This window comes from Triturus cristatus, chromosome 10 (genome assembly GCF_964204655.1).
Source record: "Triturus cristatus chromosome 10, aTriCri1.1, whole genome shotgun sequence".
Classification (NCBI taxonomy): domain Eukaryota; kingdom Metazoa; phylum Chordata; class Amphibia; order Caudata; family Salamandridae; genus Triturus; species Triturus cristatus.
In genome coordinates this window covers 917,751,560-917,823,648 of record NC_140593.1, presented here as the reverse complement: position 1 = coordinate 917,823,648, position 72,089 = coordinate 917,751,560, and the positions used below count along the sequence as shown (strand labels likewise).

The 72,089-nt window shown below is 45.8% G+C and overlaps 1 protein-coding gene across 2 annotated transcripts; it reads left to right on the top strand.

Annotated features, from left to right (window-relative positions):
* The first annotated feature begins 22,635 nt into the window (after positions 1 to 22,635).
* LOC146796255 (uncharacterized) lies at positions 22,636 to 67,860 on the top strand. Of its 2 annotated transcripts, XM_085628747.1 has the most exons (3): positions 22,636 to 22,703; positions 30,615 to 30,689; positions 64,784 to 67,860. In XM_085628747.1, the coding sequence occupies exon 3, from the start codon at positions 64,795 to 64,797 to the stop codon at positions 65,821 to 65,823; it is 1,029 nt and encodes a 342-aa protein (XP_085484873.1). In that variant the 5' UTR covers positions 22,636 to 22,703; positions 30,615 to 30,689; positions 64,784 to 64,794; the 3' UTR covers positions 65,824 to 67,860. The 2 variants fall into 2 exon arrangements, with proteins under 2 accessions (XP_085484873.1, XP_085484872.1); XM_085628746.1 differs by lacking the exon at positions 30,615 to 30,689.
* The last annotated feature ends 4,229 nt before the right edge of the window (positions 67,861 to 72,089 follow it).

Below are 72,089 nucleotides of genomic sequence, written 5' to 3'. Positions count from 1 at the left end.
TGTGCCAGTGTCACCATGGTGACGCCTAACTTCGTGGACCCTGGACAGATCATGCTAGGTACCAGTTACCTAGTGACCAATGCCAGCAACGTCACTACCAATCACAGTATGGCAGTTGTTGATTTCTCCTGGGGAGGGGTAAGTGGCCCGAAAAAGGTTGTGGTTAGTTCAGACCTCCCCGTAGAATGTCTGTTGGGCAATGATTTGGAAACGTCACAATGGTCAGAAGTGGAGCAGAGGACTCACATGGAAATGTTAGGTTTGCCAGCACATGTCCTTGCTGTGACCAGGTCACAGGCCAAAAGATGCCCCACTGAACAGGTGCTGGATCCTGGAAGAACGGACCAGACACCTTCCAAGAAAAGGAGCAGTAAGGGTAAGGCTTCGCCTTCCCCCTTGCCCCAGGTCGTGGATCAAGTCTCCGAGGAGGCTGACCTTAAAGAACTGAGGGAAACTGAGCCGCGAGAGCTTGAACCTGGTCAGGTTGAGTTTCTGGGCTCAGGGGGACCCTCCAGGGAAGACCTGGGGAAGGCACAGTTAGACTGCCCCTCACTTGAACCCCTCAGACAGCAGGCCGCTGCTGAGGCTGCAGGGAACGCCACAGGTACCCACAAAGTGTACTGGGACGATGGACTCCTGTACTCTGAGGCAAGAGACCCCAAACCTGGTGCGACCAGGAGGCTGGTCATCCCCTTGCCTCTGAGAGGTTTCCTTCTCACCTTGGCCCACGAGATTCCCCTTGCAGGTCACTTAGGCCAGAATAAGACTTGGGACAGAATTGTTCCACACTTTCACTGGCCCCACATGTCCGAAGATACGAAGGAGTTTTGCCGCTCCTGTGTCACTTGCCAAGCCAGTGGTAAGTCAGGTGGCACGACAAAGGCCCCCCTCATACCACTACCAGTGGTGGGGGTACCCTTTGAACGAGTGGGGATCGACATTGTCGGACCAATGGAACCCCAGACAGCATCAGGGCACAAGTTTATACTGGTGGTGGTGGACCACGCCACCAGGTATCCTGAAGCTATTCCCCTTAGGACCACTACGGCACCTGTGGTGGCACGGGCCCTACTTGGAGTGTTCTCCAGGGTGGGCTTCCCTAAGGAGGTCGTCTCAGACAGAGGTGCAAACTTCATGTCGGGATATCTGACTGCTATGTGGAAGGAATGTGGTGTCAACTACAAGTTCACCACACCCTATCACCCACAATGCAATGGGCTGGTTGAGAGATTCAACCGGACCCTAAAAGGGATGATTCACGGACTACCTGAAAAGCTTCGGCGGAGATGGGATGTCCTGATACCCTGCCTCTTGTTCGCCTACAGAGAGGTCCTGCAGAAGGGGGTTGGCTACAGCCCTTTTGAGCTTCTGTTCGGACATCCTGTAAGGGGACCCCTTTGTTTGGTAAAGGAAGGATGGGAGAGACCTCTCAGAAAGCCGGCATCAAACATTGTGGACTATGTGCTCGGTCTCCGCTCGCGGATGGCGGAGTACATGGAAAAGGCGTCTAAAAACCTTGAGGCGAGCCAAGAATTACAGAAAGCTTGGCACGACCAAAAGGCTGTCCTGACTGTGTACCAGCCTGGACAGAAGGTGTGGGTGCTGGAGCCAGTGGCCCCAGCAGCACTCAAAGACAAATGGTCTGGGCCCCACACGATCATTGAGCAAAAGGGAGAGGTCACCTACTTGGTAGACCTGGGAACTCCCCGGAGCCCCCACAGGGTGCTCCATGTAAACAGGCTCAAGGCATATATCGACAGGGAGGGCATGGGCTTGCTCATGGCCACAGATGAGGGACAGGAGGAGGAGAGTGACCCTCTCCCAGACCTGCTCTCTCAGAACCCTGACGATGGATCAGTAGATGGTGTTGTCTTTTGTGGCAGCCTCTCTGGACATCAACAAGAGGATTGTAAACAGGTTCTTCAATCCTTTCGACATATGTTCTCTCTGACACCCAGTCAGACCAAGTGGTGTACCCACGAGGTCGACACTGGGGACAGTCTGCCCGTAAAGAGTAAAATCTATCGGCAACCTGATCATGTCAGAGACTGCATCAAGACAGAGGTGCAGAAAATGTTGGAGCTGGGAGTCATTGAACCCTCGGACAGCCCCTGGGCTAGTCCCGTAGTGCTCGTGCCGAAACCTCACACCCAGGGCGGTAAGAAAGAGATGAGGTTTTGCGTGGACTACAGAGGTCTCAATGCGGTCACTAAGACCGACGCCCACCCGATACCGAGAGCAGACGAACTTATCGACCGGTTGGCCTCGGCCAACTACTTAAGTACGTTTGACCTGACAGCTGGGTATTGGCAAATCAGGTTAGCTGAGGAGGCCAAGCCCAAAACAGCATTTTCTACCCCGGGTGGGCATTATCAGTTCGTGGTAATGCCCTTTGGTTTGAAAAATGCACCTGCCACCTTCCAAAGGCTGGTGAATCGAGTTCTCACTGGGTTGGACGACTTCTGTGCGGCGTATCTGGACGATATCGCTGTCTTTAGCTCCACCTGGGAGGATCACCTGGTCCACCTGAGGGAAGTGTTAGAGGCCCTGCAGAAGGCAGGCCTCACTATCAAGGCCACCAAGTGCCAGATAGGGCAGACACAGGTTGTATACCTGGGCCACCTTGTAGGTGGAGGCCAGGTTCAACCGTTGGAGAGCAAAATACAGGCCATCCAGGACTGGGCTCCTCCAACCACCCAGACTCAGGTTCGAGCTTTCTTGGGCCTGACTGGTTATTACCGGAAATTTGTCAGAAATTATGGATCCATTGTGACCCCGCTAAACGACCTGACAAGTAAAAAGATGCCAAAAAAAGTTCAGTGGACAGCAAGCTGTCAGAAGGCGTTCGATGACCTAAAGCGGGCCATGTGCACAGCACCTATCCTAAAGAGTCCAGACTACTCCAAACCATTCATTGTCCAAACAGACGCTTCGGAGCTGGGTGTGGGAGCTGTTCTATCGCAACTGAATTTTGATGGTCATGACAAGCCCATAGCTTTTATTAGCAGGAGGCTGACCCCCAGAGAGAAGAATTGGTCAGCTATTGAGAGGGAGGCCTTTGCTGTGGTTTGGGCCCTGAAGAAGTTGAGGCCATACTTGTTTGGCACTCACTTCAAGATTCAGACCGACCATAAGCCCCTCTTGTGGCTAAATCAAATAAAGGGTGAAAACCCCAAACTACTTAGGTGGTCCATTTCCCTACAGGGTATGGACTTCACAGTGGAGCATAGACCTGGCACTGATCATGGCAATGCAGATGGGCTCTCCAGGTATTTCTACTTAGAGCAAGAAGACTCACCTGGTCAAGGTTAGCTTATTGTCCCAAAGTTTGGGGGGGGGTCATGTAGGAGAGTAGGGTCTGCAATCCTATGATCACCCAGATTTTTTGCTTTTGCTTCATTGGTTTACGACTTTCTCCGGCTGTGGGCCTGCCAATCAGACCCACAGCCTAGCTGTTCTCTCTCGAAATTAACACACATGTACGTTAGGTGCATCCACTAATTGGAACTGGGCCACCTTGTCAGTCCCTGTCTCAGCATACCACAGGTATCCAGGGCATCGGTGTACCCAGGGCCTACCAGGGGCTGAAGCATGTATTATGCCACCCCTGGAATGGCCGCCCAAATCTGACACAACTGGCTGCACGACAGCTGGGGCCACGTGGTGTAATCACCCGTTGCTGTAGGTGTAGTATTCCTACACCTAAACCCTAAAATGGACACATGGATTCCTATCAGTCACTCCTATAGCAGGCCTTATCAATCCTGAAGGCAGAGTGCAGGGAATCATGTGGGACGGTGCTCTGGCGCGAGCTGAGCCCGTCGACGGCTTGCGGAACCAAGCCCTAATAGCCGTTCCATGGTGACGCGGGCCAACTACTTTTAAGGCATTATAATCCTTGCGGTTATTTGCTAACTTTGGCATCGCATCACCTATACATGTCGAGTAAGGTGTCATACGAATGGGAATACGAACCCCTCGCCAGTCCTGGTGACGGGGTTAGCATTCCCCCCTTTTAGAGGGACACGACATGGAAGTAACCTTGAACCCCGGTTAAAGTTGACTCAAGCCTCAGCATCACAAAATGGATGCTGCCACCAGACACAAGTCTGACCTCCTGCTGCTGGGGGACCTTCCAGCAAGGGGAGCTTGGACAAAGGGTTTCCTGTCGAGGGCGGTGTTAGCACCGTCCCAGACAGGGTTTGTGTATCCCAGGTAGGCAGGGCTGAAAGGAAGGTGATTGCAAGTGGCACCCCGGTGCTCACTGTGCATAGCCCGGCTCAAACCAGTTTCGGGGGCACACCAGCCCCTGAGCTGGCGCGAAGCCGGACAAAGGATAGGGGTGTAACCACCCCCCTCCTGGCTCCACCCATAGGTAGAACCTAGTCACGGGCCAGCCCCTTTTTCTTAGAATAAAGGTAGGAGCGAGTCCCCTTCCCAAAGTGGATAATCAGATAATCGGATAACTCCGAATCACGAACTACTTTCCACGAAAGGAACTCTTGACTATTTCTGAAGACTCTCCCTTGTGGCTAAGGAGTAGCCACCCTGCACGAGCAGGCACCATCTAAGCGCTTGCGGTTTGCTGTAAGTCTCTCCTACGGATCAAGACTGCCCAGCTCGACGAGACCCGAGTTCCCTGCCATCTCTGACCTTTTACCTCCCTCATCAGCTCAGCTGAGAGTCGTAGGTGTGACGAGACCTGCGGGACCGGCTATCTTCAGAACCTGCACGACGCTTATCTAGCACGCCCACCGAGGGACCCTCGAGTGAGTGCACCTAGGGTTTGAGAAGCCCTAACCCTGAGCAGCTCCAGCATCGAAGTCTGCCTCCCCAGCATCCCCGAGATCTGCGTGGGGGCCCTTCCGCTCCTTGTTGTTCACCGCGTTGTTCGACCACTTGCCAACCGGCTTGTGGCCCTCTTCACGACGCACCACGATTGTTTCATCACTAGTCTGGTTGCTCCAGACTGGCTCTTGCTCCCCTTCAACGGAGGAGTACCACGGACCCTCCTGGTCCACTCCCGACGCCATCTTGACTCCCCCGCTTGGGTGGCCACTGCCAAGATCCGCTGCCCCTTCCTGGGCCCAGCATCATCGACAGCAGACACCTTCGTGGGACAGCTCGCCCTCCATCCTGGTCGCCGCCGCGCCTCCTGGTCCGAGGAACAGCCGAGTCCGACGTCACCCACTCACCTGGTCGAGGTGACTTCAGCCGGTACCCTCCTGGTACCCACACGATCGCTGGCTAGCGGTTGAGAACTGAGTCCCCTCTGCTTTCAGGTTTTCCTTCACCACCGATCCAGGCTTGGATCGCTCTGAACATCGTCACTGGTCGCCTGCCAGCAACTTCTTCTTTCAGGCTCCTGAGACTACGCGAGGACTCCCGACATCTTGACGAACTTCACGCAGCCGCAGCCTCCGGGCTAGGTAACTCGAGCATCTCGGTGCTCCATCGCAGGTTCGCTCTACAAGTGTCCAGTTCCTTTTTCGTTTAGTCCCACTGATCGGATCACTCCGGAATCAGTATCTCCAGACTCTAACCATTCGCATTTCACTGTTAGTGTAGATGGTTTCGCGTGCCCCTCGGGCATTTGTGTAAATTGTGCAACTGAAGTATTTTCCTAAGAGTTTTGTCGTGTGCTTAGCTCCCTGACTCATAAAGAGCCAGGGTAGTCTTGTTATAAATAAATATCCTTTTATTTTCATAACAACTTGTGTGGTGTCCTTTCACTTGGTGTTCAAGGGGTATATGTGATGGTAAACAGCTGGCTTAACACGCCCTCTAGAGTTTAGCCTAAAGACTGCTCGTATCCACGCTACTAGGATAGCTGGTCTGAAAGGTTGACTTACAACCAATCATCAATAAGGGTCGTTTGGAATGATACACAGTGATCACTAGAATAGTGAGCACTACATATCAGGCCAACTTCTCACATTGGTGTCACCCAGTGCGGTAACTCGCGGTGTCACCCGTGCGGTCCACACCCGCCGGGTCGCACCCCCTAGTGACGCCACTGTACACCCTCCAGCAAACTCTGCACTTGTAATGTTAATATTTTTTTTTGTTGTTGCATATTTATATAGCGCGAACTCGACCCGAAGGTATTGGAGCGCTTTACATGAGCACCGTATTTACATTACACATTAAGGCTCGGGGAGATTAAGTGATTTTTAATCACAGGATGTGGACGCGACCTCGAGGCTCGATCTGTGGCTGTGTGCGAGGGCACTGGGCAGTTTATATCTCTGGGGGGAGTGATGGGGTGCATGCGTGTGAGGGGTCCGCTGCACCCCATGTGAGGGTGTCACCCGGTGCGGTCCGCACCCCCCTAGTGACGCCACTGAGAAAATAGCTCCCATTTCAAAAAGGTGCAATAAAGGAGAAAGGCTTCTATATGCGCGCTAAACTCTACAGCACACATGCAAAGTGGGAAAAGGTTTAATGTTAGTCTAAGCAAAGTATTTTGTACTGGAAGGCTAACCTTCCAGTACAAAGCCTATGCTAGACTCACGGAGACACCCATGCACTATGGTGCACCGGTGTGTCCGTGGTGCGCAGTCGCACATGTTTGCGCCAGCGCTAGGGAGAGGTGAGGCACTTGCCATATTTCTGTAAATATGGCTCTCTCCTGCTCTCTCCTTCTCACGCAGCCAGCATTTGCGGCTGCTGCACTGCGCTGCGTGATGATTCAGTAAATCTGAGCCGATTTTCCTTACTAATAACAGCAGTGTCTATTACCGACTAACACTCACTTTAGCAAGTGCTGTAAAACAAATGTGCACACATTTTAGGCTGTGCTTTTTAAATTACTTATGAAACAGCGTAGTCTTTGATTCCAAGTGCTTTTCTGCTACAAGAAAATGTAAGGGCCAGATGCACAAATATGAGGACTAGCAATTCTTGGGCTAGATGCCTTTTGGCAGTTGCAAATGGCGAATGCAAAAAGTCTGTTTCTAATGTATCAAATAATAACAATTCAGTATTTAGGGAGCCCCTTTCAAATACCAAAGAGTAGTGGTATGTACTGATGTTTTGCGGCTGAAATGCGGTTGCAAAGCATTAGTACTTTACCAATAACTCAAAGTTGGTGGCAACCGATTCTCTTTGGGACCTTGTTCCCCTTTGAGAATGTTTAAAATATTGTTTTAAGAGCAAGCAGTGATCCCAGAGACTACTGCCTACTTGTAAAAAATAAAAATGAATAATAAGGAAAATCGTCTGCATTAAAAAAAATGATTGCTTTGTTTAAAAGCAATCACAGACATAGTCGTCTGCTGACACCAGCAGGTCATCATTCTGTGATGCCAGTGAATCCTAGTGGGTCACAAATTCTATCCTACCTCATTACTATTCATGAGGTAGGTCAAATTGCGACACACTACGAATCAGGAATTTGCTAAATTACCTCTTAGTACATGGGTCGCTTTGCAAATTACCACACTGGTTGCCAATATACTGGTCGCAAATTGCGACCAGTATTTTGCAATCAGTTCTATGTACATCTAACCCCTTATTTGAAAATAGCAATTCCTAATAGGTCACAAATCGACCTACCTCATTATTATTAATGAGGTAGGTCGCTATTTGTTACCCACTAGAAATCACCATCATCACAGGGATGGTGGCCTCCTTGGGTAACCAGATCACCATGTTTGTGACTGCTTTCAAATAACGCATTTTTTCATGCAGCCCCTTTTCATTAAAGGAAAACAGGGCACTTGTAAAAAAAGGGAAATGAAATATTTACGTTTTGCTTTTTAAGAGTAGGCATTGGTCCATAGGGATACTGCCTGCTCCTCTTAAACAATATATTTTTTCATTCTCAAAGGGGAATGGGTTTCACGGGAAGCTCTTTCTATTTGCAAATTGGTTTCTACTACTTTTGAATTGGTAGTAAAAGTAATGTTTTGCAAATGGAGTTTGGTCAACAAATATGATTACATACTACTAGGAATCAGTATTAGTAAGGGACACCGTAAACATGTCCCTTCCAAATACCAAATCGTAAATACAAATTGCGATTCAGTAGAAAATCACTTAATTTCAATTTGCCTTTTGTACATTAAAATAAGCTATTTTGCGGTCGGAAATGGCCCAATTCTGAAAATCGGGGCGTTTGAGACCTAAAAAAACCTTTTGTACATCTGGCCCCATGTCCCTTATGTAAACATGTGAAAGGATGCAAGTCATGCAGTCAACAGGATGGTAAAAAGTTATGCTCCAGCTCTAAGAAGAAGATGAAAAAAGATATCAAATAGGAAGCAAATAAATGAGATTGTCAAAAAGGTAATCCGATGAGAATAGGTTAATAATAAATGATGTCTTTAAGAATTGATGTTGAGAGTGTGGTGTCAGATAGCAGTTAGTGTTCATGTTGTGTTGCAAATCAAGATGTTGAAGTAATGTATCTACTGATGAAAGAGTATAAGGCCAGTTTACAATCAAATGTAAAAGTGAGAAGCAAGAGTAGAATTGTGGATACAAGATGAGCCTTCATAAGAAGAGGTGATTGTGGTAGCAAAAAAGGGTAGAGTACATGGTAAATCTGTTAATGAGTTGAGCAGTGACAAAGGAGGCCTAAGTGTGCATGATTTTTCAACATAAGAGTTAGTGCTAAACCTTAAACCAGAAGTATGTGAAAGAGTTCAATGGAGCATGCTTTTGCTGTGGTAATGATTGGCATAAAACTAAAGCCATAGACTTCCTAGCCAACCTTGTTACATGTAATAGATGTGGGGAAAAAGATAATTTCTACAAGTGTTGCAGAAACAAATACAAGATTAACCTCCCTGTTGGATTTTGCCCTTTCTGCAAGATCACCCTGGATTTTACGCCCTTTTGCTGAACCCTGTTTTTCAATACCAAATAAATACACCCCACATAAAACCACTCTATACCACATAGCTACAATCCATAAAAAACACTCCACACCATGCCACATAATTCCCATCAGCATAATGTCACTCAAACCCACACATTTCCACGCCACACAATTCAGCTCCACATATTTCTATTCCACACCACATATTCCACACCATATTTCCAGTACCCTCAATACCACATAATTACTATCCCTATAATACCAATGTGCACCCTGCCACATAATCCCACTTCACAAATCTACTCCACACCACATTTTTCCACGCCGCACAATTCCACATCTGACAGTTTCAGTCCAACCCACATAATTCTACTCCGCACCACATACATCCGCTCCATAAACATAAGTAAAATATGTTGTCCTTTACAACGCCAATAGCTTTAACCGCAGCATTAAGAACTTCAGGCATTTGGGCGTGGGGGTTAGCTAACTCTGAGCCATAGGAGCATAGCAGCGCTGTAGCCTTCCCTGAGTGCAAGAATTTTAAGATAGGCTTCCCCACCTGAGGTTCCATTAGACAGTCAGACAAAATATTGCTTGCCGGGGCTCTCCTGGGCACTGTACCATTATTACCAGCTGCATCAGCTTCTGAAACACTCTGACAGTCCGCAAATTCCACTGCTTCCATGAGACCCCCACCTTCTGCTGAAGTTCTTAATGCTGCAGTTAATGAGGGTTGGAGGAGCATGGAAGACTCTGCCAGTGGTTCTATATCGGGTGCTTCTTCTGTTGTGGTGAGCCTGGTGAATTCTGTTCCTGATGAACCTCTACCCCTCTTATTCAGTGTTGATGGTGACTCTGTCGGAGCTATACCTCCTATATCGGACTGCTCTCCTCAATCCAAGGGGCTGAACAACGAAGGCTCTCCAGTTCATTCAAATATTAATTTGCAGGAGATTGGCCTGGGCGAGAATAGCAGTAGCCTAATAGGTGACGAAAGCGGCAGTTGCAAGGGGGTGACGAATGCAGTTATGGGGTCAGAGAATGGTTTGGACTCCTCTAATAACCACTCTACGACAGGTCAGGACATTGTGAATATTAGCATCAGCAATAATAGTGAGGCTGCGTGCAGTCCTAGGGATAATACCCCCGAGGGGGGAACCCCAAAGGGAAAAGGCTCGAAACCGGGTCAGACTGGTAAGGGTGGCAGAGGCCGTCAGGGTGTCGGCACGAAGGCTCAGATTTCAGAGGCACTTTGACGACTGAAGGGGGCATCAAGCTCTACTAAGGTGGGCTCGGGGGGAGCCCGCTACGGAAATGGGTGTCATCAAAGGGTGAAGTGAGATCAATTGTCTCTAGGCTATCCAATTCAGGTATACAGGGGGCAACGGCAGTTTCCATTTTGCCAGATAGTCATCTACACTCTATGGTTACTACTTCAGCTAATACCCACATAGTCCCGCAATCAATTAGAAATTCTGAGATGGTGGTGGCTAGCTCACACAACGTGGACAGCTTACAATTCAGGGCACCTGGTGCAGTTACTGGTTCTGGTCAAAAGTAATCTCGTGCGGAGCTCTCTAATACTAAGGGGTCATCACCTGTTGTAATCAGTAACCAATCTGCAGTGCTTAGGCCCCTACCTTCATCCCCGCTACACTGGTTACTCAAGAAGTTGGATCAAGGCGTAATGCCGAGCTGAACCAGTTGGTGGAAAGGGACGAAGAGGGCGATGAGCCATCACTTTCCAGAATTATGCAGGCACTCAATGTCCAGAGAGCTGAAGCACACGTTTACTATCAACAGGCAAGGGGGATAGTACTGAAATCAAACAAGCACTGTCTGAGGTCACTGCCAAGGTTTCTCTCTTAACAGCTGTGGTCTCCGATCTTCAACATCGGGTGGCAGCCGTGGAGGAGGTTAACACTCACACTGTTAAGTTGGTCACTTCACATGAGTCACAGATGGTCTTGATGCAGCACAAAATTGATGATCTTTAAAATCGGCAGCGGCGCCATAATCTGAGGATTTTCGGGGTCCCGGAAGGGAGGGAAGGCACCGACCCTCGAGCATTTGTTTTTGATCTTTTGCAGAAGGCCTTCCCTGACTTAGAAAACTGGGACATGGACACACAAGCCCAAACAGCGCATCGTTTGCCACTATTTCTTCCTCCAAGCACCCAATCTAAAACAAATTTTGCTAGGCCTATTCTGGTATTTTTGGGTAATTTTTTGCTCCATCAGGCCATCTTTTTTAAGGCCCGGCCGTCGGCTCATGTTAATGTAGATACTATGTCAATTTTTGTGAGGTCTGATCTGTGTAAGTCAACCATGGACAAGCGATGGCAGCTACGCCAACTTATGGATTCATTTAAGACTGTTTGCTCACAGGTTTTTTTACAGGAGCCTGCTCGTTTAAAAATTATCAAGGATGGCCGTACATATTTCTTTGTTACTGAGCAGGAGGCAAAAAAGACATTGGTTAAGTGGCACTCCACCCCCAATGCTTGACTTGTACACTATCTTGGTTTAATGTGTATGGGGGGTTGACAGAAAATGCCATAAGGGATTTAATGAAAATGGTTCTTTTTCTGTTCTATATTGAAAGTGCTGGCCTTTCTAGTTTTGGGGGATTTTTGTAGTGAGCATTATTTTCCCAGGAGGGGATTTTTCTCTGTTCGTCGGGCGGGTATGGATGGAGGTGGTATGGTGTGGGGGCTTGGTGGGGGTTCTGGGGGGGCTGCTATGGCATCCTTCGCTTGCTGTCAGTTCAGGACAGCTTAACATGGGGGTGATTCATTTTTCAAGAAACGGGGTGGGGGATGGGAGGTGGTGGGGAGGTTGTGGGGAGAAGGGGGGGGTTAAATAGCCACGTTGTAGTTAAAGTAGCACAGAAAAGGTAGAAACATAGTATTGAGCATAGGATGGGGAAAGATTACTCTTATTGCTATGGATAGAGTACGATTCGGTAGTACAACATTTGTTTAATGTTGAGTGTTAAATTTATGAGTTGGAACGTTTGTGGGCTGAATCTGGCTAGTAAAAGGCGATTAGTAGCTGAAGAGCTTAAAGGATTTAAGCCTCAAATAGTCTGGCTTGCTGAAACCCACTTGGCCTATAAAGACAGAACTTATTTTAAACAGCTTGGCTACGATTTGATTGTGTGCACGTCGCAGATGGCATCTATACGTGGGGTCGCCCTACTGAAGGATAAATATTCCATAATCACGGTTCTACCTACACATTCCGACTCCAGGGGAAGATGGGCAATTGCTCAGCTCTCAATTCTTGGATGTAAGGTGACAGTATGTATGGTCTATGGCCCTAATGTTGATTGCCCTGAGGTTATTTCTTATCTAAACTCTGAATTGTTGGAATGTGCTAAGGGTTCTCATAGTAATGGGAGATTTCAACTGCATTTTAGATAAAAAAAATTGATACTACAAGTACGTCTGTTAGAGCTAGAATGGTTCAGGTGAGGGTAGCTATACGTGACCTGCTACATATTCATCAGCTGGGGGATGCTTGGAGGATACTGTTTCCTACAACGCCGGGGTTTGCTTCTTTCCCCTCCTCACAAACACTATTCCAGAATTGACATGATTTTTACTAACTATGCTTTGTTGGCCAATGCCTCTATGATGGTATGTCCCAAGGTAACTTCGGACCACAATCCCATTATGCTTACCGTACACCTTGGGTCGTCTAGGGGAGAGCAAGCTAGGGAATTTTCTTTTCCTAGGCATCTTCTAAGCAATTCTGATTTTGTAATCTATATGCAAGAGGTTCTGAAGGAATATATAGTAAACAATCTCCATACTACATCCCTTGCAATGGTCTGGGATTGTCTAAAAGCATGTGTGAGAGGAGCTACTTTTCAGTATATAGTTAAGCAAAATCTCCTTAATAGTAGCCAGCTTGGAAATGAACATAGGCTATTTATTGTGTTAGAACAGCAGCACGCTCGAGCAATCGCTTTGAAGGACACTGGTGAACAGCATATATATGCACAAATTATCGACGTAAGAGCGAAGATTAGCAGAAGGTTGAAGGACAAAGTTGCTAATCATTTTCTTAAGTTTAGAACAAAACAGTTTGAGTATGGAGAGCGGGTGGGACGGGTATTGGCCTACCAACTTGCTGACCAGAGGGCTAAGTCGCATATTAAGAAAAGCAATGGTGTGGATGGTATAACCTATACGAAACCCCAAGACCTAGTAGAGCAATTTAGGATTTTCTATGCCACTCTGTATAAGGAGTCAGTAAGTTTCAATCAACAAATGGCTACAGATTATTTACAAGAGAGCGTTCTACCTGCTCTGGATGTGTCTCAAACTTTGGGATTGGAAAGTAATGCTGAGCTTGAGGAACTGAATTTAGCAATTGCGGCTTTGCCCTGTGGGAAAGCGGTTGGCGAGGACACCATCCCGCTTGAGTTTTATAAAATATTCAGGGATGTATTGACTCCAGTACATCTTGAGTTGGTCAATGAGATACTGCAGGGAGGGGATGCGCCCCCATCGCGGAACAAAACTAATATTGTTGTTTTTCCCAAAAAGGGCAAATCAGTGGAGGATATGGGCTCCTACAGACCGATATCCCTAATTAATGCGGATGCGAAAATCTTTTCAGAGCTTCTCGCTTCCTGCTTAGCCCCATTAATTCATCTAGTGGTTTCAGGAGAACAGCATGGTTTTGTTCCAGGTAGGGACATGGCAGCACACATAAATACAGCTATTGCAGCATTTGATTTTGTTAGCCCCTTGGATCAGCGGATTGGGATGTTGATGCTGGACGACGAGAAGGCCTTCGACCGAGTATCTTGGGGGTTTCTATGGTGCACTATGCTCTCTTTAGGTCTCGGTCGAAGGTTTGTCTCAGCGGTACAGAGACTTTATCATAATCCAACCGCTGTTATTAAACTTAACGGTCTTGCATCCTGCTTTGTTTGTACTCAGCAGGGTACGCGGCAGGGGTGTCCGCTTTTCCCTTTATTGTTTGCTCTTTACATTGAGCTGTTCATTAGGCATCTTCTCCATAATGTCTCTATTTTGCCAGTGTCCTTCAATGGCATGATTAAAAGTTACTACTTCTGCAGACGACATCGCTATATTCACCACAGACTAGAGTAGCCTATAGCAGTGTTAACTCACGAGGCACAACATTTTGGATCCTTTTCTGGCTACAAGCTCAATTTAAACAAGACGAAGTCAATTATAAATTACATACCAGAATCAGCTTCACCTCGGTTAGGTATCACTACTTCTGCTACCTACCTTGGTGTGTGTCACAGCTGTCGTACTGAGGATTTTATGGCCTTGAATTACGAACCAATGCTTAAAAAAATTGCTACTGATTTGCGTAGGTGGCATAAGCTGCCATTGACTATTATTGGGAGGTCTAATGTAGTAAAACTGAACATCTTACCTAAATTTCTTTAGTTGTTTCACACTATTCCTTTAAGAGTTCCGATGTCCTTTTTTAAGCGGCTTGATAGTGTTATTGGAAGTTTTATTTGAGGCTATCGTAGAGCGAGGAGAGCTCTCAGATATATTAAATTGACATATGAGCAAGGCGGGTTTAAACTTCCTGATTTTAGAACCAACTTTTGGGCAGCCTTTCTCAACGGTATCCAGAGCTTACTTTTGGGACCCAACGTGGGCAAAACGTGGTTGCGTATCAGCTAGCTTATGGCTTAAACACGGGGTTTCTACTACATCATTTGTCTGATCCGAATTACTACAAGAGAGTTCGCTTCAAGATAATCAGACATATCTCCCGATTCTGACAAGATATCTGCAAAGCTTTTGCAGTGCCAGATTTACACAAATTTATATTTTTGTGGGGCAATCCGAGGTTTCCTGGTATTTTTTCAGACTCAGTGGGGAGAATGTGGCTACAGTGTGGTATAACACGGCTAGGGCAGCTTTATGACGAATACGGTTTTAGGTAATTTTCCTCATTAAAAGATGAATTTGGGTTATCCCATAATTCTTTTTTCAAATACCTGCAAGTTAGGGATTTTATATAGGGGTTTTATAGGGAAAGCCTACCAGAGTTTCATATCTGAATTGGAAGATGACAGAATACAGATTACAGCTAAATTGAATCCTATGTTTGCAATTGATATTACTACAGAAGAGGTCTTTGATTCACTGGTCTCAATCAACTCTGCTGTCACCTCAATCAATTTAAAGTTGCAACAACATCGCATTATGTTTATGCTGTACTACACCCCTAAGGTTATTTCTAAATGGGCTATTACCCATGATTCTTCGAAGTCATACTGCCCTAAATGTAACAAATACGCCGTGGATCTCCGACATATGTTTGTTATGTGTCGGGGGGGCGTGGCTTGGATGCCGAGGGGAATGGCGGCGTGAGCTCGGGGCTCCGCACCCGATCCCCACGAAAATCCGGATTAACTATACGGAATCTGCCGCGAGCGGCGCCACTGCAACGGCGTTGGAAGCGGACTGGATGGCGGCACCTCTGGGGACGGACACTGGGTCGGCTCCCGGGAGAATTGGGACGCTGACGAGTGCTGAGAGCCCAGAGCGTAACGCGGTTTAAAGCGATCTAAAATGGCGGCCGAGGCGAAATACCGGCACCGTTGAAGGAGGCCTGGACAGCGGAGACTGCGGGGGTACGACCGGGGAGGAGACGAGCCCCGTGGAGAGCGCCCTGACTGCGGGCGGTGAATCGAGCTGAGCCCGGAGCACCGCGGGTAGGAACGGTATGGGCGGACGACCGGCCGCCGGATGCCGGGAACTGCACCGGCGCCTGCCCTGCGGCCCAATGACTGCCAGCGTTAAGGGACGCGGAGGCGAGAAGACAGACTAGGAGAGCGGCGATCGGCGGGCTCGGGCGTGGAGCCGAGGGGGGACTTGCCGCCACCGCCCGAGCGCCGAGGAATGAGCCCCGCGACCTAGGAGAACTGGCGATGGGCCCAAGGAGACCTGCGACGGCACCTGAGGCGGCGGAGTGGTGAGAAGACCGGGGCCCCCGGGGAGACGACCCGCACCCCTCGGAGTACCTACACGGAGCGCAGGGAGCTGGAGAGGGGGGAGCGACCGGAGGCCCTGGCGGCACTGCGGAGACCGGTTTGGGCAGCAACAGGCGAGTGAGCGCCGGACCGCGCTTGCCACGGGAGGCGGAGCCCCTGGAGGTCGCTGGCGTGGAGGATCGCGAGTGGGGACTGGCCGGATTGCAGGAGAGTGCCCTGGCTGCGGAGTGGACGGGGGGCTGGAGCACTGAGGCTGACGCACCGGGGGTGCCCAGTGGAAGAGTGACTGGAGTACTCGCTGCCTGGGGGCTCGGAGCAGCCGCAGAGTAGGACGGGCCTGCAGAGCGGCATGTGAGGCTTGGTGGTGCCCTGGCGCGGGCGGCGAGGAGGATCGGGCCGCCGGGTGAGCACGCCGGAGCGTGGAATAAGGAGCGAGAGTAAAGGCGGCGACGCCAGCTCACCCGTGGACCCGGAGTATCGGGACCCCCACGTCCTCCCGGCTTAGGAGACGACACAGTAGCGCCCCATCGACGGAGAAGGGTCTGGTGGAGCTCACACCCGGGTGGCGACTTGACCGCGACTATCAGAGGAGGCGACAAGATGGGCAAGCCCAGGGTTAAAGGCGGGGAAGTGGCGCCAGGCGCGGATACGCAAGACGGAGCCGCCCAAAGTCCCGCGGACTTGCAGCAGCTACGTGACTGTATCCTGGAGGCCATAGCAGCCACGAAGGACGCATTGCAGCAGGATATAGCACAAGTGGCATCGGGATTGGGGATTCTGCGGGCGGACCACGCGAAATTAAAAGACAGAGTCAAAACGGTGGAAGACACGTTGCAGGACATACTGCCGGCGCATAAATCCCAGGAGGGGCGTCTAGCAGAGGCGTTGGAACGTATTCAGGTCCTGGAGCGGCAAGCGGAGGATGCTGAAAACCGAAGCTGACGCAACAACGTCCGCTTGGTGGGTCTGCCGGAGCAAAAAGAAGGGGACGACATGGTGGGATACCTGGATGCCTGGCTGCGGTCCGAAGTGGCACCGGAGGAACTCTCGCCCTTCTTTACATTGGAGCGAGCGCACCGAGTGCCGGCGAGGCCCCCCAAACCTGGCCAACCCCCGGGCCCAGTGGTGATAAAGTTACTGCACTATAAGGACAGGGACCGGCTGTTGCAGCGAGCCAGAGAAGCGGGACCGTTTCAAGTGGACAACAGTAACGTCACAATGTTCCCGGATTACACATTCGAAACTCAGAAACTGCGTGCCTCCTTCTTATTACTCAAGCGCGAACTGCGAACAGAGGGCATACAATACTCGCTCCTTTTCCCGGCCAAGCTGCGTGTTGTCGTGGACAGCAGGACGCTCTTCTTCTCAACTGCGGCGGACGCCTGGACGTGGTGGGACACTTACAAGGCAAGAACGGACGGGACAAGAGCTCGGACTGCGGAAGGGCGGGACCCGCAGCCAGTGCGGAAATCGCGGAGGCTCCGGCAGAGAAGGCAGAGAGCTGGAAAACCCTCGGAATCGCAAACGGAGGAAGAGAGGAGAGCGGCGCTGCAAGCAGTAGCGGATCTGTCCGGAAAGGTTGCGACCCAGTCATCCCGCGGATCGGGCTCAGACAGTCATGTCACGAGCTCGGAGACGGACCGCTCTGAACCTACTGGGGCCAAAGGCCCAGTGGTGACCCCGCAGACATCGGGGGAAATTATTGAAGGCTGATGAAGCAGTCCTGCCAGAGGGCCAACGTAAGGGGGCTGGGGAGCCGACTCCTGCAGGGGACGACGCGTGCAGTGGAGCTGCTCAGATTTTCGTGAGTGACAATAGGGGGTTGGGGTGCGGGGGGACGGGATTGTGATTGCCTCCTTCGGTACCGAGCTACACCCTAGAGGCCCGTAAGGCCACTGCAGTGCAGACTGCGGTTTAGGTGATTGGTTGAGCGGGTTTGCTCTTCTTTATTTTGGATGGGGGCTGCTTCTTCGAAGTTAGGTCCTGTTCTGGGGGGGAGGGGCCGAGAGAAGTTGGGGGAGCTCGAGGCGGAGGGGAGGGAGGGGGGGAAGAGTTTCTTTTGGGGAGGGGTGGGACAGTGTCATCGAACGCGACTGGACATAGAGGGGTGTTACACCGTGGCCTCTGTCATGGGACTATGGCTAATGCGGGGATGGTGAAGTGTGTGACATGGAATGTGCGAGGACTCTACACCATGGCAAGGAGGCATAAGATTCACGCTTACCTGGTGCGCAGGGGTGTTCAGATCGCGCTTCTGCAGGAAACGCATTTAACGAAGCAAGAGGGCATTGCGCTGCAGCGCAGGTGGAGAGGGCAGGTATTCAGCACTGCATACTCCGTGTTTGCGAGGGGGACTCTGATATGGATAAGAGCGGGCCCCCCCTTTCAAGTAGTGGGGCACACAATACATCCGGAGGGCAGGTATGTTGCGGTTGAGGGCAAGCTCAGGGGTCGGGATATAGTGCTCTGTAGTGTGTATGCACCTAATATGGACCAGGGGCCCTATTTCACGAAATTGTCCGGAGCGCTAGCCAGGTACTTGACAGGCCCTGTTATGATGGGAGGGGATTTTAACTCCATCGCAGACCCTGCACTAGATAGATCCCACCCACCATTGGGGACGTCCCCAGTACACAGACTAGCGAAGCACAGGCTCGAGTGGCAGGGGAGGTGGGGACTGGCGGATGCTTGGAGGGCGCAACACCCAACAGAGAGGGACTACTCATATTACTCACCTTTGCACGACCTGCATGTCCGACTGGACGCTTTCTTGTGCTCCCCGGCGGTGTTTCAAACTGTGGCACACACAGAGTATTTAAGTCGCACGATATCTGACCACAACCCTTTATTAATGACCCTAGAATGGATGGTTGAGACCCCGCGGGTCCCACTATGGCAATTGCGACCGGACACACTGGATGATCCACCGTACCGGGAGGCATTGAGAGAGAGGATCACTCATTATTTTACTGAGAATAGCGGATCCACGTCGGCCAGAGCGCTGGAGTGGGACGCATTCAATATAGTGGTTAGAGGACATTGTATAGGGAAGTACGCTGGTGTGCGCAGGACTCTGTTGGGAGATCTGGACACAGCAGAAGGGAAATTACGGGAGGATGAGAGGGCGCGGCCTGGTCGTCCTGAGCTCCAGGAGGCAGTGTGCGAGGCTAGGGAGGCGTTGGCGGTCGAAGTGGAGAGGCTCCGGAGCTACGACTACAAGAACTACTTGGTGAGGGCGCACGCAGAGGGGGATAAGGCGGGTACTCTGCTGGCTTGGCTGGCCAATCCCACTAGACGCAACCAACCGATTTTGGCCATTGAGAGTAGGGGAAAAGGCATGGTCACAGCCCAGGGGGACATACTAGATAGTTTCCGTTCGTACTATGGGACACTCTACGAGAGCGCACTAGAGGGGCAGGGGGAGGACACGGAGGCCTTTCTGGAGGGGCTGCAGCAGCCGCAGCTTGACCGAGAGGAGGCGGAGGCGTTAGGCAAAGACATAGACCTAGCGGAAATCAAGGGGCGGTGGCACGAATGGCGCGGAACAAAACCCCGGGCCTGGACGGATTGCCCATTGAATTTTATAGTAGGTACCTGGACCAGCTGGCCCCGCGGCTCCAGGAGGTATACCAGGAGGCCAAGGTTAGAGGGAGATTGCCACGGTCCATGCGCGAAGCACTGATGATCCCGCTGCTGAAGCAGGGAAGAGAGGGTACCGATCCGGCTTCCTATAGACCGCTGTCGATGCTGACGACGGACTACAAAATCCTGAGCACCATATTGGCGACCAGGTTGCTGCAGCATATGCCGAGGCTGGTTCACAGCGACCAGTCGGGGTTCATCCCTGCAAGAAACACCACCGCTAATATTCGTCATCTGATCCGGTTGCTGGGGGACCCGATGGAGGGAGTCCGCCTGCCACTCGTTTTATCGATCGACATAGAGAAGGCTTTCGATAGCCTGGAGGGGGACTACCTGTACAGAGTCATGCAGAGTTTTGGTCTTGGTGAGGGATACATAGGCTGGACGAGGGTCTTATATGCCTCAGCAGTGGCGAGAGTACGGTTGGGATCCCTCGTCTCGGACCGGTATCGGGTGGGGCGGGGCACCAGACAGGGGTGCTCGCTTTCCCTGCTGCTGTTTGTGCTGGTAATAGAGCCCCTGGCGGCCGAGGCAAGAAAAGGACGTTACTACGGGGGGCTGGTCTACAGAGGGACCCCTCAGTTCATCTCCTTATACGCAGACGACCTGTTAATGTTCCTGGAGGACGCTGCAGACGCACTGAATGGCGCGGAGAGGCTTCTCGCGAAATTTGGCAAGATGTCGGGATTGCAAGTAAACTGGTCCAAGACCTGCTTATTCCCGCTGCGCCAGGGTGAACCGAGACCGGACATCCGACCAATGCTCAATTGGGAGCCTAGCTGCCTCAAATATTTAGGGGTGCATATATATCACTCCGCTCTAGATATGCTGGAGGGCAACGTGGGACGCTGTATAAGAGCACTGAAGGGTAGTATGTCCTTTTGGGCCACTCTCCCGCTCTCGGTGACAGGACGCATCTCCTTATTGAAAATGATAGCCTTACCGCGCCTCTTATACTACTTCCGCACACTCCCGGTGTGGATTCCGAGTTCTGTTTTCCGGCGGCTGCGCTCACTCTTAGTGTCGTTCCTGTGGGGAACGGGAAGGCGCAGAATAGCGTTGGCAACTCTGACCCGGAAACATTACAGCCGATGACAGCTCTGAAAGAAAAGTGGGAATTGGAACTACAAACAGAGATACCCGACACCACATGGGCGGGCTTGGTTAGGAGGGCCAGGAAGAGCACAAGGAACGCACGCTTCCAATTGATACACTTTTATATCCTCCACAGGGCTTACCTCACGCCAGGTAAACTTAGGACATATTTCGGAGCGGAGGAGGCGGCGTGCCCTAGGTGCGGCACGATCGGAGCGGAGCTAGGCCATATGTTATGGGACTGCCCTCACCTGCGCGATTATTGGAGGGAAGTGGGCGAGACACTGACCGAGGTAACGGACAGGGATTTGCAATATAGCAAAGCGGTCTGCGTTCTGCACTGGTTCCCACACACGCCCAAGAACAAGACCACGAGTAGATTCATAGACATGGGCCTCCTTTTGACGAAAAGGGAAGTGACGAGACTTTGGAAGTCGAAGGTGGGGCCTACGCATAAGAGATGGCTCAAGGAGCTGCAGAAATGGGCGGCGTGTGAAAGCACACTTAGGTACCAGCTGGCGAGCCGCAGGGAGGATGAGAGGGCGCTAGAGACGGCTGCGGCGTGGGAGGTGTTAGTGCAGGCCCTGCGCGACAGTGCAGTTGGGGAAGAAGTGGAACCATTGGACAGTGGGGATAGCCCCCGGGCAGTGCCGGCCACACACATACAGTAGACAGTTATATACTTCTGATACGTACCCAGAACAGCATCCTCAGGCCGAGACCAGTCGTAGACGAGAGCACTGTTGGGAGGGAAGGGTGGGTGGTGGGGAATCGGGATTGGGGAGGGGATAGGACGGGGTGGAGGGACAGGGGGCGTCAAGAAAACTTCAAAGCGGAATGCAGACATCCTATGAGGATACAAACAACTCTATTGGGTGACGCAGGTTGTGTAAATTGTCCCACATGTTACCGCTGCCCGGCCTCAGGGATGTGGGCTAATAAGCTGTGTATCAAAGCCTTCTGGCCTAGCAAAGGACCTGCACTGGCGCTAGCGGTGCAGGGCCGCTATGCATGTACGACGATTCTCCTGTGATTCTGCAATAAAAACGGTTTACAAAAAAAATAAAATATGTTTGTTATGTGTCCACGGCTAACCATGTTTTGGTATGAGGTTGCCTGTGTGTTGAGTAGGTTAGCTGGCAAGGAGATTCAACTAACCGAGAAAGAAATTCTATTGGGGACAGTAGCGGATTTGGGCAATCTATCGAAATCTTTAGTTTCAATTATTATTGTTTGTGCTCGATTGTGTATTGCCAGGGTATGGATTGACATACTTAGTCCCAAGATTACTGACTTTTGGTTATTATTGAGGGGGTCTATGAAATGGAATTGGCATTAGCTAAAGCTAGGGGTTTACGGTCAATGGTTAAATTTGGGAGGGTTTAGTCAAGTCTTCAGTGGGATTAATCATTTAATTGTTATTGGTATTGAGTGTTTGTATATATTTGTAACTCTTCTCGATTGGGCTTTGTCAATACTTCTATCATGGCTGTTTGTTCATGTTCTTTTCTATGCTTATTATGTTATGTTCTTATGTTTCGTACTTTTTCTTCTCTGCGCTATGTATGTTTTTGTTCTTATTGTACTTACATTTGGCTAAGAAAATAAAAAATAAAAAAAACAACGCCATTAGCTTTAACTTACACAAGTGCTATGACCGATTGCATTGCAAATGCTTGTTTCAGATATGTCAAGGTAAGGAGACTTTTTCTTATAAAAGAAGAAAGCAGTCAGCAGTGATACCATATGTACCAAGAGGCAAGATCAGCATGCTCATTCATGCGTTCATTAGTTAAAGAATGAGGAATGACGTTAAGGCTTTTTTATAGCACCGCTTTACAAAAACTCCAAAATGCATCTAAAAGCCCGGTTGTGAAGCAAGTGCAATTACTGGGGCAGGTTATGTGGCGCTGCGGCACACAACATGCTCCAGCAAGACACTGCCAGGAGGCAGAAGCTGTCAAAACTTTCACAATGGCTTTCAATGATCTGCCAATGGGTGAGTCCCCTAACCTAATGAGGTTGGAGAAATCTTGTCTATTTAAACTCGGGTCCCAACAGCAGAATCTGACTGTTCGCAGGGATCATTTCGCAGAAGGAAGCGTCTGCCCAAAAGCATCGTGCTCAATATTTCTTTGTAAGTATCAAGGTATTGCTCTACAATCTGTATTATGAAACACTGTAAGTGTTTTACTGGTATTATTAATGTTGCTTTTTTGTATTGATTGGCGAAGAAGTAGGTAAACAATGACTCCTGATTTCAGACCATTTCTGAGTCCTGGTAGGCATTGTTAGTAAGAAGCTCAGTTGGAAAAGTTTTATTTAATACTTTGGGATGGATGTTTAAAACACCACTTAATAGTGCAAATCTAGGGTTGATTTCTCCATAACTCATTGCTTTGCCGCACACAATTTATGGGATGGAACTGGTAAAAACTTCTTTATGCACTGTACAATTGAAGGAATGTGCAGAATAGAATATCGCGAGTAAGATCACAATTGACCAGCTCATTTTGCATGGCAGTACAGCAATCAAGCATAGATAACAAGCATTGGCAAAGCCAATAAGTCCCCCATGAGAGTTGTTTTTGAGGTGAATTAGTGCTGTGCACACCACTGACCTTTTTAGGTCTGTCCTATGTCTAGCCAGCCTCATGTTTTCTGAACAATATAATGCAAATAAATATATACATATATAGGAGCACCCCTTCAACCTTTCTTCATTGTTCTGTTGACATGTTACTCAAATTATATTCCCACCCACTGCAGCAAAACATATAGATCAACATACCAGCCCTCATCTGACATTGGATGCCTTTACTTTGAGTGACTGCAAGTTGCCAATGTACACCACCACCTAAAAATTAGTTAGCTCAAAATAGAAATTGTTAAACACTTGAACTTCCCATTGACTAATGGTCCCTATGTATAGTATTGTCACATCAATTATTTTAACAACTTTCAATACATTTATTGTGAACTACAATGTTCATTCCTTACTATAAAGGAGGTTTGGCATACATAGTTATCCTACTGATAATGAGCACAAGTAATTAGAGTAGCTAAAGTATATATGGAGATTTTAGGTTGAAGCCACAATCTCTAAATTGCAACCATTGTCAACTGACTAGAAAGAGTCCTGTAGTAACTACTTGTGAAATTGCATCTCGCCCATTGGAGTGTTGTACAAGCACTGTCAATATAAAGTAATCATCCCTTTTAAATCAAAGACAAAACTTACACCTACCTAAATGTAAAACGTCAAAGTATATCATCTCATTATGCTTACCAGTGCATGAAACTTCCTATACATAGTAGGATGTGATCACAAACTCAAAAGAAAGAAATGTATTTAAAGGTGTAACTTCAACTCGTTATTATGAAACAGCTATGGCAAAAAATGAATGCTATAGATAGAAAAGAAGCACAAACATGTATAGAAATGCATGTACTAAAGCCACACCCTCCTTGCTTCGTACAAGTCATTTGAAGCAGTTGCTTCAGACTTGAGTTGAATCTCTATTAGCAGCAATTGGAACTGCAGCTTCATGAAAATAGATCACTGCTTTTGCAGTTGATTTGTGAGGGACACCAAGTAACAACTAGTGGAACTGCAGCTTGCTGAAAGAGTTGTAATGCTTTGCATTTGACTTGTGAAGGCACCTAATAATTGACTTGTGGAACTGTAACTTCATGAAAGAATATCAATATATTTGCATGTGACTTCTGAGGAATACTTAGTAATGGCTTGTGGAGCCGCAGCTTTGTTATACAATTGCAGTTCTTTTACATATAACTTATGAGGGACACTTAGTAACCACTGAAGCTTCATGTAAGAATTTTAATGCTTTTGCCTCTGCCTCGATAGGGAAACCTAGTAGTGACCAGTGGAGCTGCACCTATATGTGAGATTTTCAAAACTTTTGCATTTTACTTGTGAGGGACACCTAGTAAGGACTTGTGAAGCTGCACCTTCCCAAAATATTTTAAATGTGTTTGCATTTGACTTGTGAGGGGCACATAGTAACAACTTGAGGCAATGCACCATCATGAAAGAACATCAAAGCTTTTGCATTTGACTTGAGAGGGATGCATAGGGTAATATTTACTAAGGTTCTGTGTCGGGTTGCATCCCGTTTATGGTGCAAACTGGAATGGCATGTTGAGCAAAAAAAACCAATGGATTTAGTCCCAGATCTCTGTACTCGGGTGAATGTATGACATTGTTCTGCATTCTGTCCATCAATTGTTTTTTTGCATTTGTCACCCCTAGTGGGACGGGTATGCCCAGAAGTGGGTACCATGCTCTCCATGCCACTGGAGTCAAGCTGTCCTGGCTGATGAGGGGTGTTAGAAATGAGATTTCTGTTTGACTAGGGAATGCGCCTAAGCTAGGCAGAAACCACCACTCTAGTAAGGGCAAGGGAGATACACGCCGAAGATAACCCCTGCTCACCCCCTTGGTAGTTTGGCACAAGCAGTCAGGCTTATCCCAGAGGCAAGGTGTAAAGCGCTTGCGCAACACACACACAGCGGCGACACACTAGGCACACCACAAAAGAAACTCCACACAAGTTTATATCAAAAACAGCCTTTGTATTACTCATAAACACATTAGAGTCATAATCTCGAATGTACACTGTGCCACATGGCACTAGGCAATACTTTACAGTGGATTTTATACATGACAGGACCAATTGGGCCACTGTCAGAACTATTAGAACCGGCAGTAAAAAACAACACAACCAGTAAGTACTGATAAAGACACTTTGCATAAATCACATCAGCATTAGGCATAAATAACAGTGTGCATAAATCACATTAGGTATAAACCATCCTAGGCATGTATCCTACATTAGCAGTGCACCTCAGTAGCACTTAGCATAGACACATTATGTAAAATAACATTAGGCATAAACACATTATGCCCCACATTAGGGCCTTGCGCCCTACCTGCACCTCAGGCTCTCACAGGCCTGCTGGCCTTCCTCTGGTGCAATCAATCGGCCCAACTGTGTGCCCTCTCCAGCCCCACTCACTGGGGCTTCGTTGCCTTCGAGGCAGATGCAATTTGCCAGATAGAGGCAGTCACTGAGGGAGTCTGCGAGGCTCCGGTCCTCCTCTTCTGCGACCCGGTGAGCCCGCAAGGCTCCTTGTTCCATGGCCAGCCCACGGGGCGCTCCTCCTCAGTGTGGGGAGCCCCACCCTTAGTCAGGCAAGCACCTCCTGGCTTCCGGTTCATCTTCGCCTGGCTTCCGGCAGGGATTCACGGAGCCAAAGTATCCGTCGTGCCTTGGTCCTGGCGAGGCAGCTCTGAACACGCTGCACAACCGCACACTCCGGACACAGCTGGGACACTCCCCAATAGAGCAGCCCTCCACCCAGGCTTCTAGACAGATCGGTGAATGAACACCGTGCTCGGCCAGTCTCTCCTGTGGCACACCAAGCAGGGAGCATAAATCTCTCCCATCATGCTGGAAGCTGGAGCCTTCCCTGGCTCACTGGCTCAAAGGGAAAATAAAGAAATGCAGCGCTCACCACGCACTTGCATAGGGCAGTGCTGGCCACAAAGGAGTGCAAAACACAGGAGTAGTCCTCTCCTCCAGCCCTAAAGTCACACAGGGCAGAGCTGGGCCAGGCAGGCCAGCTCACAGGGCCCTCCAGCAGAGGGACAATCCTTTGTGGTGGTTCCTGCTGGTGCCCAGCAGCCCTCTTCGCCCAGGTCCAAGCAGATACAAAGTAGCACACCTTACATGGGGTCTCAGCCCCAATATTTATATCAGCCAAGTCTTTGTTCTGCCCTGGAACAGCGGTTGGAGATCGAGTCCCAACTGGTTCTGGGGGGTACTGAAGCACTTTCTATACAGTGTTCACACCCTCCTTTCTCAGGTTCAGCTCTTGCCCCAGACACACCACAGGGGGGCGGATCCAGCATTTTACCAGCCAGGCACAGACCTATTCAGGGTCAGGGGCTAATCCTCCCACTACTCTGAATGCAGATCTGCCCATTCAGCCTGGTGCTGACTCACCCAGCCCCTCTGGGGCCACGCACCTCACCAGCCCCTGTCACTCCAGACCCAGACAGGCAATACACATCAGACAGGCACAAAGACACATAGCACACAAAAAATGCCAACTTCTAAAAGTGGCATTTCTAAAAAGTGTTAATAAATCTGCGCACAACATTACGCAGCATTTAGTATTACTATTCCAAACATACCAAACTTGAAAAACGCTGCTCCTCTCATATTAGGTATTACCACTGAAACACTTATCAGGTCATCCCCAATGCATTCCTATAGGAGGGCAGCCTCACAGCAGTGAGAAACCAAAATGGCTGTTTGTCACTAACGGGAAAACAGTTACTTACAGTTGAGATAAATCAATTTACACAACACACAGCATTAGTTGATCTACCAAATAATCAATATTAAACAATGAATAATAATTCAAAAAAACACACAATAATTTATTTTTTGATTTTCATATGAATTTCAACTCATTTATCAACTCATTTGAATATGAGCAAAAATGAAAGAGGCTGTATATACAATAATATTTACAAAGAAACGACGCAGTGACAGAGTGAATAAGGTGACTAGGTGTGATAGTGAAAATGTGAATATTTACAATGTATGTACGTGATTATCAATAAAATACACAAAAAGTTTTTGCAGAATTTTTGCAAAAAAGTCCTCAGCTTAGTTATGGGTGGATAATAGACCTTGTAAGGCACAAGTCCTAACTTTTCTGTATATACAAGGAATTCCAATTGGTACGGGACTGTGGAACCGTCAATGTTTCGACCCTATATCAACCAGTTGTTGTACACAGTCATATCGGGTCTTCTTCAGGACACAGGAGGTGTATAACAGCCTACATAAGATAAATATATATAGATCAGTATCTACGCTGTGTTAAAGGTTTAAAAGCAAGGAGAATAAGAGTTTCCCCATCAACTCACCTAAATTGCAGGTGATAGGACAAATGTCCACCAGTATGTCGTAGTTGCCACTCGATTTCAATCGGAAGGGACTACCTGGTGACATGTGTGCACATTAGTAAGCATATATTGGATGCAAAAATTAATTTTACAACATTAAGGGCCATAGAAAATTAATTACCAGAATCGTAGTAGATCTTGATTCGTCTTCGTCTAATTATTTAATCTTTTTCATCTCTTTCCATTCTGATTACCGAGACATGTTGTGAATTGCTACAGATATAAACCCAGATAGGCATAATCAGAAAGATGTTCGTATGACCGACATTAGGTACCATTATAAATTAATGGCCCACGTGATGGCTCACCTGACTTCAGGGTAGATAATTTACGTATAGTACTGCAGGGGGCACAGTCATCAGGATACAAATTCAACTAGAAAAAACCATAAATCAACCCACATTTAGTACCACTGAACTCGTTTAGTCTGTAGAAAGTTCAAATGACCCCAAACAATTAGGTCATAATTTCAAATATAACGCGTGCCTTGATTCCCTTCACTAACAAATTGCACAATGTTATCCCGATGGAGTTCGAAACCCCGAATCACATATGCTAGCGATGAGTCAATATATTCGATACATACGTGCACCATCCAGTGCATAATCAACCACTGAAAATATATACAAGGTCTAACTAATATAGACAATATAAACAAATCCGCCGTCATTTTACCGATAGCTTAGTGGCACTCAACAAGTGTCAGGCAAAAACAATTAGAGACGCCTCCTACCTGATGTTTTCGGCTTGTTTTTCTTAATCAAGGGGAGTCCGTCTGATGCACGCCGCCAGCCCGAGAGCAGGGCGTGCAGCAGCTAAATAGTAGCTGTCCATGGACACGGAAACAGGACTATTGTGGGTCTTTGCGGTTGGTCTCTCTAAAATAAACTAATTATTCGGGCGTCTAGAACAAAAGTCAGAAATGCCAAATTAATTGCAATATTTGAATGTATGGGATCTAAATCGGGCGAAAATATGACGTATTTAGGCAGAGGATATAAATTCTCAACCTTGCAAGGCTAATGCGAATATAACTTCCGAGCATTTCCTTATTCATCACAGTATTAATACGTTCTTAACAGCAAAGACCAAAGTGACAAATTATGTTCAATGCTTACGCACATGATAACTAAATCGGGCGAAAAAACATAAAAATAAAACGTTTTTAAAAACTTGCACTGCTTATTTACATCCAAGTTGGACATCATGTAACGAAGTCATGCCACAAAGAACAGTGGCAGTTCAACTAGATAGTGCAACAGTAGTGGACATAGGTATCAACTCAGGCAGTTCATATGGACCAGTTTGAGCATAGTATATATACATATAGCATAGCTGTTTTGTATAGAATTAAGTAACATTAAGATGGTTCCATTTAGGTATACATTTTTTACACCATGTGTTCGTCGCGCATTAAACAAACTCAGTTGTATTGAATGATGTAATAACAGTAGAAAGGTACATCAACACTGGCAGTGCACCTAGAACAGTTTGAACATTGCTGTATACAGTGTGTTTTATATAGAGTAGACGTAATATACAGATGGTTTCATTACATATACATTTTTCAAATGTTCGTCGCGCCTTAGACAAAAAACAAAAAACAGTGAGCATGACAGGAAGCTATGAATTATTATCGATGATCAAACATGCTTATCCCAGACAGGCGAAGTGGCAATCTATAATTACCTGAAGCATAACATTCCCAGTTGTTTATTGGTCTCCTCATTTTCATTGAGCCCTGTCTTTACAGAATCCAGAGAGTGGATCCATCTACACTCCTTATAGTTGAGCATGGAATGAATGTTGCCACCTCTCGAATGCAGCCGCACCCTCTCAATTACTGTCCATCTCATACTATCTGGTAGATGGTTGAGGCTTAAAAAATGATCCACCAGAGGTGCCCCTTGTGTTCTACACTTGATCCTGCTCATGTGTTGTAAGATTCTACACTTGATTTTTTGTGTAGTTTGCCCTACATACACTTTATCGCATGGGCAATAAATTGCATAAATAACGTTGTTGCTATTGCAGTTAGTAAATGTAGGTCGTGTGTAGCTTTTCGTACCATAAACAAATACGGTGCCCTCTATCGATGAAACACAAGCTTTACAATTGCCGCATTTTTTGTGGCCCAAGATCGGTGGCAATGATAGTTGCGAGCGTAAGTCTGGTTTAGGGGGACTCTGAAGGTAGGCATTAACCACAGCATCTTTTACACTCTTGCCCCGTTTGAAAGCAAATAGTGGTAATTCAGTAGTCCCAATTTCTGTAGCCACCAAGTTCCAATACTTAACAATTGTTTTCTTGATGGATTGGCTGTCTGGGTTAAAGGTGGTGACACATACCATTCTATCATTCGCCCTTTCACTTTTTTTAGTCTCTAATAGAGTCTCTCGTGGGCAGTACCAAGCTCTCTTTTTGGCCCGTTTTAAAAGGGTACTAGGGTAACCTCTGTCTCTTAACCTTTGTGTTAAAACTGTTGCTTCAGCAAAGTAATCTGTTCTCTGGGTACAGTTACGGCGCAGTCTAAGAAACTGCCCGTAGGGCAGATTATCACGGAGACTACGGGGATGGTTGGAATTATAGCTGAGGAGAGCATTTCTCTCAATCGGTTTTCTATACAGTCCAGTATAGAGTACCCCCTCCGTCGTTTTCACATTAAGGTCTAGGAAACTTATAGTTTCACTGTTCTCGCTCATTGTAAATTTTATGTCGTTGGATCTTCCATTTAGCCATTCAAAAAACGACCACAAGGTCGTAGTTGAACCGGTCCAGATCATAAAGACATCATCGATATATCTTTTCCACATATCGATGCTGTCTCTGTATGGATTATTCTCATCATACAGAAAGGTCCACTCAAAATTGTCCATGTAGAGATTTGCCAGGGACGGCGCATAGCTCGCACCCATAGCAACGCCCTTGCATTGGAAAAAGTATTGGTTCTGAAACACAAAATAGTTTTTAGTCATTGCGATGTCCAGCATTGTTATTAATTTTTGCATCCAATATATGCTTACTAATGTGCACACATGTCACCAGGTAGTCCCTTCCGATTGAAATCGAGTGGCAACTACGACATACTGGTGGACATTTGTCCTATCACCTGCAATTTAGGTGAGTTGATGGGGAAACTCTTATTCTCCTTGCTTTTAAACCTTTAACACAGCGTAGATACTGATCTATATATATTTATCTTATGTAGGCTGTTATACACCTCCTGTGTCCTGAAGAAGACCCGATATGACTGTGTACAACAACTGGTTGATATAGGGTCGAAACGTTGACGGTTCCACAGTCCCGTACCAATTGGAATTCCTTGTATATACAGAAAAGTTAGGACTTGTGCCTTACAAGGTCTATTATCCACCCATAACTAAGCTGAGGACTTTTTTGCAAAAATTCAGCAAAAACTTTTTGTGTATTTTATTGATAATCACGTACATACATTGTAAATATTCACATTTTCACTATCACACCTAGTCACCTTATTCACTCTGTCACTGCGTCGTTTCTTTGTAAATATTATTGTATATACAGCCTCTTTCATTTTTGCTCATATTCAAATGAGTTGATAAATGAGTTGAAATTCATATGAAAATCAAAAAATAAATTATTGTGTGTTTTTTTGAATTATTATTCATTGTTTAATATTGATTATTTGGTAGATCAACTAATGCTGTGTGTTGTGTAAATTGATTTATCTCAACTGTAAGTAACTGTTTTCCCTTCGGAACCATTGTTCATATATATTGATGAGGCCCAGGTTCCTTGGGTTATAGGGTTACCCCTGTGTGCTTAACTCTTGTTTGTCACTAACAGCACGTGTCACCCAGTTAAGGTAGATGTCCTACCTTTTACCTACAATGCATCCTGCCCATAGGGCTAGCTAGGGCCTACCTTAGGGGTGACTGACATGCGATAAAAGGGGGGTCACAGATGTGGCACCCACTTTATGTTCCGCCTCACAGCAGCAGTAAACTGCGTGCAGGCCCTGCAATGGCAGAGGCCTGAGACAGATTTGAAAGGCTATTTTGGTGGGTGGCGCAATCAGCGCCGCAAGCTCACCAGTAGCATTTAATTTACTGGCCCCGGGTATCTGAGATACCACTTTACAAGGGACTGACAGGTAAATTAAATTCGCCAAACTGGTATAGCCCAACCTTACCATGTTTACCACAGAGAGCACACATACTTTACACTGCACAACAGTGCTAAAGTGCCTAGAGTCCTAAAACCACCAACACCATCTCAGAAAAAAGACTCGAAGGAAGGCAAAAAGTTCAGGGATGACCCTGCAAAAGGGCCGAGTCCAACAAGGGGTGAAACCCCAAAACCAGTCCTAGGATGCTTGTTTCCAGTCCAAGGAGGACCTGACCTGGCAGTTCGGACTGGACTGTTCACATTGGGCGCAGGGTCAAGACTGATTTGCATATGGCTGTGTTAAAAAAGACAGCTCCTGAGGCGGAAGCCGGGAGTATTGCTCGCCATTTTTAAAGAATCAATCTGCTACAAAATTGTTTTTTTACCTGTGTGTCAATCTGCCCTGAGCACTCCCCCCTGAATTCGAGTCGCCGTTCACGCCGCACAGCCGATCTGAACGCTGCTGCGGGTGTAACCATTCTCTTGCCGCCAATTACGAGGACAGTGAGGCCACGTCCACCGCCCTGAGGCCACGCCCCCTCTACTGGTATTTAAGTCGCGCCAAACCCCAAACGCGCTATTACCAAAAAGACAGCTCCTGAGGCGGAAGCCGGGAGTATTGCTCGCCATTTTCAAAGAATCAATCTGCTACAAAATTGTTTTTTTACCTGTGTGTCACTCTGCCCTGAGCACTCCCCCCTGAATTCGAGTCGCCGTTCACGCCGCACAGCCGATCTAAACGCTGCTGCGGGTGCAACCATTCTCTTGCCGCCAATTACGAGGACAGTGAGGCCACGCCCACCACCCTGAGGCCACGCCCCCTCCTTTCCCTTACAAAAGATGTGCCTGGCCCAGACGCGCAGCGGACGAGCGCAGCGGGCGCTACGCCAGTGCGCCGAAGGCGCGCCAAAGGTAAGCCCGTCTGCGCCCGTCCACGACCGGCCGGGATCTAGGGGCTATACCCCCAGCTGGTTCGACTCAAAACTCGTCCACACCCATCCGCTACTCGCGCAGTGAATTGCTAGCCTTTCATAATGATAATAAGGGTATGAAAACACATCTATGTATCCAAACGGGGCCAGGATTATCCTATGGACCAATCTCCTGCCTCGCTTCTCGCTGGTCCAGCATGGGTCAAACTCCATCAGGAAACCACACAACCCATGCAAAAAATCACCTGACTCGTAACTGTCTATATTTTAACGCTAGATCCTTATCTAGACACGCCCTGGATATCTGGGATCTACTTATATCTAAGACCCCGGACCTAGTTTTCATTGCCGAAACCTGGCTATCCGAGACCAATGCTCCAGACTTAGCAAACGCCCTCCCCTCTAATTATAAAATCATTACGCAAGACAGACTTGGTAAAAGAGGAGGGGGGGTTGCTGTGATATTCAGGGAACAATTAACATGCTTTGTGGAACCTATAACTGCCCACATCGAACATCAGACCTTACCTTTTAAAGTACTCTACGAGGGCCTTACCATCCTAGCTGGTGCAGTTATATACAACCCCCCTGGACAACAAGCCAGTCTCGGCGCCAAATTATTGAATCAACTTCTGCCACTTTGTCTGACACACAAAAATTATCTAATTGTTGGCGATTTTAACATTCACTACGAGAAAATGGATGCCCCGGGAGCCCCCCAGCTTGAATATGACATGGGAATTCTCAACCTTAAGCAGTGGGTAGTGGGCCCCACTCATACAGCTGGCCACACACTAGACCTACTATTTACTAATATCGAATCCACCAACATAAGAGAGGTCCACCCCCTATCCTGGTCGGACCATTCCCTTATTTCCTTCTCACTTGACCTTCCCGGTAAACCTCCGAAACCCAAGGTAGCCCCTCATATCTCCAAACGAGCTTGGAGGCTAATCAACGAATCCAATTTTGAGAAACACTTTCAAGAGGCTAATATCAAACCATCGGAGGACTACTCTGTCTGTAATGACGTTGCCCTACTAGATGCTGGAATATTGCAAACATTAAATAAACTAGCCCCGATGCGGGAATCCAGAAAAAAATCTATAACAGAGAAATGGTATACCCCCCATCTAAAAAATCTTAAAAAGGAATGCCAAAAAACTGAACATCTATGGAGACAGTCCAAAGACAGCAAAACAAGACTAACCTATGTCCATAAACGAAAGCAGTATATTCTTGCCATCAAAAATACAAAAAAGGATTACTTCACTCAGCGCATTCAAGAAAACAGCAACTCAGCGAAAGAGCTGTTTAGGATAGTGAAGGAGCTTAGTAAACCATCTAGCACTTCACAAACACTCACCCCCTCGACTGAGGCCTGTGAGCGTATCAGTATCTTCTTTTCTGAAAAGATCAAGAAAATATACTCTACTTTCACCCCCCAATATACCCACAGCAACTTAGATAAACTATTTAAGATTGCGATGTTACCAGAAATACCCACAGCCCCACCAGACCTAGGAAATGCACCCCGCTTAACCAGCTTTGAACCACTCTCTGCAGATGAGGTTCTAGCAGTTCTAAACACAGTTAAATCTGGATCCCCTCGGACCCCTGTCCCCACTTCGTGTTTTCAGAAATTGCACCTACGCTTTGCCCCCTGATCACTCAACTTTTCAATAAATCGTTAATCACTGCCACCTTCCCTGAGGCCTGGAAGCACGCCTCTGTGACCCCCTTCTGAAAAAAGCGGGATCCGACATTCTCAATCCAGAGAATTACAGACCGATTTCCCAGCTTCCTTACCTCTCTAAAGCTCTGGAGAAATTGGTCAATGCACAGCTGACTAGGTACCTAGAAAGTAACTCCCTTCTGGACCCTTCCCAGACTGGCTTTAGAGCCAATAACAGCACCGAGGCAACGTTGCTGGCAGTGTCGGACAGTATCAGATCCTCCACCGATCAAGGTGGAGCGGTGGCGCTGATACTGCTTGACCTGTCAGCGGCATTTGATACGGTATCCCACGAGTGTCTGATGAACATACTTCAGAGCAAAGGAGTTCAATCCCAGGCATTGAACTGGCTACACTCTTTCCTGAGCAACCGTACCCAGGCAGTACATATAGGTCAGTTCCATTTAAGGCCCAACCCCATCGGCTGCGGGGTCCCTCAGGGCGCCTCACTGAGCCCCACTCTTTTCAATGTCTATATTTCATCTCTTGCTGACATTGGAAGGAAGTGGGGCATTGGTATCTGCTCCTATGCGGACGACACGCACCTGATGGTGGACATGGACGAAGGGCCAGATGTAACCAAAACCAAGTTACAGGATTACCTCTCCGAAATGGCACAATGGATGCATGATCACTGCCTAAAGTTGAATGCAGGTAAATCGGAGATTCTTCTGTTCGGTGGTGCCAAACGTATGTGGGATGCCACATGATGGCCACCTTCATTGGGATTGGCCCCCACTCCAAAACAACATGCCAGGAACCTGGGAATCATCATGGACGATGCCTTGTCCATGAAGGATCACGTCCGATCCCTTTTGGGCAAGGGCTTTGCCATACTAAAACTTCTCACCAGGATATTTCCCTGGATACCCCTAGACTGCAGACGTTCAGTTACACAGGCCCTATTGGTCAGTCGCCTGGACTATGGCAATGCGCTGTTTGTAGGGATGAACGAACATTTATTCTCCCGCTTACAGGTTTTGCAAAATCTGGCGGCCAAACTCATCTGCAACAAAGGTAAATGAGACTCGGCATCAGAATGCTTAAAGAAACTTCACTGGCTCCCGATGCGTCAGAGGCCTGCCTTCAAATTGCTTAGCCATGCCCATAGGGCTTTACACAAGACTGGCCCCACAATTCTCCAAGGGAAAATTGAATTTTATGTGCCCAATAGGAACCTACGCTCATGTCAATCAGCTTTGGCTAAAATCAAACGCATCTACAAAGTTAGAACAGACGGCCGCTCCTTTTCTTACCTAGCAGCAAAAAGGTGGAATGAGCTCCCCACTGACCTAAGACATACTACAAATTATCTCCAGTTTCGTAAAAAGTTGAAAACCCACCTCTTCCCCAATCCTTAAACATCTCAGCATACGCCATCAGCAGTCCTTATTTTGGTATAAAGCGCCGTGATATCCCATGGGATGAGTGTCGCGCTCTATAAAAACCGCAAATAAATAAATAAAACTGGAATGGCAAGGGGAGCAATAAAACAATGGATTTAGGCCCAGATCTCTATACTAGGGTGAATATGTGACATTGTTTTACATTCTGTCCATCAATTGTTCTTTTTGCAATTGTCACCCAGAGTGGAACGGGTATGCCCAAACGTGAGTACCATGCTCTCCATGCCACTGGAGTCAAGCTATCCTGGCTGATGAGGGGTGAAACCCGGAAACCAGTCCTAGGATGCTTGTTTCCAGTCAAGGGAGGACCTGGCCTGGCAGTTCGGGCTGGACTGTTCACATTGGGCACAGGGTCAAGAATGATTTGTATATTGCTGTGTTCAAACTGGAATGGAATGGGGAGCAAAACAACGATGGATTCTAGCCCAGATCTCTGTACTGCGGCGACTGTACGACATTGTTCTGCATTCAGTCCATCAATTGTTCTTTTTGGAAGGGACATCTTCCTGCACAAAAATAATCGAAGGAGGCATTTTCCTTGTTCTATGGGTGCTGTCAAATGCAGCACACGTGGAAAGAGGAGAAAACGAGGAGAAATGTAAACATTTTTTCTTGTTAACGCCTGCTTTGGGAAGGGGTTAGTTTTGCCACTGCCCCAGATTAATGCTATGTTGTAAATCTGGGGCAGTGTAAAAAACCATGTCTGTTGCATCGGAACACAACCAAACAACACCCATGGAACGCCCCTTCCACGCAGAGCAAGGCATTGGCTTACTCCATATGTACAAAGCCATGAAAAGCCACGCAAGGTGGCTTTGAGTGCCCTTGTAAATATGGACTGGCACACTGTAACCCAAGAATGTCACAAAAGTGACTCTCCTGTGGAGTAAAAGTGCTGCAGCAGCACTGTAAATATGCCCATGTGTGTGCTCTAGAATTGGAATGAGAGTCCTGGCATTAGAGCATTTTGGGATATAATCCTGCGTGAATAAACCATGCTCAAATAAGATCATAAAAACCCAATTTAGGTGTGAAAATGGTTTCTCACTCAATGCAAAAGCACGGTTTAATTAGAAAATGGATAAACAGACAAGAGTCGCTGCTTGGGATCACACAGCTTTATTCCCATGGGAATATATACTGCTCCTGGGCCTTCCAGCAACTGTACACTAACAGCACCAAAGGACACTGTGAATAGTGGATGTTACGCTATACAAAAATTTGACATGAATCACCCCTGCTCAGCACATTTCTGGTCGGACACCTTGACTGTAAACTAAAAGAGCTGCATGGAAAGTGAATGGAGTGCTGAAGCCAGAATTTAAAGGCGCAGGCACAGGCCAATTGGAGAAGTGGGCCAGACATGGCAGAGTTGAAGGGACAGTGAGCAGTGGGCATGCCTCTATTGAGAGGTGGCGAAGCAGCACTCAGATTTGACAGAGCATTTTCCACAGCATTACACCTTTCTTTGAAAAGACAGCACACCTGCCCTCATCTAGCAGGTGAGCATCCCATCGCAGCAACTCTAATCAGAGCACAACACATGGTATTTATATTGTTAGACCTGTTTTTTTCAGCATGTTCACCCCCAGACTTTTTTCGTTTGGTTTTCCTGTTTGTGACCCTGTTTGTATTGGTTTTAGGACTCTGGGCACTTTACCTCTGGAAATCAGTGCTAAAGTGCATATGCTCTCTGTGTAAACTGTTATTAGGCATTGGTGTTTCCATGATTGGGTTATTTGATTTACTTCTATGTCCCTAGTACAGTGCACTGTGTGTGCTGAGGGCCTGTAAATCAAATGCTGCTAGTGGGCTTGCATCACTGATTGTGCCACCTACACAAGCAGCCTTTCAAAGGGGTCTCAGACCTGTCACTAAGTGTCTGCGTGCAGTCTATGCTGCAATTTCGACCCGGCAAATGCACCCACTTGCCAGGCCCTAACCTTCCCTTTTTTTACATGTAAGCCACCCTTTAGGTAGGCCCAAAGTACTCATGTGGGCAGGGTGCCGTATATGTGAAAGGTAGGACATATACTGATGTCTGTGACATTTCCTGTTAGACAAATACAGTATATTTTGTTTTTCACTATTGAAAGGCCACCTCTCCCATAAAAATGCCTCTTTTGTTAAGGATGATTTTTATATTGAGTGTTTGAAAATACCACTTTTAGAAGTGGTTATTTTCTTGCTTAGCCAACCTGTGTGCATCTGCTGGTTTGTGGATTGACTGTCTGGCTTTGGAGTGACAGGGGCTGGGGATGTGCATTCACTGTCGACAGCCACTGGGGGTGGAGGGGGTTTGAGGTGTGTCCTGCCTTTCCTGGATGAGCCAGGGCGGGGCTGAATAGACCTGGGCTGCATTTAGAGAAGAGGGAGGAGATTTCCTTTCACCTGAATGTGCCCGGTCTGTCTTACACAATGCTGTCTCCACCTCCTTCCGCAAAGCTGGAACAAAGAGGACAGAGCTGGTTTTGACTGAGCACAGAGCCTCTCAGCCACAAGATAACAAAGAGAAATGCTGTATAAGTATTAGGGCCCAGACATCAGAACTTTTATATTACTTCTGGTCTCAAGAGGAACCTCTGGCAAGGAAAAGAGCTGGAAAAGCTAAAGAGGGTTGCCCTGCATTGGCTGTTTCAGGCAAGGAGAGGACAAAGATGTTGCTTTGTACTGTGTATCCTGCTTGGAGAATATCTCCAAGGGCATAAAATAGAGCTTGTCTCCTGTTCTGAAGTCTCAGGGACACACAGACTTCACCACCAGCTCTCCTGAACTCTCTTGCTGGGAGTTCTGACCTGCCAAGAGGTGACTGTGCCTGTGTTGGGCCTCAGGAGGTTGTTCCTGCTGCTGGGAGCTAGGAAAAGAGAACCAACTTAAGAAGTGTGACGCATCCACACCCGTTTCCGACTGGAGAAATCGTTGCACGGCGAATCTTGTGCACCAATCTCCGAATTCCGAGATCGCCCTACCAATTTGGGCGCAGACCCTGCTGTGTGAATGCAAGAACCGACGCATGTGGGTTTGTGGCCGGAGAGATCAATGCAGTGCCGATGCCACCGCATCGAGAATCAACACATCCCTCAATCCCCACGTATCTCACCGGGACACCAAGTATGTCGGGCCTCAGTAAGAAACCAATGCATCACTTCCCCGCACAGTAAGAAGCCAACGCATCACCTCCTCTTCAGTAAAAAACCAATGCATCGCCTTCCCTGTGTGGCAGTAAGGAACCAACGCATCACCTCAACTGGAGTAAGGAACTGAGGCATCACCTTCCCTAGGCCAAAAGAATTCATGCATCACCTTCCCTGCGTCTCTTTTTGTTTATGATTTTGATGGATCCAAGAAACTTTGTGTTGAAAGTGTCACATCTATAGTTTGCTATGAACAGAACTGTTTTTACCTTTTAAAAGTCATATATTGATAACTGTATTGTGGATTTTTGTTGTTTTGGTCTTGTTTGGTTTAGATAAAAATTACTTATTTTTCTAAACTGGTGTGGTGTCCATTTGTAGTGTTTTCCCTGTATTACTGTATGTGTGCATAAATGCTTTATACACTGCCTCTGAGATAAGCCTGTCTGCTCATGCCAAGCTACCAAGGGAGTGAGCAGGGGTTATTTTAGAAGTGTATCCCCCTTACCCTGACTAGCAGTGGCGGCTCGCCGAGGGAGTGCTGTGGGGTGGGGGAGGGGCAGGGTGGGGGGTAGTAAATTCCAGCATACGGCGGAACGGAGTAAATAAATAAATAAATTAAACAATTTACATTGCGCTCATTGCACGCCAACTCGCCATCTCCCCGGTGCCTTATTGAAATAGAGGGAGACTACTCTGACCCCCCCACAGCCCTGGGCACCGCCACCTCTCGGGCCACATACTAGAAAAAGGGGGCTGCGCAGTCCCCGAAGCCCCAGGACTGCCACCTTGAAATTAAATGCAGGGACGCGCAGACCGCCAGCAGCCCTGGGGACAACCACCTCCCCGGGGCTTTACCTAAATTAAATATGGGGGACTGCTATCTCCCTGGGGCAGTGTAGTGCAATGGAGGGGGGTGTGCTCCCCCTGTTGGAGACATAGATGACCCTGGGGACTGCCAATTCCCAGGGCTTTATTTAAATTGAATGCAGGGTAGCCTCTATTTAGCCACCTCCCGGGGCCAAATAGAGGAAAGGGGGGATGCATAGCCCCAAAGCCCTGGGACAGCCACATCCCTGGGGCAATATTGAAATTAAATGTGGGGGGTAATCTGACACCCAGCAGCCCTGGAAACTGCCACCTCCCAGGGGATTTACTTAAATTAAATGTGGGGGACCAGCACCTCCTAGGGGCTGTGTAGTGCAATGGAGGGGGGCGCGTGGCCCCCATCCTGGAACCAAAGATGACCCTGTTAACTGCTGCCCCTCCCCCCCAGGGCTGGCTCCTACTATGCCCTGGGGTGCCACTCCCACCAAGCCACAGCATTTGGTCCGCTTCCAGCAAGCAAGAGCAATAAAAATGATCTAGCTTGCTGGAAGTGGAGCAGAATTGCTTTTAGACATGGAGAAATGCCTTTCCAGCAGCTCCCTATGTCTGAAAGAAATGTTGGCTCCCGCAGGAGGTGGGGAGCTGGCAGGGACCCCAGCGGCCTTCATGAGCCCCCTGTGGCCCTCAACGAAAGTCATTGGGTGCCCCAAGTGGGACCAGGGCACCCAGACTGGAGGCTGGGGATGGGGTCCTTGGTCTACCATTGGCCCGTGGATGGTGGCCGCATGACCGCCCCCTATCTGTACATTGCCAGGCCCTGTGGGATGGGGTCCCCTGGGCCACGTGGCCCAACTTCCCCACTAGTAAAATATTTTTTTTAAATGCGGGGCCAGGGGTATGAGGTCCCCGCAGCCAAAATCAGTCCAGGAAGAGGAGCCGCGCAGCTCCCCTCCCCTATTAGATATGGCCCGGGCCCCAGGGGATGAGGTTCCCGGGACAAAATGGGCCAGGGGAAGGAGTCCCCAAAGATATTTTTTGCGAAAAGGCAGTGGTTCAATTGACCACTGCCTACTATTAAAAAATTAGACTTTAAGGTTTCATTTTTTTTCCAACGCATCTCGTTTTCATTAAGGAAAACAGACTGCATTTTAAAAAACAAGATTGCTTTAGTTAAAAACAATCACAGAAATGGTGGTCTGCTGACCTCAGCAGGCAACCATCCCTATGATGACTGTAATTCCTAATGGGTCACAAACTGTGACCTACCTCATTTTCATGATATAATTCAATTTGCGACCCACAAGGAATCCCTAAGTGAAATTAATTGAGTTTCATACATTAGAAATACCGATATCCCTTGAATATAGCCCTTCATAGTCCTGCACACTGTTACCTTTTAACCAGCCACCTATTATCTTCACTGAGAAGTCAAGAAAATCAACCCTGGTCTCCCTCAAGGTTTTGTAATTCTCCCTGAATATAATTCAGTGGTGAGTCCAAAACTCTCAATCAGGGTCTCCCTCATGAGGTCATAGAACTCAGCATCTTTCTCACTAAGTGTCAGGAGTCTGGAGATATCAACCGGACATGCAAAATGGGGTGACTGGCACAAGTAGCCCTCAGGGCAGTGATTGGGATTCCATTCATCTCGATGTGATGGAAGTGTCTGCTTCCCTCTGGAATCACCAATTCACTTTCTGGTTCTACTTTCGCAGAGTTGTTCTTATCCGAGGAGCAATTCTCAAAGGCTACACTGACAACCCCAGTGCCTACTTTTTTTCTTGGGACAAGCTAAGTTCCCTCTGTAGTGCCCAACCTGCTGACAATCAAAGCAGGTACACAGAAATGTAGTCACAGTGGAAACATTTTAAAGGAATAAAAGGCACACATTTGTTAGCAATTCGTACAAATTTGGGACACCACCTATTGTATGCATGTATGACATTGATTTAATCGATTAGGCAAAAATTCAGTCAAAAGGAAGATCAGCAATTCAAATAGACCAAATACATCTCGATGTCAACATATTTAAATATATACAGGTGTAAGAAACGTGATAAGTGCAAGATATTTGGGATAAGTGCAGGACGTTGTGAGGGAGGAAGGTTGTGTATAATAGGAACATCCACAGTTTGTTTAAGAGCCTAACCTGCCATTTAAATGGCAACTAACTTAAATATAACAACACATATATAGAAGGCAGTTGTACAATCACTGACAATCTCCTGTGTTGATCGAAGACAGAAACAAGTCGACGTTTCGACCCCTATTAGAACCAGCGAATTGGTTTGCTTGGAGTCGGGGTCTTCATCAGGACCGAGGGAAGGGAGTGGGCTTACACCTGAGGACAAGGATCAAAATTGTAATATAATAAGGTGTGTCTAAATTAAGCCAATTGTATAGGAAAGCAAAAATTGATTGAAAATTACCAGCGTCAGCAGAATAAATCAGGCTGGAAAAATGGAGGGAGGGCCAAGGAGTGCTCCTGGAGGAAAGAAAGGGAAAGAGACGAGGAGTACTACGGAATTGGGAGTTAAAATCACAGTACGCAACCATGGAACCGAGGTGAAGAATATATACTCACCAAAGGGTGTAGTATTCAAAACCTCGGTGGGTGAAACTGAGGACGGCTGAATTGATCAGCGTGAGCAAAGATCCATTTGTGACCAAAGCTGGAAAACAAAGAGAATGTATCTCTATCACTCAGATCAAAATCTAAAACATGACCAAGAACAGCGCATGTTTAACTCAATAGGATTGTGTCAATCAGAAATGGCAACATGCGGGAAAACGGACTTATCCAATTACAAGGAGCATTAAATAATTAAAATCAAACGGAAAGGAAAGTGCGGGCGAGACACCGAAAAGCGGTCTCGAGAGAAAGGGTTTCAGTCAGCCAAACATGCTGTAGCGAAGGGGAAGGGAGAAAACCACTCAAGGGCAGCATGGTGTGACATACCTCAAGGGCCGCGTCGGACAGTCTGACAGCTAACCCTGGGCTTTGTCACATGACCACTTAAATACCAAACAGACGCGCGCGCACAAACGGAAGGATTGCGCCCTGATTGGTGGAGACTCAGGGGTGTGTATGGCCAAGGGCTCGAAGAGATCGAAAGTAAATAAATAAATGCGAACTCGAAGCAGGGACCCGTTGCAGGTTCTAAGTACATAACCACAATACAGATGATCATTTTTTCACAGCATTGATTAACTCTAAGAGAGAACGTACAATGGAAATGAAAAAGGGTAAAACTACCCGTGATTGGTTCCTAAATGATTGCGGTCCGGCGACAACCTCAATTATGAAACAGGCATACAATCGAGCATAATTTTGGCAATAAGTACAGATTGGTGGAAAATATTTGTTGCCAATCAACCACCATACGGAGTAATATTTGGCATGTAACAAAGCCTACTTGGTACATATTAGGCTTAAAAATACATTGATCACATTACTAATTAAAGTTAGAATATAATACAAAGTAGTTTCATAAAATCAGTAGAGCTTAACGCAGAGGCATGTGATGTGAGGAGGACAGTGTGGAGTGTACACCACTCAGCATCATGAAACTTAGGTATTATTTAGTAAGGATAATTGGGCGTACGTTGCATCAAGTTCATTAAGGCCATTTAGGACGGATTCAAAACGGTCCATCCATTTACATTCCCTAATGTTGAGGATTGAACCCAGGTCACCACCCCTAACGCCCAGTGTAATGGCTTCAATTACCAGCCATTTCATCGATTCAGGGGGATGGTTGAATGTTTTGAAGTGTTCGACCATGGGTGCTCCAGAAGTGGTACACCTTATTCTGCTGCAGTGTTGAAGTATCCAGCATTTCACTTTTTGGGTAGTCTGGCCTATATAAATCTTATTGTAGGGACAGACTATAGCATAAATGACGTTCTTTGTGTTGCAATTAGTGAGTGTTTTTAAATCCACCGTGCAGTTGTTATGTTGGAACGTCTTTGTTTTAATAGTCAGATTGCAGGCTTTGCACTGTCCACATTTGACATGGCCCACAGGAGCGGGAAGTTGCCAGAGCGAATCAATTGTCGGTCTAGTAGATGTTTCCAAGAGGGACTTGACCACATGATCGCGTACATTTTTGCCTTTCTTGAAGGAATGCATTGGGGGTTCAGGAAGCTGTAATTCTGCTGACACCAAATGCCAATGTTTATTGACAATATGGCGGATATCATTACTCTTGTGTTAAATGTAGTGACACATATCAGTCTATTGGGGTCATCAGCCCGGATTTTTAGAGTAAGAAGGAGGTCTCTGTGGTTGTACCAGGCTCTTTTTCGGGCCCTCTTAACAAGCCTTCTGGGGTAGCCGCGTTCAATCAATCTGCAGATGAGGTTATCTGATTCCGTGAAGAAATCCTCTTTCCGTGTACAGTTCCTCCTGATCCTGAGGAACTGGCCGAAAGGGAGGTTATCGCATAATCCTCTGGGATGATGGCTTCCATACCTCAATAAGGTATTTCTTTCCGTAGGTTAACGGTACAGGGTCGTGTAGAGACAATCATCCAAAGCCTTGATGGTGATATCAAGGAAGTCAATAGTGGACTTGTCCTTATTCATAGTGAACTGAATATCCACAGATCTTCCATTCAACCAACAGAAAAAATCATTGAGTTCCTGGTCATTGCCTGTCCAGACCATCAGGACGTCATCAATATAACGTTTCCAATAGGTGACCTGTTGACTGACGGGATTTGAGATGTTACTGACAAAGGTTTGCTCAAAGTCATCCATATTCAAAATGGCCAGGTCTGGAGCAAAGCTGGCACCCATAGCGACGCCTTTAGTTTGCATAAAGTAGTCATTTTGAAAGAAAAAGAAATACTGTGTCATCGCTATTTGAAGTAATTGGATGATGAAATCAGAGGGAACATGCATCGGTTGTGTTCTTGTGTCCAAATATTTCAAAATCACCTCCAAAGCGTGTTGTGGAGGAATACTAGTGTATAATGACACGATGTCCAGTGTCACTAAAATTTGGGTGGCTGGGTTAAAGGGCATCCCATCGACCAGATTGATAACTTGCATGGTGTTCCGCAAGTATAAACCAGTGTTTTCAGCCAAAGGTTTCAGGAAAAAATCAACGTATTTGCAAAGTGGATCAAGAATTGAGCCACACCCCGAGACTATGGGGCGGCCAGGTGGCCTTTCCTGGTTTTTATGAACCTTAGGTAAGGTGTAGATGGTCGGAAGGCGAGGTTGCGGCTGATTCAGGAAGTGGAACTCCAGATTTGAGAGGAAGCCTTGGGCAAGGCCATCCTGAGTTACTCGAAGGATCATGGTGCTAATCCTTTTAGTGGGGTTTAGATTGAGTCTGGTATAGCTGATACCATCATTCAATTGAGAATAGAGTTCTTCCTTATAGTTTTCCACATTCTGTAGTACGATGGCTCCACCCTTGTCAGCGGGTTTGATAACAATGGAGTGGTTATTCCTCAAATCATCCAAGGCTTTTCGTTCAGCAGAGGTGACATTGTGTTTAACATACTTCCTGATGGAGCAGATTCTCAGTGCCTCCTTGAGCACAGTGCTTTCATAAGTCAGTATCCGATGTGAGACCATTTGAGAAGTTGGTGTAAATGAGGAAGGAGTTCATAAAAATCAGGAAAGGCCACCTGGCCGCCCCATAGTCTCGGGGTGTGGCTCAATTCTTGTGCCACTTTGCAAATAGTTGATTTTTTCCTGAAACCTTTGGCTGAAAACACTGGTTCATACTTGCGGGACACCATGCAAGTTATCAATCTGGTCGATGGGATGCCCTTTAACCCAGCCACCCAAATTTTAGTGACACTGGACATCGTGTCATTATACACTAGTATTCCTCAACAACACGCTTTGGAGGTGATTTTGAAATATTTGGACACAAGAACACAACCGATGCATGTTCCCTCTGATTTCATCATCCAATTACTTCAAATAGCGATGACACAGAATTTCTTTTTCTTTCAAAATGACTACTTTATGCAAACTAAAGGCGTCGCTATGGGTGCCAGCTTTGCTCCAGACCTGGCCATTTTGTATATGGATGACTTTGAGCAAACCTTTGCCAGTAACATCTCAAATCCCTTCAGTCAACAGGTCACCTATTGGAAACGTTATATAGATGACGTCCTGATGGTCTGGACAGGCAATGACCAGGAACTCAATGATTTTTTCTGTTGGTTGAATGGAAGATCTGTGGATATTCAGTTCACTATGAATAAGGACAAGTCCACTATTGACTTCCTTGATATCACCATCAAGGCTTTGGATGATTGCCTCTACACGACCCTGTACCGTAAACCTACGGAAAGAAATACCTTATTGAGGTATGGAAGCCATCATCCCAGAGGATTACGCGATAACCTCCCTTTCGGCCAGTTCCTCAGGATCAGGAGGAACTGTACACGGAAAGAGGATTTCTTCACGGAATCAGATAACCTCATCTGCAGATTGATTGAACGCGGCTACCCCAGAAGGCTTGTTAAGAGGGCCCGAAAAAGAGCCTGGTACAACCACAGAGACCTCCTTCTTACTCCAAAAATCCGGGCTGATGACCCCAATAGACTGATATGTGTCACTACATTTAACACAAGGAGTAATGATATCCGCCATATTGTCAATAAACATTGGCATTTGGTGTCAGCAGAATTACAGCTTCCTGAACCCCCAATGCATTCCTTCAAGAAAGGCAAAAATGTACGCGATCATGTGGTCAAGTCCCTCTTGGAAACATCTACTAGACCGACCATTGATTCGCTCTGGCAACTTCCCGCTCCTGTGGGCCATGTCAAATGTGGACAGTGCAAAGCCTGCAATCTGACTATTGAAACAAAGACGTTCCAACATAACAACTGCACGGTGGATTTAAAAACACTAATTGCAACACAAAGAACGTCATTTATGCTATAGTCTGTCCCTGCAATAAGATTTATATAGGCCAGACTACCCAAAAAGTGAAATGCCGGATACTTCAACACTGCAGCAGACTAAGGTGTACCACTTCTGGAGCACCCATGGTCTAACACTTCAAAACATTCAACCATCCCCCTGAATCGATGAAATGGCTGGTAATTGAAGCCATTACACTGGGCGTTAGGGGTGGTGACCTGGGTTCAATCCTCAACATTAGGGAATGTAAATGGATGGACCGTTTTGAATCCGTCCTAAATGGCCTTAATGAACTTGATGCAACGTACGCCCAATTATCCTTACTAAATAATACCTAAGTTTCATGATGCTGAGTGGTGTACACTCCACACTGTCCTCCTCACATCACAGGCCTCTGCATTAAGCTCTACTGGTTTTATGAAACTACTTTGTATTACATTCTAACTTTAATTAGTAATTTGATCAATGTATTTTTAAGCCTAATATGTACCAAGTAGGCTTTGTTACATGCCAAATAATACTCTGTATGGTGGTTGATTGGCAACACATATTTCCCACCAATCTGTACTTATTGCCAAAATTATGCTCGATTGTATGCCTGTTTCATAATTGAGGTTGTCGCCGGACCGCAATCATTTAGAAACCAATCACGGGTAGTTTTTACCCTTTTTCATTTCCATTGTACGTTCTCTCTTAGAGTTAATCAATGCTGTGAAAATATGATCATCTGTATCGTGGTTATGTACTTAGAACCAGCAACGGGTCCCTGCTTCGAGTTCGCATTTATTTATTTACTTTCGATCTCTTTGAGCCCTTGGCCATACACACCCCTGAGTCTCCACCAATCAGAGCGCAACCCTTCCGTTTGTGCGCGCGCGTCTGTTTGGTATTTAAGTGGTCATGTGACAAAGCCCAGGGTTAGCTGTCAGACTGTCCGACGCGGCCCTTGAGGTATGTCACACCATGCTGCCCTTGAGTGGTTTTCTCCCTTCCCCTTCACTACAGCATGTTTGGCTGACTGAAACCCTTTCTCTCGAGACCGCTTTTCGGTGTCTCGCCCGCACTTTCCTTTCCGTTTGATTTTAATTATTTAATGCTCCTTGTAATTGGATAAGTCCGTTTTCCCGCATGTTGCCATTTCTGATTAACGTAATCCTATTGAGTTAAACATGCGCTGTTCTTGGTCATGTTTTAGATTTTGATCCGAGTGATAGAGATACATTCTCTTTGTTTTCCAGCTTTGGTCACAAATGGATCTTTGCTCACGCTGATCAATTCAGCCGTCCTCAGTTTCACCCACCGAGGTTTTGAATACTACACCCTTTGGTGAGTATATATTCTTCACCTCGGTTCCATGGTTGCGTACTGTGATTTTAACTCCCAATTTCGTAGTACTCCTCGTCTCTTTCCCTTTCTTTCCTCCAGGAGCACTCCTTGGCCCTCCCTCCATTTTTCCAGCCTGATTTATTCTGCTGACGCTGGTAATTTTCAATCAATTTTTGCTTTCCTATACAATTGGCTTAATTCAGACACACCTTATTATATTACAATTTTGATCCTTGTCCTCAGGTGTAAGCCCACTCCCTTCCCTCGGTCCTGATGAAGACCCCGACTCCAAGCAAACCAATTCGCTGGTTCTAATAGGGGTCGAAACGCCGACTTGTTTCTGTCTTCGATCAACACAGGAGATTGTCAGTGATTGTACAACTGCCTTCTATATATGTGTTGTTATATTTAAGTTTTGTTGCCATTTAAATGGCAGGTTAGGCTCTTAAACAAACTGTGGATGTTCCTATTATACACAACCTTCCTCCCTCACAACGTCCTGCATTTATCCCAAATATCTTGCACTTATCACGTTTCTTACACCTGTATATATTTAAATATGTTGACATCGAGATGTATTTGGTCTATTTAAATTGCTGATCTTCCTTTTGACTGAATTTTTGCCTAATCGATTAAATCAATGTCATACATGCATACAATAGGTGGTGTCCCAAATTTGTACGATTTGCTAACAAATGTGTGCCTTTTATTCCTTTAAAATGTTTCCACTGTGACTACATTTCTGTGTACCTACATATACCCGAGTTCAGTGGTCTACCGGGTTACCCCATTGATACATAACTGACAATCAAAGCAGGGCTTACTGTCTACAAACTTTTAAAGCCTCGGTTCCCCACTACTCTGTTTCCCACTAGAGTTGGGGTAGGATGCACTATCCTCTTTTGTGAGGGTCTGGGTCCCTTAAGGAATTTTTTGGAGAACTTACCAGCTCCTCCTTTACCCTTTTTTGGGCCTAACCCCCCTTCTTAGACTCTCACCCATGATGCTTTTTGGGAATCCTAGTCCTAACCTATTCATCAGCCTTTTCTGCCAGCTCACTGGGACTAGAATGTGATGTATCTACTAGATGCTGATGTAACATTTCTGATGTACAGTTTGCTAAAATGTGCTCCTGCAAAATCAAATTGGAGAGACCTACATAGTCCTGCACCTTGTTACCTTTTGACCAGTCACCTAGTGTCTTGACTGAGAAGTCAACAAAATCAACACAGGTCTGACTCAAGGTTTTGTGGATCTCCCTGAAGTTAATCCTGTACTCTTCAGTGGTGAGTTCAAAGCCTTCAATAAGGGTCTCCTTCATGAGCTCAGAGGACTCAGCATCTGTCTCACTAAGGATCGGAAGTCTATTCATGCACTTGCCTGAGAACAGCTCTCAGAGAGAAAAGCCCATTGTTTCTGGTGTAACCTTGTAATTCTTCAAGCTCTCTCCAAGGTAGAGAACCAATTGGTTATGTCATCAACTTCCACCTATTTTGGGACAATCCCTTTGAGGATTGTAGGGTCAAAATCTTAATCTTTCTCCCTATTTAAGATTTTGCTGCCACCAGAGATGGATCCCAAGCCCCTTTAAGCTCTTTCTTTTTCTGTGGCCAAGATTGTAGCCTCAAGGGCTATACTCCTAGCTGGTCTTTGAAGATCAGGATCTACCGCTTCTGTTTCTTCTGGGCTACTGCGAGAAGTACTTCCAGTAGGGGTGTTGTCAGTAGGCAGATCTGAGGACTCATCATGATCCTCACTGACATCTCCATCATCTGTCCCATTAGGGCTTTATTCCATTGCCATGGCTCTATCAATTTCAGCAAGCAACTTTTGGAGATGTTCCTTAGTGGTTTTAGACCTAATGGGAAGGTTCCATGCTTTACACATGACCTTAGGTTGGCCCAGCAAGTTTTTGTAGGTACCAGATTGAACACCTGGTTAGTACCCTCTGTCTCAGACACAAAATTAAATCAGTTGGGGCCTTTTTAGGAATTCAATAATTGAGCACTTGGATAGTACCCTCTGTCTCAGACACAAAATGAGATCAGTTGGGGCCTTTTTAGGAATTCAATAAAAAATTATATTAGTCAATGTAAGGAATAACTCTCTAGGATACTTTTTAAATTTCAAAACAACAATGGCTGGGGGGATTACCCAAGGCCCTAACTGTCCAAATTAGAAATTTGGAAAAGAACAAAAATTGGAAAATCGAAAAGTATTTTTGGCAACTAAAGTCAATTTTGGATTCTTCTATGGAATCACAATACTGACAGAGCGGTACAGCAAATGCAAAGCTTTGTATCCCAGCACTGAACTACCAATGTAGAAAGCTTGCTCTTTATATAGTGCACTAAAATAGGGAACACTGCGCAGAGAGTCCAGCTGACCTTTACTTATTTAGAGGGAATATAATGATAATCCCAAATGCTCTCTTTTGTGGTAGTGTGGGCGAGCAGATTATGCTTATCAGAGTATAGTGTTAAGCACTTATTGCACACACAGAGAAAGTAAGAGAGACACTCAATAAAGACATTCAACACCAATTTATAAAAGAACACAGATTTTTATATGAATTTAGATACAAGATCATCATAATCAAGTAAGTACTTTTCGAGATAGTGATTTTTCAAGAACAGAAAATGCTCTGTATCTTTAAAGTGGTAATGTTATCCTATAGAGTAAAACATATACCGCACATGGTCACTTGTCAATGACTAACAGGACTGTTCTTCTGGTCTTAAGGTAAATATGGGGCAAGGACCAAGGCAGCACCAACAGGTCACCTTGGTGAGCTATGAGGCATCTAGGTGCGGAGGTGTTTTTTTGGTATTGTGCAGTTGGAGTCGAAACTGGACCACCAACAAGCCTTGGTTGCTGCAACTGTTCTGGTACCCAGGGTATTGGCGCTGGGTGGCTCCTGGGGATCCTACCATCTCCAGGTTTGACAAGAGGATGGATCTGACCTCCTGGAGCAGCAAGTCCTTGCTCCTGTCACGCTGCTCCCTTGGTGAGCCCAGTGACGTACAACACGGTGGACTTGCAGATGCATTGCTGTGCCTGCAGACACAGTCAAATAGCTCCTCTACTCCAGGGGAGCTCTTTCCCAGTTGCTGATTGCTGGGAATTACTCCAATGGTTTAGTGAGGGTATCCAAATCTTGACGAAGTCAGTCCCAACAATAGTTTAAGTTAGTTGAAGTGCAAGCAGACTGGCAGGATTTTGTGCCAATCTTGGGTACAGGTCTTCAGTTCTCGCTTTCTTCAGTCCTTCTTCTTTCTTCCTCAGTTCCCAGTAGTTGAATCTGATTTCGAGGTGTCAGGTGGTCACCTAAATACTTAGGGGTGTTAAAAGGAGCAAATAGCTGTAGCCAATGCACTACTTATCCCTGGAGCCACTACATCCCCTATATGATCACTTCCTAGAGATCCTAAGTTTCATGTTGACTACAGGTATCTCACCCTAGGAGTGTTACTAGCCTGGAGGTGCAACACGCCTCCCGGCATAGTTAATTTCCCACTTGTCCTGGTGCCAAATGGGCCTCAGGATAAGGGTGTCATCCTCCAAGTCTGGGGGAGGCCAGGCTCACCTATCAGAGTGGGTGTGCGCTTTGAAGCTCCCTGCCTTGACACGCTAATGTACTAGCCATCCTGATCGAGGAGGTAAAAACACCTCCTTCCAGAGCAGGAATGGTTTCTGACCTCTGAGAGCTTTCTAGGGAGCAGAAACATGTTGTGGTGGCAGACTGGACAGGAACAGTCAGCCAGAATACTAGAGGACTAGTAGGGCTCAGGGAGTACCTATTAGGTATCCTCTGGGTACATGGATAAATAAAGCCACCACAGGAACCAGTGTGGATTTATTAATACAAGGTGTTTGATACCAAACACCATATGTCTCAGTGAAGGCATTATGACAACTGGGCAGCTCATTTTGACCAATGCCCAGTACATACCTTAAGATGGATTCCCTGTTCACTTGCAGTATTTAGTATTAGTATTAGACATTACAGGGGCATATCTGCTCAAGCAGATATGTCTTTGCACGTGCTAAAATGCATCCTGCCATAGGGCTCTAAAGCTTGCTGAAGGGGTGGCTTTCATATAGTCCATGCAGTGTCTTTGGTATGGCACCCAGGAGTGTTCCATGTCATGTATTCAAATATGGTTTATTTTGCAACATGACACACAGCCTGCAATGGCAGCCTGTGTGGAATTTGTGTGTGGGTCCCTTAGGTTGGAATACGATATGCTGCAGCCCTTAGGGACCCTGTTTAGTACCTATGCTCTAGTTACTCGGTGTACCAGGTACTAGGGATTTACAGGGGGCGGCAGTCCTCAGCCAATTGTAAACAATCAGACATACCTTGTCTTAATAAGAGAGCACTGGCACTGAGATCTCTTTAGCAGGCCTCAATATACTGATAGAGTTGAAAAACGACATCTAATAGCTAAAAAGGGGACAAAAGGTGGGGGACAACTGCAAAAAAATCCCAGTTTCCAACACCTGCCCACCCTATTCCCCACAGAAAATAACACAGTATTAAAATAAATATTATGAATAAATGTGTAATGAAAATAAAAAAGTTAAAACACATATTAGAATGAATCAAACACTACAAAAAGTAATTAACAAATTAAGTAATTTGCATAATTAGAAATCAAATAATATTTAATTACCATTGATATACATTAATATTGCAAATAAATACATTTAATTTTAATTACGTTCCCATCCTATTCCCCATAAAATTCAACAATCTGCAGCTAAAATATAACTACTATTGCCAGTAATAAAATTGCTAAACTAAAAAATATAACAATTAAACATTGTGCATAATTATTAAGCCAATAATTTATTTACAATAAAAACTAATTATCATTAGATTTAATGTATTTAGATTTGATTAACTTCCTAACCTATTACCCTACAAACTCAACAACCAGCTCCTGCATTATAAATTACTAAATACATTTGAAAATATGAGAAATTTGGTTGTTGGTTGAGTAGGTTGTAAATCCCCGCTCAAACAACAGCCCCAATTCCTGTCTGGGTGCATCACAAGCAAACGCCAAATTAACCTGTGCACAACCTTCTGGTAACTTGGCACAAAAGCAGTCAGGCCTAACTTAGAGGCAATATGTACTAAATAGATATAAATGCATACACAAACTGTAATAAAATAAAAACACGACAAAAGAAAACTCCCACACTAAGAATAATCGAGGAAATGTTAATAAATCAAGACAATGCTGAGAAGCATAAAGCTCCATCTGTGGTTTTGTGGTCGCACCTGACCCGGGCAAAGTCAAATGTTCAGGCAAACTGTGATGGATTAAGGGCCGGAAAGAGGGGTCTAGTTAGTCCCAATAAACAAAGTACCTTAAATCCTGGTTGCAGAGCATTGCAATGTCCCACTTTGAGGCTACATAGTGCAGCAGCGGTTCCAAGGGGATGGGAGGGGATGGGAGGCCGTGCGTCAATGATGTGTTGTACAGCAGCGGTTATGAGGAGCTGTGAGATCCTGCATCAGGGATGTGTCACACAGCGGTGGTTCCAATGTTGAGCTGCATGGCGACGCCACATGCATCAGTTCTCGTAGGACCACAGTTAGGATTGCAGAGCACATTAAGGCTCACTTCCAAGAGTCCAGGACTGGGGTGGCACTACTTGGGGGACAGGACTCACAGCAGGCAAAGTCCAGGTGCAGGGGTTCAAGGAGGCTGAAGCCTTTTCTGTACCTTATGCTTTGATCAGGAGGCCATCCGACTAGCCACTGCAATCACTCTGGTGGTCCTGGCTATAAAATCCAGGTCCAGTCCTTCTCACTCAGGCAACAGGGCAGCAAAGTAGCAGGGCAGCTGAGTAGCAGTCCTTCATGCAGAAAGGCATCACAGCAGTGCTTCTTCTGAGTCTTCCACAGGTCCAGATGTGTACTGAGGAGTGGGTCTGAGGGCCCACTTTTATGTGTGGTGGGTACTTTGAAGTAGGAGAAGCTTCTGGAGTTTTCCTCATAGAGCGGTGTCTACAATTTCCTACTCCCCTGCACTGGTTCCAATCTGTCTCATTGGTAAAATAGGCTAGTGTGAAGTTATTTCTGTGTGATCTAGACCAGTTCCTTTGTAGCTCAAGTGTGGTAAGTAATGGTCATTTTCTAAAAGTATAATTTTCACAATTGGGACTTAAGCCTCACTTTACCATTAAAATGAGTTTTAAGTTACAATTCCTCAGACATCAAACATGACTTTCCTACTTTCTTCCAATCAAAAGTTAGCATGTATTAAAAGTAATAAGATAACCCAATGTTATCCTAAAGGAGAGTTAAGCCTTGTAATAGTAAAAAACAAATATGAGTTTTTTTTACCACAATGACATGTAAAACTTAAGCGTATATGTCCAGCATTTGAAATAAATTGCACGTGCTCTAAGACAGTTTAGGGCCTATCTTAGGGGTGACTAAAATGCATTAGAAAGGAAGGTATAGGTCTGGCAAATGATTTATTTTGGCGGGTCAAAGTAGCAGTTTAAGACGTAAATATGACACTCAATCAATCAATAGTTCTTTATTCGGTGGCTAAAAACCATCATAAAAGAGTACATTATAATACAATTTAAAAAAGCATTAAATCAGTATACAAGAACATTGAATGAGACTATAAGCATAAAATTCATTATCACTGTGCAAGCATCATAGAACAAAAAACAAAAATGAGAGCTGATCGCTATTGGAAGATGAGTAATCCTATAGGGTCGTTAACAGAGCTATCCTCTAGTTATCCTGAGTCTTAATGCAAATTTCAGGAAACTGATAACAGAGCATAAGGTTAGTGGGTCACTGGCCCTTTGTAAAAAGATCAGTGCATCTTTAGCATGGATAAACCTAGACTTTTTAAAAATCTCCTTTAAAAATCTGCGTCTTGGGGTTGCATACCAGGGACATAGGAGTACAAAATGAAGGGTGTCCTGCGGAGACTTATTGTCGCAACCGCAGGCACCCTTCTGCTCAATTGAATGACTAAAACCAGCTGGTTCTGCTAGTAGAAAAGGTAAAAAATTGAGCCTAAAACGTGCCATTAAAAACCTGTCTTGGGCATTATGCACAACGCATAGATAAGGTTCAATCCCGTCATTAGTTACGAGTCTGCTGTGAGTGGTCACTGATGGTTTACCCCCTTCCGCAGTGGATCTGACAAGGGATCTTTGGTCCCAAAAATTTCTCTTGAGGGTCTTCTTGTCCTGTAGGGTAATCCTTGACGGGTTTAGGTACAAATCAATACGGCCCATACTATCCAGGCTAGATTTCACGTAATTCAGCCATGGGATGTTTAGGCTTTTATCCCTCCCTAGACAATCTGTTAGGATCTGTCTGCTTAGTGCAGCTTCCGGGTTACACCAAATTTTTAACCACGCCAGGATTGGTCTGAGTTTAAACAGATCCTCTAGGTAGGGTCTTCCCAATTCTCTGTGTACAATAAAAGCAGGTGTGCAATTAGGGACTTTTAGGATTGAGCGGAAAATTTGGTTTTCTTCCCTCTGCAGTGGTCAAGGTTTATAAAGCCCCATACTTCTGAGCCATACGTAACTCTGGAACAACACATCGAACTATACAGATTCATCGATTGTTCCGGGGACCAGCGCCCAACTCTCCTCCCATATCCTGCTATTGCCCCTGTTGATGCCGCCAATTTGCCGCGTCTTTCCTGTATCAATGGGGCAAATTTCAGGCCCTCGTCGAACAGCACACCTAGATATGAGAAAGATTGCGCCCTGTCTAGCGTGTGATTCCCGATTTTATAAGTAAAGCTGGTCCGGGGTTTGTGACCTGCTGTCATCACATACGATTTTTTTAAATTGACAGAGAGGTCTAGCGCACCCATAAATTCAACAAACCCGTCAATTAAAATCTGTAGACTTTTGGGGGTGCGTGCCAAAAGGACCGCATCGTCTGCATACAGCAGCACCGGGATGTTGCGTGTACCTACCCTTGGACAGTCTGTTTTTAAATTAATTAAAAATTGTTCTAAACTATTTATATATATGGAGAATAAAAAAGGGGCCAGTATGCAACCCTGCCTGACACCACTAGTGCATTTAAAAGGATCAGTCAACCCCCCGTCCATGTTATAACGCACTCTGGCAGAGGTCTCTCTGTGCAATTCCCTCAGCGTACAAATAATACCCGGGTCAACCCCTAAATGACTCAACATTAACCAGAGCTTGTTCCTATTCACGTGGTCAAAGGCCGCAGCCAAATCCATAAATCCCAAGTAGATGGCTTCTTTGCTGGCTTTTGTATATTTGGCGACCAACATGTAGAGGTTCAGACATTGGTCGGTAGTGGACCTACCTGACCGAAACCCATACTGAACATCCGAGATAATGTTATTATCCTCAGCCCAATCACTCAGTCTGTTCAGTATGACTCTTCCTAGAATTTTAGCCGGGACGTCTATCAGGGAGATTGGACGATAACATTGGGGGTTGTCTTTATTATCCTTCTTAAAAATAGGTACTATGATGGCTGACGACCAGGACCTAGGCAAGCCCACCATAATAGCAGCATTTATTACTCTAGTTAAAATGGGGGCCCATAATTCTACATTACTTAAAAACAGGTCCGGGGGGGTCCCATCAGGACCCGGGGCTTTGTTTTTATTTAGTCCCTCTATGCCCAAAACTATTTCTTCCAGTGTGAACTCTAGGAACTGTCCCTGCGTAGCCACCCACCTCTCCTCTGTACTGTCCCCCTCCCCATGGTTATACAAACCCTCAAAATACTCTGTCCACTGTTCCGGGAGGATATTTGTGGCAGCTGAGGGAGATGCTTTGTCCTGAAAACAAGGAGTATTTATTATTTTCCAAAATTCCGTTACATCCCTGTTTTCAGAGGCCTCCCTCAAAGCCGCCCACGCTTCCCCCTGCAGCGCGACTTTCCTTCTTTTAAGTTCCTTCTTGTAATTTAGTCTGCACATGTGGACTTTTGGTAGATCCCTGGGTTTACTGCTGAGGGCTTTTTTTAAATCCCTCAGAGCTCGTGTACAGTCCCCATCAAACCATCTTGGGAAATTTGGGATGGACTTTACTGGAGCCTTAGTGCGCAACAATCCATCCACCAGTTTGGTTAATTGGCCAAAAGCGTGGGTTAAACTAGCCCCCTCTACTGACAAGTCTAGACATTTATCAATAGATGATTTGCCTTTATCCATTAAGGACCGGTAAAATCTTTCACCATCTAATTTCGCCCACCTAAGTCTTCTTCCTTGGTCTGTTATTCTCTCGGCAATGTCCTCAACTGGAGTCCACTTTCGTTTAGGCAGATATAAAAACTCCATAACCAAGGGATTATGGTCGCTAAAAGGGCTCCACTCAATTCCCACAGTGATAATACGGTACTTTAGGCATCTGGGGACAAAAATATAATCAATAAAAGAAGAGCACCCTCTGCCTTTAAAGGTGGGTGGGAGAGTGCCATCTTGCCCCAGTGGAATTAAGTCAATCGTGTGCTCCAGATCATGAAAGGAAATGAGCTTTCCTAATTCTACACCGTTCAATAAATGGCTAAAGTGAGGACCTTTTTCTACTGGGCAATTTGACCAATTAGCGTCAATGGGAAACAATAGGGGGCATAAATGACAGTTCATGTCACCCACTACTATTGTCAGTGGGGTCGCAGCACCATTAACAGGTGCCAGCTCTTGACTCAATCTATGGTCTAGTTCGCCCAAAGTGGGGCTACCATTTCCTCGGGGGTCAGTGTTGTACACATTAAACAGCGCTAGCCTTACCCCTTTATTCCTAAACCTTAGAGCTTGAATATTCCAAGCAAACCAATCTGCAATGGACCAAGAGCCTTCAATGTTTAAATCAACATATATTGACAGACCTCCTTTAGCACGACCTGAGGAGGTTTTTTGTGCAGGTATAAAGAAGCATTTGTATCCTGCCAGGTGAAATTGGGAGTTATCTATGGCCCAAGTTTCTTGCAGGCAAATTATGTGGTAATGAGCAATATATTGCTGCCAGTCCACATTTCCAAATTTGCCTGCCAAGCCAGCTATGTTCCATGAGATTAATCTCAAACCCTCTTCCACTCTTTTGACAGGCTCTGTCCCAGACATCCCTTGGGAATTGATCGGTAACTCAGTTTTGGGACTATGAGGTAATTTCTGAGAGTTCTTGCCCTGCTGTGTTTGATTTGGGGCTAGTCCTCGTGATCCTGGGGGTGTGTAAGGGCCTCCGCTCAACGTGTAATAAGGGGCTTCCAACATATGTGATGAGCTCCTGCGCCTGCCCACCTCTGGGTGTACCTGGCTAACCTCCTTCGCCAGAAGGGGAGTAGCCAATGTCCCCCCTCTGTTATCTAAGCCTCCCCCTGTCAGGGACTCCCGGCCAGTTTCTATGTCAATGGTATCCTGTTTTAATAAGGTATGCTGGGACATTAGTCAATCGTACTCATCTAACGATCTTAATGGGTAAATCTATTTGCCCAGCCTGGGTGTAATCTTTCTCTGGTACCTGCCAGTCCATGGGGACCATATGGTGCCCTATTTGGGAGGGAGTGTAAGCCCTCCCCTCTTCTCCATATTATGTTGTGCCCTTCAAAAGTTTCCTGCTGTCTCGGGTAAAAATAACTAAGGGGCAGCGGCTTTATGACACTCGGGCGGTCAGTGGGGCCATATCTGGTGATATGTTCAACCACCCCTCTGTCCTTAAAATTTGCGATGATACAATTGCCTTCTATATTTTTATTTGTGTGTCCAATCCAGTTCACTCTCCTAACCAATAGAATTTCCCCATCCAAATTAGGTGCTGGTGGTCTGTTTAGAGTCAGCCAGTGGGTAAGCTTATTCTTTAACTCCTGATGTGTTTCGCTCTGACCTGGCTTTAGTTCCGGGGTCCCCGCGAACACCACTACGAGTGGGCATGACTCCGGTGGCAAATTTATTGTAGGCAATGCAGCATTGGGGTTAGATGTTACAGGCCTATCTGTGTGATGCGCTAATCGCGTTATAGTGGCCAAAGGCAGTTGGGGCAGCCTTTCCTGCTGGTGTACGCCTAATTCAGTGGTGTTGTCTGCACCTCCATCACTACAGTCTATGGCCTTCTGCCCTTGCAGGTGCGAGACCGGGGCTTTATGTATCTGTGCAATTTTTGTGTAAGCAGCCCCTTTAATGCTATTATTTGTCTCCTTGTGTGGAGATACATTAATAATAGACGTAATAGGAGTGTTAGGCAGATTCCTTGTGTCCCCTCTAGTACCGGCATTTTTCTCCCTATTTTTAAGTTCACTCATGATCCTATCCAATCGGCTTGTCAGTGGTTTTAGTTGGAGGCTCTGAGGAAGAAGATGTCTGTACTGCTCGGTCAACCCCGGCATTTCTATTGATCATAGGGTGGATCAAAGGGTGAGAGGGGCTATCTGTACTGTTTTTGGGCTTCTGCTTCCTGGGGCCACCCTTCTTTTTCTTTTGTGTGGAAGTGCTTTTGGTTATGCTTCTAGTCTCCCTGGACATATTGGGTGATAGTTGGGCGCAAGGAATATCCTGCTCACTTGTCTCTAGTGGTACGAAGGGTGTGATTAACATGACCTCCTGGTCATCATCAAAGGGGCCTCTAGATAAATCAGGAGCTAAGTGCGTGGAGAGGCGCCTTTCTGTTCGCTCAATTTCGCTCGATACCACCCCTAATGCCCTTTTAAGCATAAGATCTATTGCTGTGGGCTGCATAATAGCCGGGAGTGGTGAACAGGGAAGTGAGTTTTGCGCCTGAAGGGCGGCTGGCGATGTCTTCCTTGCCCTTTTTGATCGTGTCCCCGTTTTGCTTGCCATATATCTAGCGCCTGATGTCCCTACCCTTAAAAATATGTTGGAGAAAATAAATAAAGCACCCTCCTTTCGGCCAGTCCAGCACCAAGTTCCTCGTTTTGTGAGGCCGTGCGCACCCCACCAGCCTTACTACCGCTTGCCCTGAACACAAAACTAACACAGAGATGGGCCCAATGTTAATCTTTTAGGTACCAATACAAAAATCTACCTGTGCCCCCTGGGTCACAAACCGCTTCCGACGCAAACAGGAGTCAGTGTCAATAGTCAAGGGGGGTGGCCCGGCCCTGCCTCCTCCTGCCCCGGACGGCCACAGACGGCCCGCCCTCTGCCCGGGCTCAGCCCGGCGCCGCCCGCGCGCGTCCCGCGACGCGGAGGGTGCCGCGAGTTTTGAAGCGCCTCCGGGCGCGCTGACACCAGGAAGGGGGCGGGGCAGCGATGATTCACGGGAGCTGTAGTCTCCCCCAACAGCGGCCTGCGATGTCGTGGAGGCGGCGGGGGAGACACACAGCGTAGGCGCCCCGTCCGAGCAGCAGCGATTCAGCCTTCAGGAGCCCAGGTTGGTCACGGTGCAGTTGTGGGATTAGCAGGTCTGGATGGCACCCCCCGCTCCACCGAGGGAGCCGCGAGTTTTGAAGCGCCTCCGGGCGCGCTGACACCAGGAAGGGGGCGGGACAGCGATGATTCACGGGAGCTGTAGTCTCCCCCAACAGCGGCCTGCGATGTCGTGGAGGCGGCGGGGGAGACACACAGCGTAGGCGCCCCGTCCGAGCAGCAGCGATTCAGCCTTCAGGAGCCCAGGTTGGTCACGGTGCAGTTGTGGGATTAGCAGGTCTGGATGGCACCCCCCGCTCCACCGAGGGAGCCGCGAGTTTTGAAGCACCTCCGGGCGCGCTGACACCAGGAAGGGGGCGGGGCAGCGATGATTCACGGGAGCTGTAGTCTCCCCCAACAGCGGCCTGCGATGTCGTGGAGGCGGCGGGGGAGACACACAGCGTAGGCGCCCCGTCCGAGCAGCAGCGATTCAGCCTTCATGACACTCAATTGTGATACCTGTCATACATTTGTGGCGTTATTCTCAACATGTGTAAACGCACTTAATTTTATTTTTATACACTGCACTTTAAAAGGCTAGATTCCCTTGGTCGCAATTGAATCAGTGTGTTTTATTTCTTTTACTTTATCAGCCTCAATGGATGCCTTTTTAAAGATAAGTTATTGTGATATTTATTTGCCTCTTTTGTGATTTTATTTTTTAAATTGAAAAAAGATCTTTGAAATTAAATTGAATCTGCACACACATGCTGCAATAGCAGACCTGAGACAAGTTTAAAAAGGCCACCTAAGTGAGTAGCCTATAGGGATCTCTACTATCATTTAATTTACAGGCCCTGGTTACATGCAGTACCTCTTACTAGGGACAAATAAATGTAAGGTGCTAATTGGGTGTAAGCAATTTTACCCGATTTAAAAGAGAGAGCAGAATAACTTTTGCACTGGCTAGTAGTGGTAAAGTGCACAGAGTCCTAAAGGCCAACAAAAATGGGTTCATAGAACAGGAGGCGTTGAAGGCAAAAGGTTTGCAAGTTACCCTGCAGAGAGGGTCGGGTCCAGAAAAAATAAATTACTAAAACACTTAAAATGTCAAACTCTATTTAAAAGAATAACAATTATACTAAGAACCCTTACAACTAAAATTATATTTTGACTAAAATGTATTCAAATCATTAAAAAAACATTTTTACAACTCTATTAAGGAAAACTACTGTTGTAAAAAAAAAAAGAGATATATACCAACAAAAAAAGATATATTTAACAACAATATTCTGTCCTGCAATATTTTGGTAGTAACAATATATTTATAAATTCATACTTTATTTCGGTCATGCGACCATTAAAGTGCATAGCACTAAAAAACATACAGACAATATATGGAAATTTAGAAACCATAGTAAAAACACCATTAAAATGGATACCAATAAATGCGTTCAGTACATAAGTATATAGGGGCCCAAATAAATACACAATACCAGATTCAGTGGAATTACCGAATGTTCATTTACATTGACCCCTATACAGTCAGTGAACTCAAGACAGCTTGTACCTTCAATTGTCAGATCCACACAATCAGTGTACATCAAACTTTTAAAAAGAATCATGGCTGTTTTAACAATATTAAAATGTAATCACTTGGTTCGGGCCTTGCACAGTAAAAAAGGCCGTAAGCATTAATAAAATAACCAAATTGTACATCCAGGACAACAGGATAAAAACTCCTATAAATAAAACATGTCAATAACATACTGTCATATCAATAAAGTGCTGGGTGCCTCAAAAGGTCAAGCAATCCTAAATAGGAATTCCTACAATAACAATCATTTTATCCTGACTGTAATTACAAGTCATATCTAAGGGTGGGCGTAGTGGGCGTAGTGGGGCTACGTGAAGCAGCGCGTAGTGTGCCCAAATCTACGCACACTACGTGCTTCGCATAGCCCCACTACGCGCCACCCGCCTCCCGCCTCCCGCCCGCCCTCCTTTTAAATTAAACCCCGCATTTAAAATAAATAAAAAGCAAAGAAACTTACCTGAAGCGCGGCGTCTCCGGGGCTCCCTCTTCCATTTCCAACTTCTTCTGACAAATGCGCATGCGCGGACACCTGCGCATGCGCATTTCTCGCAAGAAATGCGCATTGGGCGGGCGTCCTTGCATGCGCATTTTTTAGAAGAAGTTGGAAATGGAAGAGGGAGCCCCGGAGACGCCGCGCTTCAGGTAAGTTTCTTTACTTGTTATTTATTTTAAATGCGGGGGTTTAATTTAAATGGAGGGCAGGCAGGAGGCGGGTGGCGGCGGCAGGCAGCCACGCTTCGCCCTGGGTGTGTGTAGCGCTAGCCTGCTTCGCCTACTTCGAAAACTGCGAAGCAGGCAGCGCTACGTACACTACGTGGGCGAAGCGTAGTGTCTCGCCCAGGGTTAGTCATATCCATAAAGTGCTGGGTGCCTCAAATGGTCAACAATCTTAGATAGAAATTCCTGCAATAACAATTATCTCATCCTGACTATAATTGCAACTCAGATTGGACTAGAACCTCTCGGCTAACCTGGGACAAAAACTTCTGTTCCCTGAACCAGACGTTCATCAAAAACCTACTTGCAGCAAATACAATAGATGTTGTTTTACCGGATTTTAATACACTCGATAACGTCTGATTCCCAAATTACAACAAGCGGGGCAAATCCATTTTTTACAGAGAAGATGATATTCTGTACCAGAAAATAAAATATGTTCAACTGTCTTCAGTCCATAACCACAGGCTGGGCATGTGGCTGTATCTGCATTTGTAGCCCATGTGTTGGATGACCTTAGGAGTAAACAACCTAATCTAAGTCTCACATAGAGACTTTTTGCCACAGGTGTTGAAATAAGATCAGAAAGGAGCTCAAACTTAGGAAAAGGTTTCAAACTTAAAAACTCGTTGGTAAGGTGCCCCGCAGTTCTGCTTGTGACGTACTGTTCTTGCACAAAGGCCCAAGACTCAGCTTTCACAGTGGCTATATCTTTTTTACTAATGCATTCCGGCCAGTCCCACAAATGGCTCAACCCCAATGATCTGCACCAAAATTTGACATGGATTAACCAGGAAATCCATTTAGCACCAATTAAAGATAAAACTTTTTTCAAAGATTCACAATATTCTACTAACTTCAGAGTGGACCATATACGCAGACAGTAAATCAATTGTTTTATTGCGGCCACACCTCCAATTCTCTGTAGCCCTAAATCAAAAAACAGCAGAGTCAGCTGAGTGCTAACTGGGACAGAGACTAGGGATCTGGCGAATATTTTTCTAATTACCGACAATGTATGCTTATCAACGTGAGTCCATAGCTCTGCACCATAAAGTGCAGCATTCTGGGCTTTCATCCGAAAAATGTCCAGGGCAGGGGTAATCGACCGGGACCAAGCCTGTTTATGAAATCAGAGTATGGGTTTGGATTTATGACTTAATGTTAGATAGCTTTCCACGAGTTGGAGTTCCCAGCCCAGGGTTTCGGTTAGCCTTACTCCTAGGTAATCAAACTTAGTCACCATTTCGAGGGGTTTTTCCACTATCTTCACTGGTCTAGTTTTGCCCTTGATCTTACCAAATACCATGTATTTGGTTTTCTCCATGTTTAATTCCAGGCCCCTAATCTCACAGAAAGCCAAGAATTAGCCTCTGGAGTCCCATTGGGGTCCTGGAAATGAGTAGTGAGTCATCAGCAAATATATTTATGAATTATATTTATATGCCATGATATTTAAAAATCAACATTTCGGCCAAAAACCATCTCTAGACACCGGTAATAAAGGCAAAGATGGAGCTGCTCACCTGTAATGAGTTACTGCAGTTGAGTACTGACCTCGCAGTGCCTGCTGCCAGTGTCAGCAGCCTGGGTGAAAGACAGGTCGCTTAGCAAAATGACTGCATATCAAGTATCCCTATTACACAGTGTACCAACAAGCAGGGCTATTTTGTCATAGCTGAAATTGCCTTACATTTTTTTCAAAGCTGTAGGGAAAGCCCAAAGCACTGAGCTTGTGAGTGCAAACCTGTGACATATAATCTTTCATTGGTGTTGAAAGAAGACACGCAGTGGTATTGTAATGGTACAGAATCAAACGCAGGCACAGAAAAAGAGTTATCTGCAGTCTAGTAAAAGACAGCCATATTGGGGAGCAGTGGGCCCCTAAAACACCTGGGCGCTGGTGCCGCTGCACGTGTTACAACTGAGCAATCACACAAGAGACAACAGCTCTGTCCATCATATTTTGCCGTATTATAAACTGAGTCAAAAACAAGCGATAGTTCATGATTGTATAGAAGCCTTGTGTAAAGGAATTTTGTTTGCCTTTTTTTTAACAGTAAATGTGCTGCGGATGTAGTAAGGATTTGCATATTCAGTTTGAAAATTACGAATGATGCTCACTGTTTGTTTTATTTTCCAGCGCCGAGCAACATGGTTGCAATAGTTCCCAAGAAAGATGCCCCGGGGGTGGATTTCTGTGGCGTAGACAAGTACTACTACATTGTCCGTTCGGACATGAACTGCTACATGAGGTCGACCAACTTCAACGAGGGACTAGACCTCAATGTGTACAGCCTCCACCAGTCATGCAGGGGCGGCGATCACTATCTGGCCCACGAAGATGACCTCTTTTACATCATGAAGGGGAACAACTATCGACGAGTGTCCAACATGAACACAGACAGTGGAGCCGTGGTGTACAGTCTGCACCCAAACTGCCAAGGGGGCGACCATTACCTGTCTGCCTTTGGAAAATTCTACATCATCTTCCAGAGTAAAGGCACTTACCGTCGAGTGAAAAACATGAACACGGATGAAGACGCCGTTGAATATAGTCTACACGCAAACTGCAAAAATGGACTCTACTACTGGGGGGTAAAGGGGTATTATTACTATGTGAAGCCTCATGACGAATGGGGAGAGCAGTACTACAGGTGCACCAATTTCAACACAAATGAAGACGGCGAGCCGTTCTCATTTCATGGTGACGTCATCAGCTTCATGCCCGGAGGGTTGGCTATCACCAAGGGGGCGGCGTACGGCACCTGGGAGTGCATTAAAACCATATCCAATGATTCAAACTCAACAATACAGTGGAATAAGAAAATTACCCGTAAAGTGGGGTACACACGTGAGAAGATGACGAGTGTGGAGAGCACCTGGAACATATCAATGTCTTACACCTACAGTGCGGGAGATCTCATGGCAGCATTTGCCAAACAGCAGTTGTCATTCAGTACCAGTTATGGGGGAAAAAATGTCAATACGGAATCGGAAAACTGGAATGAGGCGACAGAGATGGAAGAATCCATTTGTGTAGCGTTAGAGGCTCACAAAAAAATGTTCGTCTGGCAGTACAAGCTTGGGTTTGGCGATGAGGATGTGCTGTTCTGCCGTTCTATGAAATTTGCAGACGACCCCTCGCCACCCACTGAAATACCCCTTCCACCTTCCAAGTAACTCAAAAGAGGGTAAACCGCCTTTATAATGCAGCCTTTCTCACGCAATACCCTTTACCACGCTGCCTTTGCCATGCAGATAAAGTGCCAGGCAGATCAATACCACACAAGCAATTATTTGCACCTTTAATGCTTGCTTTTGCCATGCAGATATGGATTTATAAAACAAATAATACATTGGGCCTAATTTAGATTCGTGAAAGGAGGGTAGTGGGGTATAGACTGTTCACGGTTATGTGAAAACGTATTTAGAGACCATAAGTTATCAGAAAGTGCTCAAAGGAAAATGTACAACGACCACCCGACGTTGTCAATTGGTGTAGACAAATGTCCTCACACTTATAACTGAAAACAAAGTCAATTTCCTGAGCCACAGTCATGTAATTTTCAGCAATATTTAATCCACCCAGTAGTTTTCTCAGTTGTTCATCTTTGCTTTTTATTCTGAGTCTTGTCTACATTAAATTGAAGTTCAGTTCTTGATCAACACAACAGATAGCCACAGATTGAGCCGACACGTGTTTCGTTTATTGGTAATAGCCAAAGACTTCATCAGGGCGTGAACTGCAATATCTATACAAATAATGGCATTAATGGCCTCTGCCCAAATCAACCTTCATAGGGTTCAACAATCAAAGTATATCCAATTATAGCAGTGACAGGGAAATAATAATAAGATTTCTCTGATCAACTACCAGTCTTCACACCGAGAATCGATGCGGAGTACTCACCGTACTGTTAGCAAGAATTTTATGGATGCTATCTGATTTTTTGAAGGCTGGTATTTGATCGGAGAAATCCTATTATTATTTCCCTGTCACTGCTATAATTGGATATACTTTGATCAGTGAATCCTATGAAGGTTGATTTCGGCAGAGGCCATCAATGCCATTATTTGTATAGATATTGCAGTTCACACCCTGATGAAGTCTTTGGCTATTACCAATTGACGAAACACGTGTCGGCTCAATCTGTGGCTATCTGTTATGTTGATGAAGAACTGAAACGCAATTCGATGTAGACAAGACTCAGAATAAAGAACAAAGATGAACATCTGAGAAAACTACTGCATAGATTAATTATTGCTGAAAATTACATGACTGTGGCTCAGGAAATTGACTTTGTATTCGGCCTAATTTAGAGTTCGGCAGACGGGTTACTCCGTCACAAGAGTGACGGATACCCTGTCCACCATATAGAAAGTGCCATGGGATAGAAGGCAGACAGGATAGCTGTCACCTTTGTGATGGAGTAACCCGTTCATCAAACTCAAAATTATACCTTTAATTATCTTATAAAAAAATAGGGTTTAGGTGCGAGTAGAAGTAAATGGAGGTAAGGGTAATTTCAAGGTTTAGGGGTTGGTAGTCGTAAAGGGAGGTAGGTAATTATAGGGTTTAGGTTTTGACAGTGGTAAAGGGAGGTAAGGGTGATTTTAGAGTTTAGGGGTGGGTAGTGCAAAGGGGAGGTAAGGGACATTTTAGGGTTGGATAGGTAGTAGCAAATAAAAAAAGAGGGTTCCCCTAAAAAAAAAAAAAGGGAGAATAAAAATTATATATACTTACCTTAAACATACTTAATGTGTGCTAAATACATCTGTGTGATAAAGACTGCGTGGAAAGTCATATGTGGTAAGTGCATGTGCTGTAAAATCATACTTTCTTCAAACGAGGATCGAGCTGCACTATTCTCATGTAAATAATGGCCTGGTGGTAGTTTGATTATTGAATAGGGACATAAAATAGATTAAGTAATACAAGCATCTGTCACGTGAACGTTTTAAAACCTCACACAGACTGACAAATAAATAATGTGTGCTACAATATTAATTACACTGCAGAATGAGAAACAGTTTACAATAACAGCTGATGTATTCAATTTACCTGCATTCAATGCTCATAGCCCTTGTCCAATTATGAATACACTTTTAATAAGTCTTTACGCTGGTGCAATAATTACTGGGTCAACTGCTCCCAAAACTGAGACTGCAGAATGTGCACCATGCCACTGCTAAAATAAAGACAAATGCACGCAGGCACCAATTGTATTTGTGTGTTTACTGCATGCCTCACTTTCTGTTGTTGTTTAAGGTGTCAAGGATGGCTCACTTCAAAGATCCAATCCGCAATGGTGTTTGTATTTTTGAACGTGCTGGTTTTGAACTTGCTGACAGCATTTTGCTTATCTCGAGATTAAAAAAATCCATGCCTGGATTTGTTTTTCAAATCCAAATATAAATGTCAGCCGTGGCCTATGGAATGGCCCTGCGACCCAGCATGCAAGTGATGATGCCAGCAGGTGGTCAATGGGGCTTCACGCACTTCTAGACGCTATGATTTGAGGCGCTTTTCTTGAAAGATACCTGTCTCTGAGAGTAAAGCCAGAGATATGAATGATAATGGGGCATGTATGAAAGTCCAGTGAAGAGGATGAAAGACAACATATGCACCTTAGTACAAAGGTGTGTATGTGATAACTGGCACAGGTAGTGTAGCGCACAAAATGTTATGGCTAGAGAAACTTTTAAACTCTTCACCCATCGGATGTGTACTTGTGTACTGTACAGTGCAATTTGTGAAAAGTTGGGCGAAATTAGAACATTTATCCTTGTTAATGCCTGCCTCAAGGAGGAGTTAATATATATATTTTTAATTTTATTTATTTTATTTAAGCAATTTATTGAGCGCACAAATACCCTGAGGTGTCTCGGCGCTTGCAGACAGATTTAATCAGGCAGACAAGAGAGGAGGGATTTATTTACTGAAATAACCATGTTTTTTATTTTATTTATTTTATTTAAGCATGGGGCATATATATTTAAATGCCCCATCTAACAATGTTGTATGGCTTTGCATGAAAAACCATGGTTGTTAGCGTGGGAATGGCAACGTAGCACTCATAGGACACCAGTTCAGTACAAAGTAATGCAAAGCAGCTCAAACAGCTGTTTGTGTTACTTTTAGGGCAACTTTGTAGCGTAAACATATTTTGCACTGGAAAGTAAATCGCTATTATGACTTTGTACTGGTTTGTGTCACTTTGCAATGGCACACAGTCTTGATAAATAGGCGGTATGAGCATCTGTGGCTACAAAAAAGATAAACCCTTGCTTGCAACAAATTTGAAGACATTTCGGGATAGATAGATTGAACTAGTGGAGGTAAACATTTTTACTATCGATTTCAACAACTTTCTCACCAACCAGTGGGATTTTTCTTTGATTGGTCATTGTAAATGTTATTCTGGGACTGGTTAACTCGTTCAAACAAAAGTGCAAAATTGCAATGTAATGGCGCACAATTGTCACACAGCATTACAATTTATGTAACAAGATCACTAGTGTTCATTGGTCAAGATATCAGTGATATCTCCTTTTACCAACCTCCCAAGAGGATGAGTGACCAAGGCTACTTAAACTAAGACAAGATGATGGGCTAGATGCTTGTGAATAGTCTAAGCAACTGCTTGTTTTTCTGGGTAGCATCTCAACCCATCGCTTTTCACCCTTCCGTGCCACGCTAGACAGAGGACCTCTTTGGAACAGTCCATTAAATCCTCTTAAGCTGATATCCTTGGGGAAGAGTTAAGAACAGAAGTTAACACATTGAGAAAACATACAGAGTTGGAAAAGTCATGGGGTGAGATTGGACAGTGAATGAATCAAATAACATGAATTTCCAGGAAATACATGGTGACCGAAAAGAGCATCCCGTGCCAAGATACAGCTTCACATGGACAGGTTCTGCTATTGCTAGGATCTTGTACCAGTTTCAGGCAAATGTTCTTAAACCATCACAGTGATAGTTTTACGCTAATATGGCCAAATCTGTATGCAGAGCACACACCTACATGTCCAAGTGTTGTTACTGGATGCCAAATTAATTCCCAAATTATATGAGTTAAAAACCACCAGGGACAGTATATTACACCTACTAAGGGGCTGATTACGATGGCGGAGGGTCTTCCACTGCCAGCCATGCGGTGATGGGCCCACCCCCATCGGACATCAATTTTCCCCACGCCCCATCACAATGGCGGGAGGAATCGTTTCAGGTTCGCGGCGGTCGCAAAGACTACCTGCCACGCTTCTGCCACAGGCAATCGTACCGATTGCCTGGTGGAGTAGTCAGCATCTGTAAAATGTTAGCAATGCCTAGCATGCACCGTTTGCCAAATTACAATGCTGGTTGTAGCCAGCCTTTCCATGGCAGTTAAAATGCCATGGAAAGGCTGGCGGGGATTGGTTTCAGAGGCTTGTTCAGGACCCCCTTGTGTTGGGGGTGGAGGTGCACTGGGGGGTACCCATTGTATGCCCCCAACATTTCCCTGCACTGAGTGGCAGGCACCGCGTGGTGCCTGCCAGGTAGTGCAAGGAAATGCACTACATACATTTTTACCATTGCTGCGGGTGCTGTAGCCAGAAGCTCCCGCTGCAATGGTAAAGATGCATGATGCGACTGCCACAGTGGTAATTCTACGTGTGGGACCGCCGCCATGCAGGGGGCGGTCCCAGGCACCACAACAATGGCAGGCGGAGCCATCATAATGACCCCTAAGTACTGATTATGGTAAGGCACAATATTCAATAGACTCTCTTGGAGTGTTTCTCTGATGCATAATTTATTTTGAAAAATACTATATAGTCTTTGATCTATTATCTGTAAAATCACATTGAAAAGCTTCAATAAACGAAAAGTTATTAAGCATGTTTTCAACCTTTCCTAGAAGAAGGTATTTAACCAGCTGGTTTGAGGCATTCCACAGAGTGGCAATTCTAGTACAGAAAAATGTGAAACTCTCTAAAACTGTCAACGTGCCAGACTCCTTTCTACCTGTGAGGGTGCTACTTTATTTGTTTCTTCAAACAAATTGAGACTGGTTCTTCACGATAAAACACTTGCTTGCCACTTAACCCTCTTGTTACCATCAAAGGAGGATACCGTGTCAGTAGAATCCTAAAGGCATGGATGTGTGGGCGAGAATCCTTCTCCTATATTTTCCAAAATTAACCTTCTTAACTCTATGAAACCACAACCAGCTACCATCTCATTCAAACAACACGTTCATTCATGAATCTACTACCATCTGCTAGTCGTATCTGCTCTATGCAGCCAGGTAAACGTTTGCACTGGAAACCCTTTTCTGTGCAGACTTTTGGTCCCACAGAACAATTTTAGGTCTGTGAGGATGAATACTATCAAAGAGCTGCATTCATCTATAGAGTGAAGGAAATTCTGGTTTGAATCTCTTGTAGGAAGCTAGTAGATAAACATTGGATAATACTGCAGGGTGTATCCCAGCAAAAGATGAAAAACCTGCACTGCATTGTTGAATCTTGAGGGGGGCATCTGCGTAAATTTTTGCCCCCTGTTATCAATTTGGGGACCAATGGGAGTTCTGCTCAAAAGTAAACAAATTCTCTAGCCCCCATGGTGGAACCCTTACATATATGATCACTGTAGATACCTGGGCAGCATACTTAGATGGTCTATATGGCACCCCTCCAATTTTTTCTAGTGTTAACTGCACAACCGCTACAAAGTTGCCTCTGTCCTTGTTTTCCATAAAAGAAGTTGAGGTGGTAATTGAGTGGATTAAACGATCAAGAGCCATAGGTCGCAATAATTTCCCAGCAGTGCTATTAAAGTTCAATAGCGCCTGGTAGGCAAGGGTGCTTTCCCTTCAGCGCTGCTGGACAGCCTTAATGGGTAATTATCCCCTGTCCTAGAAGGGCTCAATAGTTTAACCCATCCTGAAAAAGGTGAATTGTTCGGATCCTTCACATTATAGATTAATTAGCCTTTTGGACATCTCTGTGAAGGTATTCTTAAAGATCTTACTCTTTCGGCTGGATGCATTGACTCACGAGTGAAAGATTATATCGATTGAGCAAGCATTGTTTTGCTCTCTGTGCCATCATGCGGAAGGCCCTGGAAGTAAAGCAAATGCTGTGCTGTTGCTTTATCGATTTGCAAACAACCTTCAATATAGTAGACAGGGGACTTCGATGGGGGAAAGTGACATGGAAGCTCCCAAATTACCTACTCAGTGAACTACAAGCACTACATACTGACAATTGGGCACAGGTTGAACTGGATAAATCTGGCAGAGAATCACAAAAAAATTCCAATTCAGAACAGTCTTCATCAAGGATGTGTATTAGCTCCTTTGCTATTTAGCTTATTTTTGCTGGGCTTTCCAGCAGCCATAGAATAATCATGTTCATTCTCCCCATGAGGTTGGGAATCAGCCCATTACCTGTTTAAT

Excerpts from the sequence above, each read along its gene's own strand:
- LOC146796255 (XM_085628746.1), top strand. The coding sequence starts at position 64,795 with ATGGTTGCAATAGTTCCCAAGAAAGATGCCCCGGGGGTGGATTTCTGT.